The sequence below is a fragment of the Nycticebus coucang genome, chromosome 10 (genome assembly GCF_027406575.1).
Source record: "Nycticebus coucang isolate mNycCou1 chromosome 10, mNycCou1.pri, whole genome shotgun sequence".
Taxonomy (NCBI): Eukaryota; Metazoa; Chordata; class Mammalia; order Primates; family Lorisidae; genus Nycticebus; species Nycticebus coucang.
In genome coordinates, this window is record NC_069789.1 from 95,449,888 (window position 1) to 95,520,596 (window position 70,709).

The 70,709-nt window shown below is 43.9% G+C and overlaps 2 protein-coding genes, 1 non-coding gene and 2 pseudogenes across 6 annotated transcripts; 3 read left to right on the top strand and 2 right to left on the bottom strand.

Moving 5' to 3' along the window:
- The first annotated feature begins 327 nt into the window (after positions 1 to 327).
- On the top strand, positions 328 to 35,171 carry ALDH9A1 (aldehyde dehydrogenase 9 family member A1). Its single transcript, XM_053606642.1, has 11 exons — positions 328 to 551; positions 2,620 to 2,765; positions 13,522 to 13,651; positions 14,674 to 14,808; positions 20,010 to 20,206; positions 21,197 to 21,337; positions 25,202 to 25,390; positions 25,646 to 25,733; positions 28,232 to 28,373; positions 32,350 to 32,462; positions 34,398 to 35,171. The coding sequence occupies exons 1-11, from the start codon at positions 371 to 373 to the stop codon at positions 34,490 to 34,492; spliced, it is 1,557 nt and encodes a 518-aa protein (XP_053462617.1). The 5' UTR covers positions 328 to 370; the 3' UTR covers positions 34,493 to 35,171.
- LOC128596849 (forkhead box protein N3-like) lies at positions 15,335 to 19,996 on the top strand (annotated as a pseudogene). Its single transcript, XR_008383147.1, has one exon. The product of XR_008383147.1 is annotated as a forkhead box protein N3-like (transcript).
- On the bottom strand, positions 26,676 to 26,783 carry LOC128597911 (U6 spliceosomal RNA). The gene has a single exon (XR_008383459.1). It is a non-coding gene; the product is annotated as a U6 spliceosomal RNA (small nuclear RNA).
- A 4,002-nt stretch (positions 35,172 to 39,173) lies between the features above and the next one.
- MGST3 (microsomal glutathione S-transferase 3) lies at positions 39,174 to 67,938 on the bottom strand. 3 transcript variants are annotated; one of them, XM_053606650.1, is made up of 6 exons: positions 67,802 to 67,938; positions 45,392 to 45,515; positions 43,675 to 43,748; positions 42,782 to 42,839; positions 40,718 to 40,790; positions 39,174 to 39,431 (listed from the first exon to the last, which is right to left on the bottom strand). In XM_053606650.1, exons 2-6 carry the CDS (start codon positions 45,506 to 45,508, stop codon positions 39,295 to 39,297), a joined length of 459 nt encoding a protein of 152 aa, XP_053462625.1. In that variant the 5' UTR covers positions 45,509 to 45,515; positions 67,802 to 67,938; the 3' UTR covers positions 39,174 to 39,294. The 3 variants fall into 3 exon arrangements, with proteins under 3 accessions (XP_053462625.1, XP_053462626.1, XP_053462624.1); XM_053606651.1 differs by having other exon boundaries at positions 67,709 to 67,845; XM_053606649.1 differs by lacking the exon at positions 67,802 to 67,938 and adding an exon at positions 67,201 to 67,221.
- On the top strand, positions 51,973 to 57,986 carry LOC128596854 (RWD domain-containing protein 4-like; annotated as a pseudogene).
- Positions 67,939 to 70,709: the final 2,771 nt, after the last annotated feature.

Below are 70,709 nucleotides of genomic sequence, written 5' to 3' on the forward strand. Positions count from 1 at the left end.
ACGTGCAAAGATGAACCTGAAAACTCCTGTGAAGTATTACGCAAATATCCATCAGGAAGAAGGAAGTCCTTTCCCCCTCCCTCCGCCCCTCCGAGACCGTGCAGGGTGGGGGATGGGAGAGGGCGCCTCCCCAGCTAGGCCAGGGCCTTACTGGGCCGCGGACTACCCGAGTGACTGACTGCCCGGCCGAATCTCCCAGGCGGGGCCCCAGGAGGCCCCAGGAGGCCCCAACAACGCCTTGAGGTCCCTGAACCCAGCGGGATTTCGGTGCAGCCCCGCCCGTCCTAGGGCCCCGCCCCGATCCCGCCCCCGATGCCCTACGCCCCGCCCCGTGACCCTTGAATTTCTGTCCCGGAGCCGCGCACAGCCTATGGTTCCCAGAACTGGCCGTTCCGTGTTGTCCACCCTTCTCTGCACTCTTCGGGCTGCCCCTATCGCCGCCATGAGCACTGGCACCTTCCTGGTGTCACAGCCGCTCAATTATCGCGGCGGGGCCCGTGTGGAGCCCGTGGACGCCTCAGGCACCGAGAAGGCGTTCGAACCGGCAACCGGTAACCGCGCGGAGAGGGCTGCGGGGGCGCGGCGGGCCGGGGGCGCGCCCGCACGCCAGCCGCGGCGGCGCGCGGGTTTTACCGCCTGCCTTGGTTTCGTGCGTTCGGCGAAGGTTTACTGAGCACAGAGAGAGTGGAGACTGTAAAGATGTGCGTGCAGGCAGCTCGCGATTCTGTGGAAACGCGAGGGCAAGGACGGGAGGTGGGGGGGAAAGGAAGAACTGGTGGTGGGGTCGGGAGAATTTTGCAGCAGCCAGAAGAGAGTCCACAAAGTCCCAGAGCGTGAACTTGCGCCTCAGTTTATTAATTTTTAAGGCTAGTACTGTTGTGATGGGATGTCCTCAACTGTGTGCTCAGGAGGATATCCAGAAGAACGCTGGTGGTGATTATGGGCGGGAATAAGAATGAGGACTGCATCATCGTCTTCTATTTTAAACTATTTCTGTCCTAGAACTTAACATTGGTAAAAGAAAAAAAATCCTTTATCAAGTACTCCTCCTGCCCAGGTTTATCGAAGTGCAATTGGCATATAAAGATTCCAAATACTTAAGATGTAAACTGTGATGTTATAATATATGTGTATATTGCGAAATGATTAATTTACCACAAACAGGCTGATTAACATAACCACTACCTCTGCATAGTTACCACTTCTTTTGGTAGTGAGAACGTGTAAGATTTACTGTCTTAATGATCGCATTAATGTTCACAGCTATGATTTAACAATAAAAAAAGAAAGAAAAAAAAGATTTACTGTCTTAGCAGATTTCAAGTATATGATACAAATTGATTAACTGTATGCTCCACACTTTTCTCCACAGTTTTTTCATCCTGACTGCCCCAAACTTTTTAATCTAGTATTTAATCCGTGTCAAGCATTGTGCTGGGCAGTGCATTTATTCTAGGAACTTGGAAGATCACCAAGCTAAGAAGGAAGAAGCTTTTTGTTTCTTTGCTTTTTTGCTATGTGTTTGTTTCGCTGGGTTTCATGGACTATTTGTGGGGAGAAAAATGTAAATATTTTGTGCCAAATGTAACCAGAGCAATAAAACTGGATTGCAAGGGACCAGAGAATGTAAGATTGACCATCTACACTAAACCACAGAACGGTGACATGTCAGAACTGGAAGGGGCTACATGATCACAGTTCTCCATACATAGGAAGAAAAAGCTTCTCTGCCCCTCACCCAATATTGTTATAAAAGAAAGTAAAATTGCTCTTTATTTTAATTACCTACAATGTAAGTGATCTTTAGTAACTGCCATTATTAACTGGCCATTTATGTTTGTAACAGAAATTACAGATTTGTGAAATTTCCTTGGAGAAAGCAGAGTCCCAGGAGTTCTTGTGAAAAGGAACTGCTGATTTGGCATACTTAAAAGAATTCTCATTGGCAGCATCAGTTACAACCCTTGGGACATGGGTCTAGGAGAACTGACTGTTTTATATTTTGCTCGAAAATAGGGACAGGGAATATAAAGTTGGAATAGGAAAAGAAGAGCCTGGAAATTTTTCGTTTGAGGAAAACATTTTTTTTTGTTTTTAGGGATATCCTATCTTGATGTTATTGCTTATTACCCATATTTATCAAGTATCAGTAGTATGATATAAAAACATGGACAAGGGATTTGCCTATGTTAAAATCATGGTTCATTACCCAGTGGAGTGGTTACTTTCCAGTTTGATTTTTTGTAACACCCCAGAGCTCTGTGACAATGTTAAGGGGTGTTGTAAAATGGTTTATAGGAAGTTAATGTTAGTAAACCCAACTATAAAACAGTGGAAGGCAAGGATTCTTAACCCTTAATCCTGGTGAGTTAGGGGACAACTCTGTAATTCTGGGATGTGGTTAAGTACATTTTTCTAGAGAGAGTTCTGCTACTTTTATCAGACTCCTAAAAGGGGTCAGTAATTACGGATTATAGTTAAGAACTGCTAGAGAGGGGGGTCACTCAATCAAACCATACTTAAAAACAGATTGGGATACCTAAGAAATATTGATGCATTTATTTTATTTTAAAGTGTGGCAACAATTTGAGCTAACACTGACCTCTCCCTTCTTTACAGGCCGTGTGATAGCTACTTTCACATGTTCAGGAGAAAAAGAAGTAGATTTGGCTGTTCAAAATGCAAAGGCTGCTTTTAAAATATGGAGTAAAAAATCTGGCATGGAGCGTTGCCGAATCCTTTTGGAGGCTGCCAGGATAATAAGGGTAGGTTTTAATTTATTTAAAGGATAGGTATTTAATTTTCCTTCCAGAAAAACTTCTCATACATTGCCATTGCTCCAAGAGTTCTTTGTGATGATTTGCAGTTAGGCTTTGATGCTGTGTTAGGTCGTAACATTTTTATGAAATAGAAAAACATTTCCACGTGCTCACCTTGGGATATAAAACAAGTTTTCATTCAGTAATTCCTGTCTGGATCTTGGCTTTTGAATATCTCCCTGGGCAGGTTTTTTTTTTTTTTTTTTTTTTTTTGTAGTTTTTGGAAGGGGCTAGGTTTGAACCCACCACCTCCGGCATATGGGGCTGGTGCCCTACTCCTTTGAGCCACAGGTGCTGCCCTAGGTTTTCTTTTCTTTGTTTTGATTTATAATGTGCTTCTTTAAAAAACAAAAAAAGGTTTGTGTACTTGTTTCCTTTTTCCTCCTCCTCCTGATGACTCCCAAGTACACCTTTCTTTTTCAGATTTGTTTTCTGATAAAGTTTCAAGTATGTTATCTTAATTGCCTAGGAAGATTTCATAGATTCATAGATGTACCTTTAAAAGAAAAGTTAATCAGAAGTACTAGATGCTCATTACAGAAAGTTAAAAAATTCAGAAGAATATAGTACATCAAAATTTGAATCGTGGATATCTGAGTAGTAGGACTGTGGTGACTCTAAATCAAACTGTTAAGGGTCTGAGTTATCTGCTTGTAAGGATGTGTGTATATATACTGTATGTATTCTATAGATGTATTAAATATATATACATATCCGTGCGTATATAACATATGTGCATGTTCTATATATACTGAAAAGAAACTTGAGACTGTTTGGATCACAGAAATACGTGGTTTAATGTTCACAGCACAATGCAGCATCCAGGCAATGCCTTAGCACTAGTTTTCTGAGCCCCAATCTCCACTGGGATGCAGTAAGAGCAGGTGCTACTCTGTGCCTGCAGCGAGTTACACCATGGGAGAGGAGCCCTAAGGTTGTGAGACTCATACGGGGGCTGCTGGCACATCAGCCCATCCTTTTCTCTAGAGAGAGAGAAAGATGACTTATCAAGCAAATCTCCAGAGTCAAGATGGAGGACATTTATTCCTGGAATATAAGCAGATATTTCCAGCAACAGGAATCAGAGAGCTTTACAACTCCAAATTTCTCCAGAGATCTCTATTTGTAGGCAGACACTATTTCTGCTTTTCAAGGCTTTTGCTATTCAATCAATTTGCCAATATTCTATACTAAGAAAACCTAGACCATGGAGAATTTTCTACCAATAAAATACAGTAGAACTTCTGTAAGTTGACCACCCAAGGGTCTGTAACAAGGTGGTCAATATACAGAGGTGGTCAACATAAGGAACTAGACCTCCTGTACTGACATACATGTAGTGCATGTCTGGTCTGTGAAAATTAGGTCAACTTAAGGAGTTGGTCAGTGTAGGGAAGTGGTCAACTATGGAGGATCTATTGTATTTTTTTCCTATTGTTTAAAAAAAAATTTTTTTTTTTTTTTTTTAAATCTCGAGCTGTCACCCTGGGTAGAGTGCCGTGGTGTCACAACTCAAAGCAACCTCAAACTCTTAGGCTCAAGCGATTCTCCTGCCTCAGCCTCCCAAGTAGCTGGGACCATAGGCTCCTGCCAAAACGCCTGGCCACTTTTTTTGCTGCAGTTGTCATTGCTGTCCCAGCTGGCCTGGGCCGGCTTCCGTGTATGTGGCCTACCCACTGTGTTGCAGGTGTTGCCTTTTCTTTTGAAACAGAGTCTCACTCTGTCGCTCCGGGTAGAGTGCCATGTTGTCATCATAGCAACCCCAGACTCTTGGGCTCAGGAAGTCCTCTTCCCTCAGTTTTTCTATTTTTAGTAGAAACAGGGTCTCACTGGTCTCAAATTCCTGAACTCAAGCAGTCTGCCTGCCTTAGCCTCCCAGAGTGCTGGGCTTTAGCCACTGTGCCCAGCCTATTGTATGTGGAGTGTGGATTGTGAGGTGGCAAGACCCCCATAGCCTAGGAGGTGTGTTCAAGGAACGACCCCCAACTGCTTTTCTTCCCTTCCTAAAACAACAATAGTCCTTTCTCCTTGCTCCCTCTGCCAGAAGTCATGTAGCTTCTGTATTTTTCTATGTTTTGCCTAAAAGCACATAGCCTTCTCTCCCTAAAGTTAATCTTTACCTCATGTACTAAGATTCAACATCATTTACTTCCCCTCAACCTTGTAAGATGAAAATATTTCCACAGGCTTTCCTTGCTGATTTGTAACATTGTTAGTATAAGCAACCTTGTTTAGGCACTATATAAATAAAGCTGTCCACAGAGTTAGGGGCTGGCTGCAATCATCAGCTGGGCCAGACCTTCCAATCCCATCTCTTTATCTTTTATGCAATCTGTGTCTCTTCTGTGATTTATTTTCTCAATCCCCCCTCTGGTTCATTTATTCTTTGTGCTGCTTTGTGGAAATTGTTAAAAATTTGTTTTTAATTTGATAGACTGAAGGTGATAACACAAAGCTGATAATAGATTATTTAATTTGTCATGCTTTTTTTTTAGTGTATGAGCATGTGAGATTTTTAAGAATTGGCCCTTTTGGATCAGCACCCATAGCACAGTGCTTGGGGCGCCGGCCACATGCACTGGGGCTGGTGGGTTTGAACCCAGCCAGGGCCTGCTAAACAACAATGACAACAATAACACGACAATAGCTGGGCACTGTGGCGGGTGCCTCTAGGCCCAACTACTTGAGAGGCTGAAGAGAATTGCTTAAGCCCAAGAGTTTGAGGTTGCTGTGAGCTGTGACACCATGACACTCTATCAAGGGTGACATAGTGAGACTGTCTAAAAAAAAAAAAAAAGAAAGAATTGGCCCTTTTATTGTAATCCTGAATATTAGCTAATAATTTTTGCTATGAAATGTAATCTGATATTAATCTTCTTTCCTCTCTCCTTATTTCTTTTGATACCTATGTATTTTCATAATCAAAAACTTATTACTACCTTTCCTTAAATTTCTGGTCTAAGAACATGTTCCGGATCTACCTTCACTTAAAATTATTTAATAACTGAACATATTCCTGACTATAACCTATAACTATTAACCCTCAGATACTTTCTTTTTTTTTTGATTATTAAATCATAGCTGTGTACATTAATGTGATCATGGGGCACCATACACTGGTTTTATGGACCGTTTGACACATTTTCATCACACTGGTTAACATAGCCTTCCTGGCATTGTCTTAGTTATTGTGCTAAGACATTTACATTCCACATATCTTCTATCCTACTTCTTCAGCTTGAAGGAATTTCTTTAGCATTTCTTACAGTGCAGGTCTGCTGGTGTTCTTTCAGATTTTGGCCAAAAAGGTCTTCCTTTTGCTTTTATTTTTGAAAAAATGGTAGGTATATAATTCTAGATTAAGTACTTTAAAGATGTTGCTCCACCACCTTTGGAATTTGCATTGTTTCAGAAGAGAAGTTTGTGGTTAAGCTTACTTTAGTTTCTCTGTGTCTATGTAATGTGTTCCCTTCCCCCTACTGGCGGTTTTAAGATTTTTCTCCTTATTACTGGCTTTAAGCAATTTGATTATGATGTTCAATTCTTCTTCTTTCTTTTTTTTTTTTTTTGCTTGTGGTTTATTGATCTTCTTGAATGTGTAAATTTATAGTTTTATTAAATTTGGAAAAATTTTGGCCATCATTCCTTTAGATCTTTAGATATTTTTTCTGTACCCTCTTCTGTCTGTTCTCCTTTAGGTCCTAGAATTGTAAATATTTTGTGCTGCTTGAAGCTATCCCATAAGTTACTGATGCTCAGTTCATTTTTTCCCCTAGAGTTTGCATGTGTGTGGGTTTTTTCCTCCCCGGCCATTCCTCCCATTCCCTGTGTCTTATTTCAAATAATTTCTATTATTATGACTCAAGTTCACTACTCTTTTACAGTGTCTGATGTGCTATTAATTTCATCCAGTGTATTTTTCATCTCTGAGTTTAATTTGGGTCTTTTTTGGGTGTGCTCCATGTGTTCACTTAACATGCTTCTGTTTTCCTATGCCTTCTGGAGCATATAGAATGTAGCTTTAGTAACTTAATGTCCTTGTCTATCAGTTCTATCATCTGTTATTTCTAGATCTGTTTTCTATTGATTAGTTTTGTCTCCTGGTTAAATTTTTTTTTTATTACTCTTTTGGTGTGGACCTGTGGGTACGTAAGGGAAGAGTCATCTCTTGATGTGCTTGCATTGCTAGAAATAGTGATTTAATAAGTTTAAAATTAGTTCTTAACTGTTTACTGTAAGTAAGTTAGGAATTGAATTAAGAAAATGATTGCAGCGCAGTGCCTGTGGCTCAGTGAGTAGGGTTCTGGCCCCATATACCAAGGGTGGCAGGTTGGAACCCAGCCCCAGCCAAACTGCAACAAAAAATAGCTGGGTGTTATGGCGGGTGCCTGTAGTCCCAGTTACGTGGGAGGCTGAGGCAAGAGAATCACCTAAGCCCAAGGGCTGGAGGTTGCTGTGAGCTGTGAGGCCACGGTACTCTATCAAGGGTGAAAAAGTGAGACTTCTGTCTCTAAAAAAAAGAAAGAAAGAAAATGATTGCAGATGATGGGCAAAGGGAACAGAGACAGGAGAGAAGAGGGTCAGAGAAAAGCATGTACACATTCAGACTACAGCATCAATACTGAGAAATCCAAAGTCTGTCGCAAGAGCCACACCTTGAAGCCCGGCCCTTTAAAACAAGGAGACTGTGTTGTGGGAGCTTCACCCCTCCCACACCCCTCTTCACCCAGCGAGACTAGCCTCCAAGGTCTCTAACTTAGAAGCCAGGCTCTTGCAGGTGGGACTACTCTCTTGGAGGGAGGGAGTGAGTGCAGAGGTGGGAAGATTTACTGAGAGAAGGCTAATTGAATCTCCAATAGGAGAGAAAAAGTCTCTCAGGGAGGTGAGGGGAAAGTGCCCCTTACCTCTCATTTCTTTCTTTCTTTCTTTTTTTTAACTTTCTGTAGATGTTTATTCTACTTCAAGTAACAAAACCTATGAAGTTTCATGTTTTAATGTACAGTGATATAATACTCTGCAATATAAAATGCAGTTTACAGAAATTTCTATCAAGTAAACCTAAAGAACACACTGAGTTTTACATTTGTGTATTTAAATTAGAAAAATTTGCTTTCTATGTAAAAAAACCCTTCACATCATATTAGATGTTGGACCAACACCTATTTTAATGTAATTTAACCTACTGACACTTGGTTTAAAATACCAAACATCCCAAATTGATAGGTTCTCGATGTTTTCTTAACTTAAAAATTTGTGCTATATTGGGCGGTGCCTGTGGCTCAGTGAGTAGGGCGCCAGCCCCATATGCTGAGGGTGGCGGGTTCAAACCCAGCCCCGGCCAAACTGCAACAAAAAAATAGCCGGGTGTTGTGGCGGGCGCCTGTAGTCCCAGCTGCTTGGGAGGCTGAGGCAAGAGAATCATGTAAGCCCAAGAGTTAGAGGTTGCTGTGAGCCATGTGAAATCATGGCACTCTACCCGAGGATGGTACATGAGACTCTGTCTCAACAAAAAAAAAAAAAAGAGAGAAAAGAAATTTGTGCTATACAGTGAAAAATCTGTAGTGATGTACAATGGAATAATAGACTCCAAAGAACAAATGAAATTCTCTAATTTTACATCTGTAAAAGTTTATGAAAATATAAAAAAATTATCAAAATATATTTGTACAGTCAAATAAATTAGCCAGATGTTTTCTATGTCATGCTGTCTAAGTACTTGAAAAATACGTGATAGGAAGCAATATATTGTATTTCACAGTGAAAAGCTTTCTATTTTGTTTGTAGTTCTTGAACTAAAATCAACCTTTTACATCTCAGATGTTACACAAATACTGTTCCATTTACAATGACAAATTTTAAAACTTATCACTTGTCAAGTCCAGCATTTTGGGGCTAAGTGCAGCTCCCTGGGATTTAGGGATAACTGCTCAGTGGGAAAATTCCACAAACAAAACCTGATTGTTCAGATCAAAGAAATCCCGCCCCACCACCCTTTTAAAGTACACCTAATTGGTTCATTTTGTTCATTTTCTTTAGGCTGGTAAAATTGAAACATTTTCCAATATATTGTTATTTAAATGCAACAATTTCTATTATGACAGATGTTGCTTTTAATCGTGTTTCTGACAAAAATTTATAAGGTGATACATAAAAACGATGCAAAACTAAGAAATGTGTTTTTGTGTCCTGGTTGAAATTTGTAATTCAAACTTCCTCATGACAAAAAAAAGACCCAGGGTGACGCCTGTGGCTCAAGGAGTAGGGCGCCGGTCCCATATGCCAGAGGTGGCAGGTTCAAACCCAGCCCTGGCCAAAAACCACACAAAAAAAAAAAAAAAAAAAAAAAAAGAAAGACCCACCTGTAAGTCTTTTGTTTCTCAACATTCCAGATACAAATGGTCAGTCCTGCCCTCCCACAGCCGGGGCAGGGACCTGTTCAGTCCAGCCTGCAGCCCTGGCCAGAGGGCAAAGACCTGTGCACCTCTCATTTCTTATTATGGCACAGTGCCAGACCACTCACAAGGCTTCCTGGGGGCTTAATTCCTCATCTTGGGATTTGTTTGCATGGTCCAATTGGGATTGGCCTTGATGTCCTGCACCTGGACTGTGTTCCTGTCCCAGGCTCTGTTTGTATTAAGATCAAAAATAACTTAGATCGAGGAAAGTAAGAAATAAATCAGTACAGTTAAGGTAGTTAATTAAAGAAATAGTTTGGTTAGAAAATGCAAGCCCAGCAAGAACCATGATGTAAAAGGTTTAACCACCACCCCCACCCCATTTAATGTATATAATAAAAACAGAGCTAGCCCAGAGCAAGGAGCTTCCACCTCAACACTTAAAGGTGGACAGACTCCCGACTCAGCTCTTTAAAACAATTTTCTCTTTGTGTCTTGACTGTTCATTTTCCCTCATTCTCTCTCTGCCAGTCACTGGGAAAGAACTCAGTGTAGTTTGGAGCTGGTCCCCAACACTTTTTGGATGTTGATTATTTTTGATCATTAGACATTTGATTTCTAGTGAATCACTAGAGCATATTATGTTGTTGAGTGATGAATATTCTTATGCTTTAAAAATATTCTTGGCTTCATGCCCATAGCTCAGCGATTAGGGTGCCGGCCACAGGGCTGGCAGATTCAAACCCAGCCCGGGCCTGCTGAACAACAATGACAACTACAACAAAAAAATAGCTGGGCGTTGTGGCGGGCGCCGGTAGTCCCAGATATTTGGGAGGCTGAGGCAAAAAAATCGCTTAAGCCCAAGAGTTTGAGGTTGCTGTGAGCTGTGATGTCAGAGCACTCTACCAATGGCAACATAGTGGAACTCTTGTCTCAATAAATAAATAAATAAATAAAATAAATAAAAATATTCTTGAGCTTTGTTCTGGGGTGCAAAGAAGTTACTTGAAATCAGTTTTGATCCTTATAAGGCTTGCTTTTAGATCAGCTTATTTTGCCCCATTACTGAATACTCTGTGACTGCCTAACTCTGTTCTCTGTGTGTTAATGAAGGTTTTTTTCTTACCCTGGCTGGTGGAAACCTGAGCTACACCTAGCTCTGTGTGAGTTCTGGGCGTGATTTTCGCCTTTTGTTCTTTGGTAGTTCTTTCCCCAGCTTCCTCAAATCGGTGCTCACAGGGAACTCTGCAGATTTCTCAGGGTTGCTTTCTGTGCAGCTGTCTTCTCTTCCATATTCACCCTTGAAGACTGTAGTCGCTGTATGTTCCCTGAACTTTCAGCCTGTCTCCTTAACTCAGGTTATCTGCTGGGCCCACCTGGATTCATCCTCCCTGTGCTGTGGCCTGAAAACTCTCCCAGGCCAGTAAGCTGCGGTGATTGTGAGGCTTACCTCATTGGTTCCCCTCTCCTAGGCATCACTGCCCTGAGTGCCTGATGTCTGAAAACTATTGTTCATGTACTTTATCTGGTATTTTTAGTCACTAAAGGTGGCAGAGTGAATCTGGTTCTTGTTACTCCATCTTGGCCGGAAGCCCATTGATTCCTAGAGGAAATGGACATTTTTTTGTATGTTTATTAGTCATATGTTCTCATTTTTACTTTGAATCTTCTGGTACTTTTTTTTAAGCTACTAAGCATGGCAATGAATCAGCTGGGAACTTTTCTGTGGGACTCAGTCATTTTTCAGTTGGAGTCTCCTTATGAAAGTAGTTATTGGCCGGGCATGGTGGCTTAGGCCTGTAATCCTAGGACTCTGGGAGGCTGAGGCAGGTGAATTGCCTGAGCATAGCAGTTCAAGACCAGCCTCAGCAACAGTGAAACCCTGTCTCTAAAAAATAGCCGGGCATTGTAGCAGGCACCTATCATCCCAGCTACTTGAGAAGCTGAGGCAAGATCACTTAAGCCTAAGAGTTTGAGGTTGCCATGAGCTATGATACCCCAGCACTCAACCAAAGGCAACAAAGTGAGACTCTGTCTCAAAAAAAAGAAAAAGAAAGTAGTTATCATTTGCCTTAAAAGGAGAAGGAGAATGTTATTTAAAATGATGACAACATGGGTGGCGCCTGTGGCTCAGTCGGTAAGGCGCTGGCCCCATATACCGAGGGTGGTGGGTTCAAACCCAGCCTCGGCCAAACTGCAACCAAAAAATAGCTGGGCATTGTGGCGGGCGCCTGTAGTCCCAGCTACTCGGGAGGCTGAGGCAAGAGAATCGCTTAAGCCCAGGAGTTGGAGTTTGCTGTGAGCTGTGTGAGGCCACGGCACTCTACCCGAGGGCCATAAAGTGAGACTCTGTCTCTACAAAAAAAAAAAAAAATGATGACAACATGGGCAGCACCTGTGGCTCAGTGAGTAGGGCGCCGGCTCCATATACCGAGGGTGGCGGGTTTGAACCCGGCCCTGGCCAAACTGCAACAACAACAACAACAACAAAAATGATGACAACACTATTTAAATAAAGAAAAGATTGTGTATTTGGATTATCTGCTTGTCTCCAGCCCTGGCCCCGGTGCATTTATCTTGTCCATTGCCATCAGCATGGTCCTCCTGCTGCTATACGCTTGATCACACTCACCCCAGGGGAAAAACTGTTGATGGTCCCCCTCCTTCATGGGGCACTCAGGCCTTTCCTATTTAGGTCTAATTTCCTAAACCTTTAGCTCATTCCTGGACCATCTCTAGAACCTTTTTACCTTTAGTAAGTTGAATTTCAAAACAGTGTTGATGAGTGCTGAGTATTAGAAAATATTAGGGGGTGGCGCCTGTGGCTCAGTGAGTAAGGCACCGGCCCAATATACCGGAGGTGGTGGGTTCAAACCCGGCCCCAGCAAAAAAAAAAAAAGAAAATATTAGGGCTCATGCCTGTAATCCTAGCACTCTGGGAGGCTGAGGCAGGTGGATTGCTTGAGCTCACGAGTTCAAGACCAGCCTGAGCAAGAGCAAGACCCCGTCTCTACTAAAAATAGAAAAAACTGAGGCAAGAGGATCGCTTGAACCCAAGAGTTGGATGTCACTGTGAGCTATGACACCATGGCACTTTATTTAGGGTGACAGCTTGAGACTCTTGTCTCAAAAAGAAAAAAAGAAAATATTAGAAAAGAGGGCCAGATGGGATGGTGATGGCTCATACCTATTATCCTAGCACTTTGGGAGGCTGATGTAGGAGGATTGCTTAAGGCCAGGATTTTAAGACCAGGCCAAGCAACATAGTGAGACCCCCACCTTGTCTGCAAAAAAAAAAAAAAGGAAAAAAGAAAATATGCTGTATTTTTTTTGGGTGAATTAAAGTATTGTGTTACTTCTTGAATGCAATTTTGTGTTAAGCTATTTTTTTTTTTTTTTTTGAGACAGAGCCTCAAGCTGTCGCCCTGGGTAGAGTGCCATGGCATCACAGCTCACAGCAACCTCCAACTCCTGGGCTTAAGCAATTCTCTTGCCTCAGCCTCCCAAGTAGCTGGGACTACAGGCATCCGCCACAACACCCACCTATTTTTTGGTTGCAGCCGTCATTGTTTGGCGGGCCCAGGCTGGATGCGAACTCGCCAGCTCAGGTGTATGTGGCTGATGCCTTAGCCGCTTGAGCCAGAGGTGCCGAGCCTGTTAAGCTATTTTGTATAATTTCCATAAGGACTATTCTCTGATTAGATATGCACAAACATATATACATAATTTGTACACATAATACATACAACATTCATTTCTCAAAATGTTCTTTTACTAACTCATCTTAAAATGTGTTGTGATATTAAATCTTTGTCAATTAACTTGAGGGGAAGAACAGAACTGCTGTTCAGCAGTAGCTTTTATCTTTCTTTCAAACATAACATTGCCATTTCTTTTTTCTTTCTTTCTTTCTTTCTTTTTTTTGTAGAGACAGAGTCTCACTTTATTGCCCTCGGTAGAGTGCTGTGGCATCACACAGCTCACAGCAACCTCCAGCTCCTGGGCTTAGGCGATTCTCTTGCCTCAGCCTCCCAAGTAGCTGGGACTACAGGCATCCGCCACAACGCCCGGCTATTTTTTTATTGCAGTTCGGCAGAGGCCGGGTTTGAACCCACCACCCTCGGTATATGGGGCCGGCGCCCTACTGACTGAGCCACAGGTGCCGCCATGTGCCATTTCTTTCATTTTCATTTAAGGTTCAAGCTGTTTCTGTTTTTAAAAATCAAAGGATGTATTCTATTTAAGCTTTGACTAGGTCAAGATGTTTCATAATATGTCTTGTATCTGGTCTCCTGTTTCACCCAAAGGAACGGAAGGAGAAAATTGCCACTGTGGAGACGATCAACAACGGCAAGTCCATCTTTGAGGCCCGCTTCGACATCGACACTTCCTGGCAGTGCCTGGAGTACTATGCAGGCTTGGCTGGGTCCATGGCTGGTACGTCCTCACCTGGCCCCTGTGACCGGCTGACAAGAACAGAACCTACTGGAAAAGGGCAAAGATTTTGGAATTAAGACAAACTGGGGTTAAAGTCCTGGGTATATCACGTGCTACTTGAATGGCCTGGGAATTACTTTATCTTTCCTTATCTTAACTGGCGATAATAATCTCTGCTTTCTTGGGTTGTTTTAAAGATTAAATGAAAGTTAATGGGGCGGCGCCTGTGGCTCAGCGGGAAGGGCGCCGGACCCATATACCGAGGGTGGCGGGTTCAAACCTGGCCCTGGCCAAACTGCAACAAAAAAATAGCCGGGCGTTGTGGTGGGCGCCTGTAGTCCCAGCTACTCGGAGGCTGAGGCAGGAGAATCACCTAAGCCCAGGAGTTGGAGGTTGCTGTGAGCTGTGTGAGGCCACGGCACTCTACCGAGGGCAACAAAGTGAGACTCTGTCTCTACAAAAAAAAAAAAAAAAAAGAAAGTTAATGGAAAGCACTTAGCATGGTATCTGAGCTTTAGACCACGTTGGTCTGGTTAACGAACCAGTTCTCATAAGAATCAGTAGGTCCTAGGTACCAATTACCAGTTTTACCTCATTAGCAAAATATTTTTTGACAATTTATAAGGTTTTTTAGCAATTGATATTGATGGTTGTAAGGCCCAGGAGGGCTGTGGGGGAGCCAGAAGTCTGAGTTTTCAGCGTCCTCAGAATCTTCCCCTGCTGCTGAGTCTTCTCTTCTTTTCTGTTCATTTCATCTAAGTTATCTAGTAGTCAGTGAATTTTTGGAGAATTAAATCAAGTTGGACAACCAGGCATGCACTTGAAGGACAGGTGGGATTCTCTGTGTGGTGGGAGTATGCGGGAGTCAGTACAAGAGTACTGTCGTGAACAGAAGCACAGAGGGGGTGAGCCCACTGTCCTGGGAGCAGCAAGGATGCCGGTCCGGCTGGTACCCTCTGCGGGTGCTGCGGAAGTCCTGGGAGTACAGGCCTGCATTCTGCTTTCCTTCTGTTTTCTCGTAGGTGAACACATTCAGCTCCCAGGTGGATCCTTTGGTTATACCAGAAGAGAACCACTTGGGGTATGTGTGGGAATAGGAGCCTGGAACTACCCCTTCCAGATTGCCTCTTGGAAGTCAGCCCCAGCTTTAGCTTGCGGTGAGAATGATTCATTCCTCCACTTGAGGGCCGTCCATTCTCTCTACCCCTCTCCTCTCCATGAACACACACTTGAAATCAGAAGGGGCCTGCTCTGGAACATTCAGAGCCTCAGAGGGCCTGGTTGCATTCCTGCCCTTTCCGCTCAAAAGGCTTACAGTTTAGGTTATACACACAGATCATACTTAGATATTTCTATTTTTTATTAATTTCTTTTCTTTTTTTTTTTTTTTTAAATTAAATCATAGCTGTGTACATTAATGCGATCATGGGGCACCATACACTAGTTTCATAGACCGTTTGACACATTTTTATCACTCTGGTTAACATAGCCTTCCTGGCATTTTCTTAGTTATTGTGCTAAGACATTTACATTCTACATTTACAAAATTTTCACTATACCCTTGTAAGATGCACCACAGGTGTAATCCCACCAATCCCCCTCCCTCCGCCCACCTCCACCCTCTTAATTTATTTTCATATGTGAAAAGAAAGTTAAAAATTTTTCCTATTGGCCACGCCGCCGACCCCTGGCGGGCGCCGGGCTCAGGAGCCGGGGTTCCGGCCGCGATCGGCTGCAGCTCGGCGGGGAGACGGCGCGACCCGGCGGCGGGGCCACCCGCGAGTCCAGCGTCGCTGCAGCCCCCCGATGCGGCCGCGAGAAGCAGCGTGGGGGCAGGCCATCGAAGCCTTCAGAAGACCTGCGTGCTCATGATTATGGAGGCCCTGCTGTCATCTCTGTGACAGAGCGATGCTGACCTCGGTTTCCTGGACCCATTCCGACTCAGAGCATTTTTAACTTTCCCACTTGGTCATTCTTGTGAGGAGCCTTCACGTAAATGGGTCCAGTCATGCCTCCCAGTAAGAAGCCAGAAAGCTCAGGAATCAGTGTCTCCAGTGGACTGAGTCAGTGTTACCGGGGCAGCAGTTTCTCCAAGGCCCTTCAGGAAGACGATGACCTCGACTTTTCTTTGCCTGACATCAAATTAGAAGAGGGGGCCATGGAAGATGAAGAGCTGACCAACCTGAACTGGCTGCACGAGAGCAAGAACTTGCTGAAGAGCTTTGGAGAGTCTGTCCTCAGGAGTGTCAGCCCTGTCCAGGACCTGGACGATGACACCCCCCCATCCCCCGCCCACTCTGACGTGCCCTATGATGCCAGGCAGAACCCCAACTGCAAACCCCCTTACTCCTTTAGCTGCCTCATATTTATGGCCATTGAGGATTCTCCAAGCAAGCGTCTGCCAGTCAAGGATATCTACAACTGGATCTTGGGACATTTTCCGTATTTTGCAAATGCACCTACTGGGTGGAAAAACTCAGTGAGACATAATTTGTCATTGAATAAGTGTTTTAAGAAAGTGGACAAAGAGAGGAGTCAGAGTATTGGGAAAGGGTCATTGTGGTGCATAGACCCAGAGTATAGACAAAATCTAATTCAGGCTTTGAAAAAGACACCTTATCACCCACACCCACACGTGTCCAATACATCTCCCACCTCTCCTCAGGCATATCAAAGCACATCAGGTCCACCCATCTGGCCGGGCAGTACCTTCTTCAAGAGAAACGGAGCCCTTCTCCAAGATCCTGACATTGATGCTGCCAGTGCCATGATGCTTTTGAATACTCCCCCTGAGATACAAGCAGGTTTTCCTCCAGGAGTGATACAGAACGGGGCACGAGTTCTGAGCCGAGGCCTATTTCCTGGTGTCCGGCCGCTGCCCATCACGCCCATCGGGATGACGGCAGCTGTGAGAAATGGCATCAGCAGCTGCCGCATGCGGACTGAGAGTGAGCCATCATGTGGCTCCCCGGTGGTCAGCGGAGACCCCAAGGAGGATCACAACTATAGCAGTGCCAAGTCCTCCAACGCCCGGAGCACCTCCCCCGCCAGCGACTCTGTGTCCTCTTCCTCCTCCTCGGCCGATGACCACTACGAGTTTGCCACAAAGGGGAGCCAGGAGGGCAGCGAAGGCAGCGAGGGCAGCTTCCAGAGCCATGAGAGCCACAGCGAGACGGAATAGGACGACAGGAAACACAGCCAGAAGGAGCCCAAGGATGCTCTGGGGGACAGTGGCTATGAATCCCAGCACAAGAAGCGCCAGCACTTCGCCAAGGCCAGGAAGGTCCCCAGTGACACCCTGCCCCTCAAAAAGAGACGCACTGAAAAGCCCCCCGAGAGTGATGACGAGGAAATGAAAGAAGCAGCCGGTCCACTCCTGCACTTAGCAGGGATCCGGTCCTGTTTGAATAACATCACCAATTGGACGGCAAAGGGGCAGAAAGAGCAAAAGGAAACCACAAAAAATTAAAAACAAGTCACTGATTTGTTTTGAACTTACGGCCATTTGGTTTCAGCATGTCAGGAGATTTCTAATGATTTGTGGCAATATCAGCAATGTTTTTCTTTTTGTTCCTTTTTGTTTTGTTTTGGTTTGGTTTTCTTTTCCTTTTGATTTTATTCTTTTTTAAATTTGCCCCCCTCTCCTTTGTTTTGGACCCTTAAGAATTTTATTTTTAAAGGAGATTGAAGCCATAGAACTCATATTGACACTCAGCTGTTTTACAAAAGCTTTTGATTATCCGAAGACATAACCGAAAAAGCCAAAATTGCCATTGCTTCCTCCAGCTTAGAAACATGTGGCTGAATCCACAGGGATGTCAACGTGAATGCCACAGGAATACACATTCAGCACCTAGAGGGCACGCGGTGCAAAGTCATCATCGCTCAGGCCCAACCCTTAGGTTTAAAAAGTCAGGATGTCCTCCACCCAGGTGGGTTCACTGAGTGAAGGCACATAAAGATGGGCGGAAGGAAGAACCCCTCGGCCCCCTAGGAGCAGACCCGAGTTCGTGGCTCCAGGCATCCAGTTGTGCCAGGAAAACCCCTGGCATTGTCACAAGCGAGCACAGGGGCCGGCCACCAGTCCTCTGTGCTTCCTACCACTGAAGCCTGGTATCATCTTAGAAGGTGGGCGCTGGACTGTTTGTATGCATCAGGTGTCAGTGACTAATGAGAAGAAATGGGGTAAATTTTTAGTGATGTTGCTAATCATTGGATTTTGTTCTATAAAATCAAGAAAATGTTCTAAAAGCCAAAAAAAAAAAAATTTTTTTTTTCCTATTAAATTGAATTAGATTTGCGATACTCTAAAGTTTTCGTCCTTTTTGGAGAAGAATTTTTACATAGGAGGTAGCACTTAGGAGTTTGGCTTCATTTAGGAAGCAGTAGATAAAGCTCTGTTCTTTGTGTCTTTAAAAAAAAAGATAAAGAAGGCTTACATCAGAAGAGCTTTGGACAATTGACTTAAAAAGTCTTAAATTGTCCCCTTTGAGGCCAGAGCCTCCATCTTCCAGTAATTCACCAAAAGGAAGAACACAAAGGAAAGAGGAGAGGCACCCAATACATGTTCTCTAGGCCTTCTGGAAAACATGGAGTTGTGCCTTTGGTCACATATAGCGAATCTACAAGAAAGGTGATATTATAGACATCGAGGGAATGGGTACTGTTCAAAAGGGCATGCCACACAAATGCTACCCTGGAAAAACTGGTAGAGTCTGCAGTGTCACTGCTATACTGTTGGCATTGTTTAAACCAGGGGTCCTCAAACTTTTAAACAGGGGGCCAGTTCACTGTCCCTCAGGTTGTTGGAGGGCCAGATATAGTTTAAAAAAAAAAACTATGGGGCGGCACCTGTGGCTAAGTCGGGAAGGCGCTGGCCCCATATACCAAGGGTGGCAGGTTTAAACCCAGCCCCGCCAAACTGCAACCAAAAAATAGCCGGGCGTTGTGGCCGGCACCTGTAGTCCCAGCTACTCGGGAGGCTGAGGCAAGAGAATCGCTTAAGCCCAGGAGTTGGAGGTTGCTGTGAGCTGTGTGACGCCACGGCACTCCACCGAGGGCCATAAAGTGAGACTCTGTCTCTACAAAAAAAAAAAAACAACAACAACAAAAAACTATGAACAAATTCCTATGCACACTGCACATACCTTATTTTGAAGTAAAAAAACAAAACGGGAACAAATATAATCACACTGCTGCGTGTGGACCATGGGCCGTAGTTTGAGGACCCCTGGTTAAACAAACAAGTTAAACAAGTAAGGGCAAGATTCTTGCCAAGAAGATCAATGTTCCTATTGAGCATATTAAGTACTCTAAGAGCCGAGATGGCTTCCTAAAAGGAAAATGATCAGAAAAAGAAGGAAGCCAAAGAGAAAAATACCTGGGCTCAACCGAAGTGCCAGCCTGCTCCACCCAGAGGAGCACACTTTATGAAAATCAGTGGAAAGGAGTCTGAGCTGCTGGAACCCATTCCCTGTGAATTCATGGCGTAATAGGTGTACAGCCTAGCACACAGGAGAACCAGGAGAGCCAATGGAGCAGGAGCACAGCAGTGCCGGAACCTATTCCTCATGAATTCATGGCATCATAGGCAGAGCAAGCTTTGTCACTTTCAATAGAAAGGTGCCTCTCTAAGCTGCTGGAATCCTTTCCCTATGAGTTTGTGGCATAATAGGTATTAAAAATACAAGGCTACTGTCAAAAAAAAAAGTCTTAAACTATTTAAAGAGAAGGATCTGTGGGAAAAGAAGACTTATTATATCTTATTATATTAAGACTTATTATTATAAGACTTATATCTTATTAAGACTTATTATATCTTAAGAAAAATAACAATGTTAAAAAAGGAAAATACAATGTTGATAAAGCATTACTGTTAGAATTTTATGATTGAAATGGAGCTTTTGTCCTGTTACCATTATACATTCTTGTTTTAGCACATTTTTGTTGGAGAAACAGCTGTGATAGAGGAGAAATAACTTTAGAATTAAGTCATTAGCTTTGGGGACTCTCAGCAAATGAACCTTTCTAGCCTTTAATTTCAACTTGTATAAAGTGGGGCTAATCATACCTAGTTCATACTGTTTTTGCCAGTGTTAAATAAGATACACGAAAAGGTGTAGATAGGCAAGTGTAAGGTATTATTGTTTGAGACTGGGCAAATACATGGTGTGGGGTCTGCTTAATGAGAGAAATCAAGGTGGAAAGGATAAGATGCATTAATAATGTTTCTGGGCTAGCACTTGATGGGGGAACAGGAAGTAATTGAAATCATTTTTGAATTATCCTCTAGATCTGTTCTTAGAGTGTCGCCAATCTTGAAAAACTCTTTTTATGTTTGTGTCTTGGTTTTATGCAGGTAATGCCATGGTCTTTAAACCCTCCCCCTTTACACCAGTTTCTGCATTGCTACTGGCTGAAATCTACACCGAGGCCGGCGTGCCTCCTGGGCTCTTCAATGTGGTGCAAGGAGGGGCTGCCACAGGCCAGTTTCTGTGCCAGCATCGTGACGTGGCCAAAGTCTCCTTCACTGGAAGTGTGCCCACTGGCACAAAGGTGAAGACGAAGCCAGCATTGGTTAACACAAATGGCATCTACATATAGCAAAGCTAGTCCTATCCTGAGTGTATTTTGTATATTTTGGGTTTTTTTTTTTTTTAGACAGAGTCTCACTTTGTCACCCTCAGTACGGTGCCATGGCGTTGTAGCTCACAGCAGCCTCAAACTCTTAGGCTCAAGTGATCATCCTGCCTCGGCCTCCCGAGTAGCTGGGACTATAGGCGCCTGCCACAACACCTGGCTATTTTTAGAGATGGGGGGGAGGTCTCCCTCTTGCTCGGTATGGTTTCGAACCTGTTATCTCAGGCAGTCTACCTGCCTTGGCCTCCCAGAGTGCTGGGATTACAGGTGTAAGCCACTGTGCCCGGCTCCCTGAGTATATTTTGGAGTCTTCTCTTTTGCTTTTTTACCTAGCATGTATTGGGAGCCGGGTAGATTTTATTGGGCAATGGTCTGAATAGTCCTCTAAAAGCATGAAGGGGCAGGAAGCACACATGTGGTTTATATTAGTCCCAAGGCGCAGGAGTTAATCGTCTCCTGCCTGAGGAGATGACGGGTATGAGTGGGAGGAGGCCTGGGCTGCCACTTGGATTGTTTGGTGACTCAGTTTCTTGTATGAAAGAAAGGTATTTTCTCAGGTTATTTCTGATTTATTATTTTTTACCTTAATTTGTGTTCTGAACTCTGTCAGCCTTAAACATAGCAATGGGAACACAGGAGAAATAATGTCTATGATAATCCTGTGAATTGACAATATTTTAAAAATGAATCGCCTCTTCAGAATGACAGGTACAGTTCTATGGATTCTTTTCAGTTTTCTGGAAAAAGAATGTTTTAACCGATGGAGGACAAAGTATATTGACAAGTGTAAGGCTGGAGGTCACACACAGTTCAAAATGACTTTGTAACAGTAGGCTCAGGGTCTCCTTGACTTCCCATCTGATTTGCGTTAGACTTCTTCTGAATGCTTTGTTCTTGTTCTGTAAGATCATGGAGATGTCAGCCAAAGGAATCAAACCTGTTACCTTGGAACTTGGGGGCAAATCTCCGCTCATCATCTTCTCAGACTGTGATATGGACAATGCAGTGAAGGGTGCCCTGATGGCCAACTTCCTCACACAAGGCGAGGTATGCATCTGTCTCTGGGAAAGGTGTCCAAAGAATCTCCACCCCTTGGTCCAGCAGCATGTTTTAAAGCTTTTTTTCTTTTGAAATACTTCCAGGCTTAACAGAAAAGTTGCAGGAATAACACAAAGAGTTCCCATGTACCCTTGATCCACATTCCTCAAGTGTTAACGTTTTATCACATTACTTTATCATTCTCTTTGTGCATACACGTGCATAACATTTTTTCTGAACTTTTTGAGAGTAAGTCATGGACAGAAGGCCCCTAATCTTTATAAATGCTTCAACTTTCCTAAGAGCAAGCATGTTCTTTTAATGTAAGCATAGTACAGTATACAGTAAAATTAAAAAATTAACATTTGTGTAGTACGTTAATCTGTAGCCCTTCTTCAAATTTTGCCGTTTGTTTGGCTGATGTCCTCTTATCATAGGTAAACTTTTTTTTTTTTTTTTTGTAGAGATAGAGTCTCACTGTACCGCCCTCGGTAGAGTGCCGTGGCGTCACACGGCTCACAGCAACCTCTAACTCTTGGGCTTACGCGGTTCTTTTGCCTCAGCCTCCCGAGCAGCTGGGACTACAGGCACCTGCCACAACGCCCGGCTATTTTTCTGTTGCAGTTGGCCGGGGCTGGGTTTGAACCCGCCACCCTCGGTATATGGGGCCGGCGCCCTACTCACTGAGCCACAGGCGCCACCCCATAGGTAAACTTTTTTTTTTTTTTTTTTCTGGTCTAGGATCCTGTCAATGATAATGCGTTGCGTTTAGTTGTGTTTAGTCTCCCTTAATCAGGAACAGTTGTGAGTTATTCTTATCTTTTAGTACCGGGACACTTTTGAAGAATACAGGCTATTTATTCTGTAGAATGTCCCTTGATGTTTCCTGTCAGATTCATATTATGCATTTTTGGCAAAAATAGAATAACCACGAATGTGATGTTGTATCCTTCTCAATGGTGATTTAACTTTGAGGAGAGTCTTCTCTGTAAAGGTTAGTCTTCACTGTAAAGTTACTGTTGTTTTCCTTTGCGGTTAGTAAGTATCTTGTAGGAGGTATTTTGGCACAATTCAGTTCCTCATCAAACTTGTACCCAAAATAGTTTTGTCACCCACTCATGATTCTTGCTGAAAACTTTTTATTATAGTGGTTGCAAATGGTGATTTTGCAGTTCCAATATTCCTTCTGCATTTATTATTATATGCAATATATTATTATATGGATTCTTATTTCATTCTATGAATTTATAACTCATTATCATTTATTTTGGTGCTCACATAACTGTACATTTGATTAGTGGAAGCCCTTTTCTGTGACCTTTTAATATGTCCTTATTATTCTTGGAATACTTCATTACTTTCTGGTATAGGAAGAAAGTTCTAAATCATCTCGTAGCTTCCTTGGCTGAGCTCTGGAATCAGCCATTTCCCTTAAGGAATCCTGGTTCCATTTAGTGGTAAGTGGTATTTAGAACCCAAGATTTGAGTGCAAAATATGCTCATTGCTACTGGGATATTATTGCTTCTAGGCCTTCTCAGAAGCAGTGCTAGCAAATACATTTGTGTATACGTGTATATATGCACACATCTATTTTTATATTTGGCTATCTAGATTAACAACCACAAGTTCACAGGGATGCTTCCAATTATGGTCTAATAACACAGGGTTCATTTTGGCCTTCTCCCTTTACATATTTGTAATTTCCTTCTCTGATTGTAAGAAAATTGGCCGCCCTTATCCATAATATATTTATTTAATTGCTTAGTCCTAGAATATATTGGCTTTCCTTATCCATAATATATTTATTTAATTGCTCAGTCCCAGAATCTATTTCCAGTAGTTTCAAATTTGTGAATCCATAGCACTGTGGAAAATAAATCTTCTAATTATAGTTCAGTATTTTTTATAGTTCTTTTTTGTTTGTTTGTTTGTTTTTGAGATAGAGTCTCACTGTGTCACCCTTGGTAGAGTGCCGTAGCATCACAACTCACAGCAACCTCAAACTCTTGAGCTTAAGCAATTCTCTTGCCTCAGCCTCCCGAGTGGCTGGGACTGCAGGCACCCACCACAATGTCCTGCTATTTTCTTGTTGCCGTTGTCATTGTTGTTTAGCTGGCCCAGGCTGGGTTTGAACCCCACTGTGCATGTGTCTGGTTACGGTGCTGTGGTAACCCCACTGTGCTATGGACACCAAGCCTATAGTTCTTTTTGTATTTATCTTGAGGGAACTATCAAACACTTCACGTAAGATAGTTAAGAATGAATACGGAAGTGAACCAATAGGGCGGCGCCTGTGGCTCAGTGAGTAGGGCGCCGGTCCCATATGCCGGAGGTGGCGGGTTCAAACCCAGCCCCGGCCAAAAAAAAAAAAAAAAAAAAAAAAAAGAAAGGAAGTGAACCAATAAAATTGACATTTGAGTACCTTTAAAAAAGAGAAAAATTAGGTTTAAGGCTACAGTTCTGGGCGGTGCCTGTGGCTCAAAGGAGTAGGGCACTGGCCCCATATGCCAGAGGTGGGGGGTTCAAACCCAGCCCTGGCCAAAAAAATGCAAAAAAACAAATAAATAAAAATAAAGGCTACAGTTCTTAATCTGTTTTCACTCTTCAGTTCCCTCCACTCTTACATTTCATTCTTGAAATATACAGTCAGATTGTGCAGCTGAAGGAATAGCAAAGGTCCCCAGGAGGGTCATATAGATCCACTAATGGCCTTAAGAAAACTTAAGCAAAATAAGAACTTTTATCCCAAAGATCAGATTGGTGCTTGGGGCATGGCATGTCCACAATTACATGTGTGATCCTCTGTATTCAGTATGGGGATAATTTGCGGAGGTGGAACTATCCTTTTTTTTTTTTTTTTTTATTAAATCATAGCTGTGTACATTAGTATGATCATGGGGCACCATACACTTGGTTCATAGACCGTTTGACACATTTTCATCACACTAGTTAACATAGCTTTTGTGGCATTTTCTTAGTTATTTTGCTAAGACCTTTACATTCCACATTTACTGGGATTCACATATACCCTTGTAAGATGCACCGCAGGTGTAATCCCATTAATCCCCCTCCCTCCACCTGCCGCCCCCCTCCCTCCCCTCCCTTTCCCCCTTCTCCCTATTCTTAGGTTGTAACTGGGTTATAGCTTTCATGTGGAGGTCCTACATTAGTTTCATAATAAGGGTGAGTACATTGGGTACTTTTTCTTCCATTCTTGAGACACTTTACTAAGAAGAATATGTTCCAGCTCCATCCATGTAAACATGAAAGAGGTAAAGTCTCCATCTTTTTTTTTTTTTTTTTTTGTAGAGATAGAGTTTCACTTTATTGCCCTCGGTAGAGTGCCGTGGCATCACACAGCTCACAGCAACCTCCATCTCCTGGGCTTAGGCGATTCTCCTGCCTCAGCCTCCCGAGTAGCTGGGACTACAGGCGCCTGCCACAATGCCCGGCTTCCATCTTTTTTTAAGGCTGCATAATATTCCATGGTGTACATATACCACAATTTATTAATCCATTCGTGGATCGATGGGCACTTGGGCTTTTCCATGACTTAGCAAATATGAATAGGGCTGCCATAAATATTCTGATACAAATATCTTTGTTATGATGTGATTTTTGGTCTTCTGGGTATATGCCCAGTAGAGGGATTACAGGATTGAATGGCAGATCTATTTTTAGATCTCTAAGTGTTCTGCGTATCTCTTTCCAAAAGGATTGTATTAATTTGCATTCCCACCAGCAGGAACTATCCTTTAAAAGCATGTATAGTGCCTCTTTTTAAGTTTAAAGCTATTAGATTATTTTTCTTTTCCCCTTTCCCTTTTTCCCCTTGCACACATATAAATTTATGTCTTGTGCCTATCTTTTAGGTTTGCTGTAATGGCACAAGAGTATTTGTGCAAAAAGAAATTCTTGATAAATTTACAACAGAAGTGGTAAAACAGACCCAAAAAATAAAAATTGGAGATCCTCTTCTGGACACTACAAGGATGGGTCCCCTCATTAACCGGCCACACCTAGAGCGAGTTCTGGGGTTTGTTAAACTGGCAAAGGAGCAGGTAAGTAAGTAGAGGTGGGATGGGGCTCAGGGAGGTTCTGTTAGTCCTCAGTCGCCTGCTGTGAGCCCTCTTTGTGCGTTAGTGTTCACGTCTCAGTGAGTGTCCCTAGCAATGTTCTGCTTTGTACTTTTGTACTTGCAATGGGGGAGTCTAAGGATGCATTTGCTCAGGATTCACTTCACATTGTAGGAATGTGTATTGACGTGGTATGTTTAATACAAAATATGTGGGTTTTTCTTCTTTCTTCTTTGGCAGGGTGCTAAAGTGTTGTGTGGTGGAGATATCTATGTACCCGATGATCCCAAGTTAAAGGATGGATATTACATGCAACCTTGTATATTAAGTATGTCCTCTTCTTGTTTGCTTTTTAGGGATATAAGCTAAATAGCAACTAGATAGAAATGAATATTTATAAAATATGCATATAATGTAAAGCAAGGGTTGGCAAACTATGTGATCCTAACTTGCCAGGTTTACCTTTGAAGCCTTTGATTTGCCTCTCCTCTAGGGCAATCATCTGTATTAGTTTACCTGGGACAATATCTATTGTTCTGGAAGCAATGATCTGAAAGTAATGAAAATGCATGTTCAGTAAAGAATTAAGTCATGCATTTTTTATTTTTTTGAGACAGAGTCTCACTTTGTTGTACTGGGTAGAGTGCTGTGGTGTCATAGCTCACAGCAATCTCAAACTCTTGGGCTTAACGATCCTCTTGCCTTAGCCTTAGCTTCTCAAGTAGCTTGGACTACAGGTGCCCACCACTATACCTGGCTATTTTTTTTTTTTTTTTTTTGTAAGAGACTGGGTCTCTCTCTTGCTCAGGCTGGTCTCAAGCTCCTGAGGTCAGGCAATCCACCCACCTCAGCCTCCCAGAGTTCTGGGATTACAGGTGTTGAACCACTGTGCCTGGCTTGAGAGATAACCACCTTTTTATTGATAACATTTTGTTTTTATCATTCTTAATGTTTAATGTTTAATGTTTTTATCATTCTTAATGTCTAAAATTTTACAATGCATGTTAATATGCCCTATAAAAATATTGTTAGTTTATGGGCGGTGCCTATGTCTCAAAGGATTAGGGTGCTGGCCTCATATACCGGAGATCGTGGGTTCAAACCCGGCCCCGGCAAAAAAAAAAAAAAAAAAAAAAAATATATATATATATATATATATATGTATACTTAGTTTTTTTTTTTTTTTTATTCTGTCTCCCAAAACTGTTTCATTGTGTCAAACAAAAGGTAAAATCCATAGGTGAAAAGTTTATCTACGGTCAAAGTGTGCAAAACTATGGAACGCTTCACGAATTGCGAGTCCCCCCCTTGGATAGGGGCTGTGCGAATCTTCTCTGTATCATTCTAGTTTTAGTATATGTGCTGCTGAAGCAAGCACTAAAATATTGTTAGTAGATTTAAAAAATTCACTTGTTTGGGGCAGTGCCTGTGGCTCAAGGAGTAGGGCGCCGGTCCCATATGCCGGAGGTGGCAGGTTCAAACCCAGCTCCGGCCAAAAGAAAAAAAAAAAAAATTCACTTGTTTGGATGGTTCCTGTGGCTCAGTGGGTAGGGCACCCATCCTAGAGCCAAGGGTGGTGGTTTCGAACCCGGCCCTGGCCAAACTGTGAGCTGTGACACCGTGGCACTCTACGGAGGGCAACATAGTGAGACTGTCTCAAAAAAAAAAAAAAAAAAAAGTTTTGTAGTTTGGTTTCTTTCCTTTTGTCTTTCTTTTTTTTTTTTCTGAGCCAGAGTCTTGCTTATTGCCCAGGCTAGAGTGCAGTGGATCATCTTAACTCACTGCAGTTTCAAATTTCTGGCCTCCAGTGATCCTTCTGCCTCCGTCTCCTGAGTAGCTGGGACTGTAGGGTTCTGCCACCACACACAGCTGGTTTTTTTCTGTTTTTTTTTTTTTTTTTTGTAGAGACACGGTCTTTCTATTTTGTCCATGTTGATTTCAAACTCTTGGCTTCAAACAGTCCTTCCACCCCTGCCTCCCAAAGTGCTGGGATTACAGGCATGAGCCACTACGCCTAGGTGAGAACCTTGTGACAGCCTGGTCCACTGCATCAATACGGCTTGGAAATAGAAAGTCAGGTTTCTGGTTTCTGTCCTGTACCCCTGAATATAACTTCCAGGGGATGGGGCCTAGAGAGCTGCATTTTAATAAGCTCACAGCTCATTTTTGTGCACATTAAAATTTGAGAATGATTCTAAAATGTAGGTCTTTAAATTTATATACTTATGTTTTGGGCCTATAGTTATAGCTACTTGGGAGGCTGAAGTGGGAGAATCCTGTGAGCCCAGGAACTTGAGGCTAGCCTGGGCAACATAGCAAGATCCCATCTCTAAAAAAATGAAAAATAATTCATCGTTAGCACATGTGTATTTCATGTGACCATTTCCTCTATTTTGGACATTCAACTTTTTGCTTCCAGTTTTCACTATTAATAAATAATGTTGGATGAATATCCTTGTAAATTTTTGTTTACCTTTGTTAGCTATTTCTTCATGATGACTTTTGAAAAGTAGATTTAGAACTGTATGAAGGCTATTGTTAAATTGCTGCACAGAGATGATGTTTCAATTTTATTTACATTGGTAATGTCACACTGAATTTTTTTTTTTTATTAAATCATAGCTGTGTCCATTAATGCAATCATGGGGTACAGTGTGCTGGTTTTATATACCATTTGAAATATTTTCATCAAACTGGTTAACATAGTCCACACTGAATTTTTTTCAAGCTGCTTATTTCTCTGTTTACTGTAAATAAGAAGATATTATGGAGTGTTAGGAATTATAATCCCTTCACTGATGTTTGGCTTCAATTTAATGTTTGCAGCTAATTGCAGAGATGACATGACCTGTGTGAAAGAAGAGATCTTTGGGCCTGTTATGTCCATTTTATCATTTGACACTGAAGCTGAGGTGGTAGAACGAGCCAATGATACCACTTTTGGACTAGCGGCTGGCGTCTTTACCAGGTACGTGGAGGACACCCACAGCAGTTTTGAAGGAATATGGCTGTAGTGTCTGCTTAGATGTGTAAGTGATCTTACTTCTTCACTGGAGTTTGCCCTCATGGGAGCCCTCAACATTTTCTGTTGCTTCAGATTAAGTTTGAAAATGCCAAAGCAGCATTTTGTAGTTGGTTCTGAATGGCTGGAGAACTCTGCTATTGAGTTTAAAGTGAGCTGTAAACTGTTGATGAAAATTCTGCCTCTTTTCATTCATTCGTTGAATAAACATTTAAAGTTTGATCTATGCAAAACACTGACTTAGGTGTCTGTTGAAAACACACGTGTCAAGAAATTTAGAACGTGTAACCATACATATAGATGGTGGGTGGTAAGGCTGGGTGCAGTTGGCACAGCCTGTAATCCTTGCACTCTGGGAGGTCGAGGCAGGTGTATTGCCGGAGCTCACAGGTTTGAGGCCAGCCAGAACAAGAGTGAAACCCTGTTTCTAAAGATAGCTGGGGGGTGGCGCCTGTGGCTCAGTGAGCAGGGCGCTGGCCCCATATGCCGAGGGTGGCGGGTTCAAACCCAGCCGCGGCCAAACTGCAACAAAAAAATAGCCGGGCGTTGTTGCGGGCGCCTGTAGTCCCAGCTACTTTGGAGGCTCAGGCAGGAGAATCGCCTAAGCCCAGGAGTTGGAGGTTGCTGTGAGCTGTGTGACGGCACTCTACTGAGGGCAATAAAGTGAAACTCTGTCTCTACAAAAAAAATAAATAAATAAATAAATAAAAATGAATCAAAAGCCAATATCTTTAAAAAATAAAAAAATAAAGATAGCTGGGTGTTGTGGCTGATGCCTGTATTCCCAGCTACTTGGGAGGCTGAGGGAAGAGAATGGTTTGAGCCCGAGAGTTTGAGGTTGCTGTGAGCTATGACATCCTGACACTCTACTGCGGGAGACAAAGTGAAACTCTGTCTCAAAAAAAAAAAAAAGTGGGCGGTATTCTTAAAAAACACATTTTTTTTTTAGTAGCATTGCAGTAGTTCCTAATTGGAACTCCCTGCGACTTGTGTAGGCATTTTTCTATTGTCAGATATTTACAGTGTTTCCAATTTTAACTTTTGTAAGTAATGCTTTGATCAATATCTCTGTACATAAATTTTAACAACTGCTAATAGAAGTAAAAATGTTTTGAGAATACACTGTCTTTGAAAACAGTTGGCACATTGCTTGGTTTTATACAAATTTTGATTAGTCTTTAGCAGTAGTGGGCAGTTTGTTTCTTTTCTTTTTTTTTATTTTTGTAGAGACAGTCTCACTTTATGGCCCTCGGTAGAGTGCCGTGGCCTCACACAGCTCACAGCAACCTCCAACTCCTGGGCCTAAGCGATTCTCTTGCCTCAGCCTCCCCAGTAGCTGGGACTACAGGTGCCCACCACAACGCCCGGCTATTTTTTTGTTGCAGTTTGGCCAGGGCCGGGTTTGAACCCGCCACCCTCGGTATATGGGGCCAGCGCCTTACCGACTGAGCCACAGGCGTCGCCCCAATTTGTTTCTTTTCTTTTCTTTTTTTGAGACAGAGTCTCACTGTGTCGCCCTCCCAGCAACCTCAAACTCTTGGGCTTAAGCAGTTCTCTTGTCTCAGCCTCTCAAGTAGCTGGGACTATAGGCGCCCACCACACACCTGGCTGTTTTTTTTTTTTTTTTTGTTTGTTTTTTGTAGTTGTCACTGTTGTTTGGCAGGCCCAGGCTGGATTGGAACCCGCTAGCTCCGGTGTATGTGACTGGCACCCTAGCCCCTGAACTATAGGCGCTGAGCCTGCTTTTTTTTTTCTTTATAATAGCTTTACTGGGATAATTCACATACTGTATGAGTTATTTGTTCAGATTGTACAATTCAGTGGTTATTAGTATATTTACAGAATTATGCAACCATCACAACAGTGTATTTTGGGGACATTTTTATCATCCCAAGAAGAAACTCTGTGCCCATTATCAGTCATTGTCCATTCCGACCCCTCACCCCCCTCCCTCAGAACTGGACACCAATAATCTATTTTCTATCTCCATGGATATGCCTATCCTGAACATTTTATATAAATGAAATTTATGAAATGTGTCTTCTTTCATTTAACATCATGTTTTCAAGGTTCGTGTAAGTCGTAGTGGTATCAGTACTTTTTTCCCAAATAATATTTTGTTGTATGGATACATACCACTTTTTGTTTATCCATTCACCTGTTGCTGCATCTTTGGGTTGTTTCCACTTTTGTGTATGAGTCTGTGTGGACATGTATTTTCATTTCTGTGGGGTATATGTCTAGTGGTGAAATTGTTGGGTCATGTGGTAGCTTTATGTGTAACTTTTAGAAGAACTAACTAAACTGTTTTACAAAGTGGTAGCACCATTTTACATTCCCACCAACTATGTATAAAATTTCCAATTTCTCAGGGCGGCGCCTGTGGCTCAGTGAGCAGGGCTCCAGCCCCATATACCGAGGGTGGCGGGTTCAAACCCAGCCCCGGCCAAACTGCAACAAAAAAATAGCCAGGCATTGTGGCGGGCGCCTGTAGTCCCAGCTACTCGGGAGGCTGAGGCAGGAGAATCGCCTAAGCCCAGGAGCTGGAGGTTGCTGTGAGCCGTGTGACGCCACGGCACTCTACCAAGGGCAATAAAGTGAAACTCTGTCTCTACAAAAAAAAATAAAAAATGAAAAAAAAAAAATTCCAATTTCTCTACTTCCTTGCCAGCCCTGGGTATTATCAATCTTTTTGATTTTAGCCATCCCCATGGGTGTGACATAGTATCTCATTGTAGGTTGTTCTTGGGTATTGTTTTTTTTCTCCATTTTTTTTTTTTTTTGAGATAGGGTCTTGCTTTGTTGCCAGACTAACGTGCAATGGCATCATTATCGTTCACTGCAACCTCAAACTCCTGGGTTTAAGAGATCCTTCTCCCTCAGCCTCCAGAATAGCTTGGAATATAGGCACATGCCACCATGCCTGACTAAATTTTTCTATTTTTTGTAGAAGTAGTGTCATGCTAGGTTGCCCAGGCCGGTCTTGAACTCCTGACTTGCAGCATTCTCTCACTTCTGCCTCTCAAAGTACTAGGATTACAGGCAGGATACCCTAAGCCTGGCTTTCTTTCATTGTAGTTTCGATTTGCCTTTCTGTGGTTTTCTTTTCACTTACCTGATAGTATTATTTGGAGCACAAAATTTAAAATTTTGACCAAGTCAAATTATTTAGGTTTTTGTCTGTTACTTTTAGTGTCATATCTAAGAAGTCTTTGCTTAACTCAAGGTCATGAAGATTTACTCCTGTGTTTCTTCAGAGTTTTATGGTTTTCCCTGTGACATTTTGGGCCTGTGGTCCATTTGAGTTAATTTTTATGTGCAGTGTAAGATTTATCTTTTTGCATGGAGATTTCCATTTGTTCCAGCACTGCTTAGTGGAAAAACTGTTTTTTTCCCATTGTATTGTTTGGTACCCTTGTTTCTGCAACTTACTTTGTGAGTGCCTTTTGGATGAGACTATGAAACCCAATCCATGTCTGTTTTTCCTAGATAATAAAAGATTTTAAAACAGGGGCTGCGTGTGGAGGCTCAGCCTATAATCCTAGCACTTGGGTGGCCCAGGCGGATGGATTGCCTGAGAGGATTGCTTGAGCTTCTCAATCACAGGTTCGAGACCAGCCTCAGCCAGAGCAAGACCTGGTCTCTAAAAATAGCTGTGTGTTGTGGCGGGCGCCTGTAGTCCCAGCTACTCAGGAGTCTGAGGCAAGAGAATCACTTAAGCCCAAGAGTTTGAGGTTGCTGTGAGCTATGATGCCACAGCACACTACTGAGGGTGACAAAATGAAACTGTGTCTCAAAAAAAAAAAAAAGACTTTAAAATATTTTGAAGAAGTAAGAATTTAGTAAATTGAGATTCCTAGAACTGGCAGTCTAACTATGGCATAAGAAACTGTGACTAACTGATACATGTTTTTCTTCACAGGGACCTCCAGCGGGCTCACAGAGTGGTGGCAGAGCTTCAGGCTGGAATGTGCTTCATTAACAACTACAATGTCAGCCCAGTAGAGTTGCCCTTTGGTGGATACAAGAAGTCAGGTGAGGAGCTGGGCAGTGTGGAAGCAAAGCAGGTCTCGAAGGTGCTGTTGGAATTCATCCTCCACTGTTGAGTTTTTAGATTGAGTTTAGCTAATGTGTCTCTAAAGTAATATCTCAGTCAGGCACAGTGGCTCACGCCTGTAATCCTAGCACTCTGGGAGGCTGAGGCGGGTGGATTGCTTGAGCTCACGAGTTCGAGACCAGCCTGAGCAAAATTGAGACTCCTGTCTCTACTAAAAATAGAAAAACTGAGGCAAGAGGATCGCTTGAGCTCAAGTTGGAGGTTTCTGTGAGCTATGACGCCACCAGGGCTACAGCTTGAGTCTCTGCCTCAAAAATAAATAAATAAATAAATATCTCAGAAAGCTTGTATTAATTTGTTTTCTTTGTTATGCCAAGTTTATAAGATATTTTAATATGTATAATTTAACAATCAGTTATGTGTATAGTTATTCTCATTACACTTGATGGAGTATGGGAATGTTTTCCAAAAGCCACTGCTCATTCAATCAGGCTTAAAGTGTCAGGAATATAGCTTTAAATTTGAGGGTCTTTCTTTGGAGTTTTTAAACATTCATTAATTTCCCTTAATGTTCTTGTGAACTGAAAATTGGTTTGGACTTCACAGAGGCACTGTTCTAAGAGTCGGACTTCCAGGCTATGTGGCAATTTGTAGCCATCACGGTGTTGGCAAATCTATAAATTTGGTATTTTTTTTTTTTAAGAGACAGAGTCTCACTTTGTCACCCTCTGTAGCGTGCTATAGCAGCACAGCTCACAGCAACCTCCAACTCCTGGGCTTAGGCGATTCTCTTTCTTCAGCCTCCCAAGTAGCTGGGACTATAGGCGCCCGCCACAATGCCCGGCTATTTTTTGTTGCAGTATGGCAGGGGCTGGATTTTAACCTGCCACCCTCGGTATATGGGGCCCGCACCCTACCTGCTGAGCCACAGGCGCCGCCCCCAGCCTCATTTGGTATTATCCTGCATTCCCTATTCATACTTCACTAATCATCTTTGTCCATGTGGGGTACTCAGAGCTGTATACACAGACACAAATGTAGATGTTAACTAAGGCACCGTTTTATTAATCATCTCAGTGTAGGGAATCTGCATCTTAGGCCTTTTGGGGGCCTTCCTCAGTCAGTCTTCTCTTCTCTTGGGACTAGGCCTACCTATATGGGATGAGAGAGGAAGACAGCCAGGTCTGCAGGGCAGCACCAGGCCTGACATGCGTGACCTTGGCTGCACCCAGAGGATTCGAAAGGAACAAAGGTGGAGCCAGGTCCTGCCAGTACCTTTGTGTATAGTACCTTTTGAAGAGTGACCCTGGAAAAGTGCATTTTTGAGGACCTGGGCCTTTCCCTTAGAAGGCAGAGCCTACTGGGTCTAATGCAGGGTGCACAAGAAAGGCCAACTATGGGATGCTGTTCTTTCGGCACAATAACCTCATTCACTAGTAATTGGGCAGTGTCTTGGACTCTTGAGTAATCAGAGGCGACCTAAGGTGTCCCCTCCTTCACATAAGTGGGCAGTTACTTTCGCAACTTTACAGTTACTAAACCTATCATGTAGAGTTGAGTTTTACACTAGCACCAACTCCAGCACTGTCAGGTTGGTGGTAGAAGCTGCTTTAACACACGACTGGAATTAAGAATGCTTTCAGACCTGCACCCGGAATGGTAAGTGCCTCAAGTTAAGAGCCCTGTTGGTAAGAAATGAGACCTCTGTATTTCCCCATACCTATCACCAGAGGCCAGTGGGTCTTTTGCCCAGGCCAGCTCCACAGCTAATACTCCATGGATTGCGGACTTTATTCCAAATGTGCAAGTCTGTGTTCTTCCATAGCCGGATAAGCCAGGCCTGTCTGTGAAAGTCGTGGAGACCTTCTGACTGTTTGGTTGTGGCTCATCCTGATCCTTTCTTTCCCTTTCAGGATTTGGCAGAGAGAATGGCCGCGTGACAATCGAATATTATTCACAACTAAAGACTGTGTGTGTGGAGATGGGTGATGTGGAATCTGCTTTTTGAAGGCCTGCAGGTGAAACCTGCTACATGGCCAGCTGTGGAAAAATGAGGATCATCACTCTTGGCAGAGGCTTGACAACTGGCAGCATTTTAAACCCAGAATTTTGATCATTCAGGATAAGAGAACGGTTCAGTGTTATTTTTCACCTCCCAATCACTTTGAAAATGTGTCTGCGTGCCTTTTAGATACTAATCAAGAAAGTTGTGATTTCCTTTAAAGCAAATTTTTGTGAAATCTTTAAGAGCCAGGAACAGACTTCCAGAGAACAGGGAGCAGGACTAGGATTATACGTTTTCCATACATTTTGCTCACAGTTAATGTTAATTCTCTGGCTTATTTAAAGATCTTATTCCTTTGTAGGTTGTTGGTAAAATCAGAACAGATGATTTCTGCTCATTGACGTTTTTTAAGCTATGTCCTTTTGTCATTCCATTAAGGAAGCTGACAACTGGGATTGGAAAGGGATTAGGTAATAGGTTAAATTCTGTGTGATGTTGACTCACTGTAGTAAGCACTTTTGTTACCATTTGGCACTGCAATAGAGAAAACCTATCTTGGGTTCTTTTTTTTTTAAACTCAAGTTCTTGAACTACAGTCTGCTTTCTTACACCAGAAGAGTTACCTTTTAAATGTGCCAATGTAGTTTAATAAAATTAAATCACATCACTTTTAAAACTTTTACTTTCTTTGACTTTCACTTTTTGAAACTAAGTATGTCTGAAGGTTATAATAGGGCAGAGGACAGGGCTAAAGTTAAAAGCACAGGCAGAGGGACTGGATCTTCGCAGTAGTACAAAGGGCAGGGCTCGTTGCTGTGTAATCAACTCTTTATGGCCCACTGAGCATTTAAACTCCATGTTTGTCCCCACCCTGATCAGCAGCTTTGTTCTTGAAGAGCTGTCAGACCATTGTGACTTTTCAGGCTGTCGTAGTGATGCCTCACTCTGCCCCTTCTCTTCTTTTCAGGGGAACGCTTTATAAATAACAGCTAATTTAGTAGACAGAGAGGAGGGATGATGGTTGTTACTGAGCCTGGATCTAATTTTGTATTATGGTGGGCAAATTATAGTTCAGAGCATGAGAACAATTGAATCAACCTTTCTTGATGTTTATTTGCACAAAGGACACATGTGGTCCTGAATAAGGCAGCAGAGTTGTCTCACCCATGTCTCAGGGGAGCCTTGTGCAACTTAAAACTGTAGGCACCGCTGGAGAGAAGACAAGTTTCTGATAGTTTCTCTAAGAAAACAGCAGGGGAAGGGAACTAACGTTTGGTGTGCCTGCGTTCCTTCTCATTTAATATTTACATAAAGCCTAAGGAAGGCAGCATCTCTGATTTTCAAATGAAGAAACAGATTAGGAGTCTTAGTCCTAGGCGTGATTCTATGATACACATGCACTGGGTTCACCCATAGTTTCTGGCTCAAAACTCCCACAGCCCTTGTTACAGTGTTTTGCTATAATGTTGATTGAGATGCTTTAGGCCACAGAATCAGAGTCTGTCTCTCTGACCTTCTCCCTCTGTCACCTCCCCAAGGCAAGACCCTCCACCTTGCTGACTATGGGCCCTAATATACTCATTGCAGGGGGTGTCAGGCCCCATCCCTCGGGGAAGGAATGCTGTACAGGGAGGCCAGAAAGAATCTGGCTGCTGACTTTTTTTTTGCAGTTTTTGGCCGGGGCTGGGTTTGAACCCTCCACCTCTGGCATATGGGGCTGGCACCCTACTCCTTTGAGCCATAGGCACCGCCCTTGACTCTTTTTTTTTTTTTTTTTTTTGTAGAGACAGAGTCTCACTTTATGGCCCTCGGTAGAGTGCCATGGCCTCACACAGCTCACAGCAACCTCCAACTCCTGGGCTTAAGCGATTCTCTTGCCTCAGCCTCCCGAGTAGCTGGGACTACAGGTGCCCACCACAACGCCCGGCTATTTTTTGGTTGCAGTTTGGCCGGGTCCGGGCTTGAACCCACCACCCTCGGTATATGGGGCTGGCGCCCTACCGACTGAGCCACAGGCGCTGCCCCTCTTTTTTTTTTTTTTTTTTTTTTGGAGACACAGTTTACTTGGTTGCCCTGTGTATAGTGTCATGGTGTCATAGCTCACAGCAACCTTAAACTCTTGGGCTCTAGCGATTCTCTTGCCTCAGCCTCCCAAGTAGGTGGGACTACAGCCGCCTGCCACAATGCTCGGCTATTTTTAGAGACGAGGTCTCACTCTGGTTCAGGTTGGTCTCGAACCTGTGAGCTCAGACCATCCACCCGCTTCAGCCTCCCAAGTGCTGGGATTACAGGTGTGAGCCACAGCCCCCAGCCTGGCTGCTGACTCGTGGCAGATGAGTTACACCAGCAGGTGGCTCCTGTGCTTCCTACTGCAACTTGTGCTGGAGCCTGAGGCCAGCCTTTTTGGCCACCAGAGCCCGGGGAGGCACTGTGCATGTGTTACTGTTTGATCCTCACAAATGGCACGCAAGTATTTTCATTATCCCCAGCTTACAGATGGGCAGCCTGAGGCTTAGGGAGGCTAATAAACTTTCCCCAGGACACATGGCTATCTGTAGGTGGGGATACTTAGGGTTCAGTATGGGTGAAGTAGGCATTTATTGGCTGGTATGGTTCTCTAATTTCCACCTAGTAGTCAATGGTAGCTGTACTGATGCCAAATTTTTTCCCACAAGACAAGGGAATTTAACAGAAACTAGCCTGCCAGACAATATTGTTCTCTATAGCAGCCATCTACCAGTGGGATTCTACCAAGCCCTGGGGTTCCCTGGAAGTGCTGTTAGTGGGAACTAGGGGGTTGAAAAGGCAGAGCTCTGGTTTCTGCACTTTATCCTATGTACTGGGAGGTTCCTTATAAAACTCCATCAGAGCCCACTGTGCAATAGCAAAATTACAAACATTGATCACATTACAGATGCTCCTTGACTTACCATGGGGCTATGTTCTGATAAACCCGTAGTAAATTGAAAATATTGTAAATTGGTGGCACCCGTAGCTCAGTGGGCAGGGTGCTAGCCACATACACAGAGGCTGGCGGTTCGAACCTGGCCCAGGCCAGCTAAAACAATGACAACTGCAACAACAACAACAACAAAAAGTCTGGTGTGGAGGGTGCCTGTAGTCCAAGCTAGTTGGGAGGCTGAGGCAAGAGAATTGCTTAAGCCTAAGAGTTTGAGGTGGCTGTGAGCTTTGATGCCATGGCACTTTACCCTGGGCGACAGCTTGAGACTCTGTCTCAAAAAAAAAAAAGAAAGAAAATATTGTAAATCGAAAATGCAATTAATATACCTAACCTAAAGAACTTTATAGGTCAGCCTGGCCTACCTTAAATGTGCTCAGAGCACTTACGCTAGCTACAGTTGGACAAAATCATCTAACACAAGGCCTATTTTATAATAAAGTATTGAATGTCTCATGTAATATACTGAATTACATACCTAACAGCTACCAGTGAAAAGCAGAGTGGGTACTCAAAATAACAGTTTCTACCCAATGGGAATTTCTCTCACATTGTAAAGTTGAGAAAGTATGAGTTGAACCGTCATCAGTGGGGAGCATCTGTACTTTGCAAATTAGGACATCACACACAGGTGAGGACCGGCTTCCCCTCCAGGCTCGCAAATTAGGACATCACACACAGGTGAGGACCGGCTTCCCCTCCAGGCTCGCAAATTAGGACATCACACACAGGTGAGGACCGGCTTCCCCTCCAGGCTCGCAAATTAGGACATCACACACAGGTGAGGACTGGCTTCCCCCCCAGGCTCTCGCTGGCCTACTCTACTGCTGTGACCTGTGCAGTGAGAAGGGAAACCTCAGCAAGTTCTCCAGCTTGTTGGGTGCATTTCTTATAAAACAAACAAAAACCTGGCTTATTAATTGTATCACTTTTTCAAGTCAGAACCAAAAGACCCCTACCATTTATCCCCACCATAATTTCACAAAGGAACATTTTGATGTAAAAATGAAAACCAGCCAAAGCTTTATGGAAACCGTCCTTATTAACCTTGCTTTTCTCTCCGCTGGTGAAGATTGCCCATAAACTCACACTGGAGTGTATGCTGATCTAGTCTGGCCTCCTCACTCTCCAATGATGGTTTTTTGATTTATTTCATTTTATTTATTATTATTATTTTATTTATTTTTTTTGAGACAGAGCATCAAGCTGTTGCCCTGGGTAGAGTGGTGTGGCATCACAGCTCACAGCAACCTCCAACTCCTGGGCTCAAGCGATGCTCCTGCCTCTGCCTCCCAAGTAGCTGGGACTACAGGCACCTGCCACAACGCCCGGCTATTTTTTGGTTGCAGCCGTCGTCGTTTGGCGGGCCCCGGGCTGAATTTGAACCCACCAGCTCAGGTATATGTGGCTGGTGCCTAAGCCGCTTGAGCCACAGGTGCCGAGCCAATGAAGATTTTTTTAAAAAATCCTTACTGTTATCCTAAGTATTAGTAGCAAGTGATAAGATTATATCCTAAGTACAGCTAAAAGGCTTCCCTTAATTTTTTATCACTGTGGCGTTATGAACATCTTCCCACAATCAGACTCGTTCTCATCTTCACATGCTACACGAGCACCCACTGGCAGGGGGAGGGGAGGACACTTGTGGCTCCTCCACCTAGAAGGATGAGGCTACTGATTTTAGATGGAGACCCCGAAAGAAATGAGTGGTTAAGAGTCAGGAGGTTTAGGTATGAGGCTGACGCCAGATAAGTTTTTATTATATTTAGAAAAAAAAAAAGAGATGTAACTGGAAACAAAGGTAAGTCATTCTAAATGAATTAGAGTTTTAAACCCCTACAGTTCTTTAATGGCAGCACTTGGACCCGCCACCCAGGCCGGTTTTAACCCAACCAAGATGCTGGAAGGCAGAGCACACGGTCATGCCCATCAAGCCAACGAGGGCAATGGAGCCCAGGGCGCCTCGGCTCCGCTTGCTGGGTTCTGAAAAAGAGGAAAGACCAGAAATTACCAGGGATGATCCTGAACTACGGTGCTTTCAACATCCACGAGCACTTCTTTTTAGTAGAGACAGTCTCACATTATCTCCCTGGGTAGAGTGCTGTGGTGTCACACAGCTCACAGCAACCTCCAACTCCTGGGCTCAGGCGATTCTCCTGCCTCAGCCTCCCGAGCAGCTGGGACTACAGGCACCCACCACAACGTCTGGCTATTTTTTGTTGCAGTTTGGCAGGGGCCGGGTTTGAACCCACCACCCTTGGTATATGGGGCCAGCGCCCTACCCACTGCCCTACCCACTGAGCTACAGACACCACCCATTCACGAGCCCTTCTAACATGGCATCTGGAGTTGTACATTAGACGTCCTGGCCTTAGGAGGTTAACCAACTCTTGGCCTGAAGTCAGACACTTACTGACAGCTTCAGATCCTAAAGCTATGGGTAATGCACGCCAAGTAATGTGTCCCAACAGTATAACTAACCACAGCAACTTTGCTCTAGGACCTTAAGCAGTATTTCCCTCTTTTGCAAAGTAAGTACAGCCCAAATTGTCTTTCCCCCTATTCTCTCTCAGGTACACCCCTTGCAGTAGTGGCTGGGCTCTGGGATCAGACTGTGTTCACTAGCTTACATGCATATTTAGTAGCTTCGTGACCTGGATACTTAACTGTTTTTATGCCTTAGTTCTTCACCTATGAAATGGGATAATATCTATATCACAGAATTGTTGTGAGGTTAAATAGCACGTGCAAAGTTCTTAGAATAGCAGTTGGCACACACAAAATGCTGTGTCTGGGCGTGGTGGCTTGCACCTGTAATCCTAGCACTCTGGGTGGCCGAGGCAGGTGGATTGCTTGAGACCAGGAGTTTGAGACCAGCCTGAGCAAGAGTGAGACCCCGTCTCTACTGAAAAAGAAAAAACAAGCTGGGCGTTGTGGCGGGTGCCTGTAGTCCCAGCTACTTGGGAGGTTGAGATAAGAGGCTTAAGCCCAAGAGTTTGAGATTCCTATGAACTATGATGTCATAGCCCTGTACCCAGGGGGACAGAGTGAGACTCTGTCTCAAAATCAAAAAAAAAATAAAAAAAGAATGCTCAGTGAAAATAATTTTGTTACTATCCAAAGGTTAGTAAAAAAGAAGATAATAGACTTTTCACCTAAATTTCTCCTAAATGTCAAGTTATTTCCCTTTTTCTTAAAGCCCCAAGAAGAAATTTAGTAGCATCAGATTTTAAATTTTGTTCCTTTGGCAGATGTCGGTATGTACTTACCTCCCGTGTAATAGCCATGAGCATAAAGAACTCGTCCAACAATCCAGGCCAAGCCCAAGCCAGAAGCTATACGCTAAGATAAAAGGGCTATATTAGTCATCGCATAAAGAAACACCCAAGCCTTTATTAACCTGGGGTGGATTATTCAATGTGTCTGCAAAAGTCAGCAGCTTCACGGATTTGCTAAACTACTCCCCACCAAAATTAGGCAGAATTAAGTTACTTGTTTCAGTTAGGAAAATCAAAGATCTGTGATTCCTCTATGAACAGCTCACGGACCTGGGTGATGAACACTGGCTTCCTAGGTACATGGGACAGAGAGATCTCCCGGCTAACCCTGGCATGGGGGGGACAGGCAGGTTTGGAGTCTCAGGGTTAGCCAGAAGAGGAAACTGTCCCCAAGGCACGGCTTGAGGAAAAGCCCTGTTGTCTCAAATGGGCCTTGGAGCATGAGACTAAAAACTCCAGCTGCTGTGGTCACATCACCTCTAGCTGTAGCCGGCACTGAGGCAGGGCTCTACTGGACAGAGTGCAAGAGGGTATCATGTTGTGAGCCCCCGAAAATGTGGTCATGGAGGGAAAAGTCTCCCTGTTCCCAGCACCCTTGAGAAAGTAAAATCTTCCGATGAGAGACCCTTCCCCCTGGGCACCCTGCTAGGGTGACTCCAGCTGTTAATCAAGAGGAGAAGAGAAGAAGAAAGGAGAGAGAGTGAGGGAAACTGCCCTCCCTAGAGCTACCCTGTTTGGCAGTGCTGCCGCTGGGTAGGTTACCTGCATCCAGGCTTTTGTTTGAATTGACTTTAAGTTATGTTAAATATCAATAAGAACACGGGCTTTCTCAATGCTCACCAAACATCAGGTGAGCACTTGCCTCAGGCCTCGCTCTGGGCTGCTTCTGCCTGGATGTCTGGACACATGGGCAGCACCTACTTCCTCAGGTCCTTTGCTCAGTTGTACCTTCCCAGCAGCCTATTCCTCCCTGGCCACCCTATTCAGAAGCCCTTGTGATCTGCCCAAAGCAAGAGAGCATGGACACAATGATTTTTTTTTTTGGAAACAGAGCCTCAAGCTGTCACCCTGTGTAGAGTGCCATGGCATCATAGCTCACACAACCTCCAACTCCTGGGCTTAAGCGATTCTCTTACCTCAGCCTCCCAAGTAGCTGGGACTACAGGCGCCCGCCACAACGCCCAGCTATTTTTTGGTTGCAGCCGTCATTGTTTGGCGGGCCCCGGGTCTGGATTCGAACCTGGTCTTTAATGGCAGCACTTGGACCCGCCACCCACGCCGGTTTTAACCCAACCAAGATGCTGGAAGGCAGAGCACACGGTCATGCCCATCAAGCCAACGAGGGCAATGGAGCCCAGGGCGCCCTCAGGTGTATGTGGCTGGTGCCTTAGCCGCTTGAGCCACAGGTGTCGAGCCGTGATGTTTTTTTTTATTAACATGGCTCAGGGGCACAAATAGCAGGAGGCCAGTGAGCAGAGAAGGCATCAGTGATCTCAATGGTGAACTCCTATGCATCCTTCAAAACCCACTTGACATGACTGCTCTACACTCCCTTTCCATCTTCCTGCTTTATTTTCTTCCATGCACTCACCAGCTTCTAACATACTATGTTGCTTTTTATCTCAAGCAACCCAACCAAAAGATAAGCTCTAGGAGAACAGGTGTCTTTGCTTGTTCTGTTCACTGCCAGAACTTCAGGTGGTGAATATGTGTTTGTGGCATGAATGATTGAATATGACAAATGAAATCTCTTATGGATATGAAACCTTTAGAATGAGATAGATGTGGTTTCAAATTCTGATTCTTTTCCTCTGTAGCTATTTTACCTTGTGAAGGTTAAGTAGTGTCCAAGACATTTTTCCTTAGCTATAAAAAATCAAGAACCTCCCCCCACCTCCGATTTTAAGAACTTTGTAAGAAATAATTGAATAAAATCCTTTTAAATACATGGTGCCTAGACACTCATGTTCATTAAATGTTTATTTCCTTCTTCCTTCCCTGATTGATAGTTCAGTGAGCTAAATCAAAATAGATGAACACTCTGGAAAAACTTACCGGGTGGTAAACACCTCCAACAGCTAGAAAAAATAAGAAGGGTGGATACACTTCCAACCTGGAACAGAGAAAAAGAAACTTCTTAGAAAGTGCCCCATTTACACTCCAGGAGACTGAGGAAGGAGGATCACTTGGGGTCAGGAGTTTGAGACCAGACTGAGGCAAAGTGAAACCTGGTCGCTACTAAAAATAGAAAAATTAACTGGGCGTTGCGGCAGACACCTACAGTCCCAGCTACTTGGGAGGCTGAGGCAGGGGGATCACTTGAGCCCAGGAGTTTGAGGTTGCTGTGAGCGAGGCTGACATTAATAGTACTTTAGCCACCAGGGCAACAGAATGCGATACTGTCTCAAAAAATAAAAAATAAAGTGCCCTATTTAAGTGTGCCTATGTAGAATTAAGAGTCCTTTACATTCTTTCTTGCCAAGTTAGAAACTTGAGAGTAAAAATAAACACTGACTGGAGGACGAAGACCCAGTCACTAATACCCACCTCCTTTGGTTTTGCGTGGGATTAAAGGTAACTCCGAACATGCTGAGTAAAATGACCTCAGTCTAACAACCTGGAGAGTCTAACAACTTGGTGCCGTAGAGTGCATTTCCTCACAGACTTCAAGGACTGGGAGAGTCAGTGTTAGTTTAGATGGGACATGCTTCGGATACGGTAGGGGTAATGCAATATTTAAAGGCATTTTAAAAAAAAGATCACCATTCTAACAACTCTTTTAAGTGTGTTTAATGTTCAATCTGTTCACATATATAATTTTTTACGAGGTGCCCATGATGGTCAACATTAGTATTACTCAGCAAATACAGAGCTCTAAGGCAGGATGTACTGGACAGAAATCACCCACTCTGCACATGTCTCTGGGGCACGGCAGAGCTGACACTCACGTGTTCTGGTGGGCTCTCTGAATGCAGTTGAAGAGGTGTCCATTTTCAGGGTCTGTGCTGTACATAGTCGGATACTGTTAAACAAAGCAGTCAATTCAGTATTGAGAGTTAAAAAGTAACCTTAAAAACAGTATATCCCAAAGTATCTCTTGTTCCCTTGACAGAGGATCATTCTATTTCTGCTTAAATATTTACAGCGACAGGGCTCTCAATTCTCCAAAGCAGATTCAATATTTCTAGAAAGTATCCAGGAACAAGAGTGTATGGCTCGGTGCCTGAAGCTCAGTGGTTGGGGCGCCAGTCACATACACCGGGGCTGGTGGGTTCCAACTCAGCCCAGGCCTGCTAAACAACCATGTCAACTGCAACAACAACAAAAATAGCCGGGCATTGTGGCAGATGCCTGTAGTCCCAGCTACTTGGGAGGCTGAGGCAAGAGAATCGCTTAAGCCCAAGAGTTAGAGGTTGCTGTGAGCTGTGACACTACAGAACTCTACTGAGGGTGACGTAATGAGACTCTCTTTAAAGAAAAAAAAAATGTATGTCTGTGCTGTAGGGCCCAGGGATAGAGGCAGCTGTGACAAACTCCATGCTTTTCACCGACATTATATATCAATGGCAGATTTCAGTTGCATGACAAAGACACCATAGGGGAATAGCTCTTTCCCAAGAATCACCAAATACCACATTCTTTGAAGACTTCCCCAACGGAATAACAGAAATTGAATGTGTGAGAATTTTAATGGAAGCACCTCCATTAGAAGGGGAGGAAAGGGGAAGAAACTAGATATGAAAACTTAAATGAAGCTCTCTCTAGTGAGGGAGTTTAATTAGAAGTCGCTAAACAGAAATAGACATATAAAATTGTTCACCAGGAACAATGTTAGTAATTATTCCTTGTACAGCAGCTAGAACTAAAAGGAAGTATTTAATAGTCCACCTTCCTATGTCTAATCTCTAACTCCAGGCTAAGCTCAGCACCATACATACTTCATTTCTACTTGGAAAAAAAGGAAAATCATTTTAAGATTTATTTATTTAGATGCAGAGTTTCACTCTGTGTCCTGGGTAGAGTGCCATGCATTATAGCTTACAGCAACCTTGAACTCTTGGGCTCAAGCCATCCTCTGCCTGTTTTTTCATTTTTAGTAGAGACAGGTCTCACTCTTGCTCAGGCTGGTGTGGAACTCATGAGCTTGAACAATCCCCCCACCTCGGCCTCCCAGAGCATTAGGATTGCAGATGTGAGCCACTGAGCCTGGCCCCAAACATTATTTTTAAAGTGGCACGCAAGGAAACAATGTTGTCATTTAATCCTCTGTAGACAAATGCAGTAACATCCTTTCCTAGCAAATAGCTCCAGCTGGAAACATACTGTTCTAATTCCAGCATACCTGGTCTTTCTGAAGGAAAGATAAAGTCAAACAAGGCGCCTGTGGCTCAAAGGAGTAGGGCGCCAGCCCCATATGCCAGAGGTGGCAGGTTCAAACCCAGCCCTGGCCAAAAACTGCAAAAAAAAAAAAGACGAAAACTACCCCCCAGCAGGGCCCCATATTTCTAATAGAAAGGAGAAGAATTTCTAATAGATACAGTCCTGAAACTGGCAGTTCCCACCAGGTCCTTACCCCTCCCTCCCGACTGAAGACAAGTTCTTGGATAAAATGCCCCACCCCCACCCCGAGAAGACTACAAAAACTCTGGCTGTGTTCCCACTTACCTCCACCTTGTACTTCTTGCGGGCCTTCGCAACATTGACGCCCAGGTAACCTACCATGACAAAGCTGGCCACACCAGTTAGAAGCACAAAGCCGTATTCCTTAGAGAGGACGGCCATCTTGGCTCTGTGGAAGAAAGAACGTCACTGTCCCCAGTGCAGTGGGCATCGCATGGAGTGAGGCCTTAGGGAGCATGACACTGTACTACATACAGGTCAAATGCATACATGGAGGTCAAAGAGAGGTGGAGTCAATCTGATGTTTCCTTTTTTTTGAGACAGAGTTTTACTTTTTCGGCCTCAGTAGAGTGCTGTGACATCATAGCTCACAGCAACCTCAAACCCTTGGATTCAAGTGATCCTCTTGTCTCAACCACCCAAATTGAGGCCACAACGCCCAGCGGCTATTTTTTAGAGACGGGGTCTTGCTCTTGCTCAGGCTGGTTTGTAACTCCTAAAGTCAAGCAATCCACCCACCTTGGCCTCCTAGAGTGTTGGGATTACAGGTGTGAGCCACCTTGCCCAGCCTCAATCTGATGTTTCTAAGGGGTCATTGTCACAATCATAAAACAATTAAAAAAATTACTTAAGTATGCAGATACACACAGAAAAGTATACATATACAGAGGGTGCACAAATATATATAAGATAGGAAAAAACTGTCCTGAAATTGTAATACTCAACATATACCCATAACAGAAGATGAATACAAGTCATGTTGAGCACTGCTTGTAATGGTACAAATCAAACATGACTTGAATATTAGAAATTTAATACAGGCTCGGCGCCTGTAGCTCAGTGGTTATGGCACCAGCCACAAACACCAGGGTTGGCAGGTTCGAACCCGACCCAGGCCTGCTAAACAACAATGACAACTACAACAAAAAGATAGCCGGGCGTTGTGGTGGGCACCTGTGGTCCCAGCTAGTTGGGAGGCTGAGACAAGAGAATCACTTAAACCCAAGAGTTTGAGGTTGCTGGGAGCTGTAATGCCATGGCACTCTACGGAGGGCGACATAGTGAGACTCTGTCTCAAAAAAAAAAAAAAAAAATTAAAAAGAAAGAAATTTAATACAGTTTTTTCCTTTCTTAAAATATGTATACGTTATTTTGGCACCTTCTGTATTAATATCATATTTCCTCTTTTCTGCCCGGGTTATTTTGATCAACATTATATTTATGAGATTTATCTACAGCATTGCAGTAGTCATTGCTATAGAATGATACAGCCATTAAAACTCACATTTTGGAAAAAATATTTAACATGGCAAAATGCTAAACTATACATTGTTTCACTGAGAAAGAGAGAATGGGAGAACGGGAAAGAGGAACAAGTGGGGAGGTGAGAGGGAAAGAGGCAGAATCCACACCAGCATATACACTGCCTGAGACCTGGGGACACTTAAGAGCAGGAGCCTGAGGGCCTCCCCTTGGTCCTGGGCACCAGCAACAGAAATCTCAGCAGATAGGGAAAGTCCTAGTTTGAGTGCTTTGAAAGCAGAGCTTGGTTCTCGAGCTTAGGGCAGCTCCGGGGAACTTTAGGTTGCTCCTCAAATCATCACTTCAAAATTTGCCCCGTGAAGTGTTCTGATGTCCAGAACTTATTTTGATCCACATATATGGGTCTTATGTTTCAAAAAGAAATGATTATACATGCTAATATAGCAAAATGTTAATCGTAGACGCTAGGTGGTAGCTATGCGGATCTTCCATGTGCAATTCTTTTAGTATTTCTGTATGTTTGAAAATTTTCATGATAAAATGTGGGGGGGAAAAAGCTAATCCCAGCTCATTCTCCAGTATTCGCTAATTTCTGCTATTTAAGCAACGGTCCTGCCCCAGAGGAAGGAAGAGAAAAGGAAGCAAAGAGATGGGGCATCAAAGACAGCAACACTCGGCAGGTGGGAGGCAGCCCCCGAACTCACAGCAGCACCTCAGTGCCACCCCTCTGACTTCTGGGCTTTGGCCACCACATGGGAGAAGGGTCAGAGCCCTGCGATGCTCCAGGAGGCCTTTCGCAGCCCGCCTGTCACGCCCGATGCTGCCACAGTCAGCCGCTCTGGGGTGTGTTCTGCTTCAAAATTTCCATCCCTGGTAAGTATCTGGCTTCAATCTCTCCTGTAAAGCTAGGAAGGTCGCCCTGCTCCAAAATGTGTCCAGTCATCCCAACACACAAATCAAACAAGATGGTGACAACCCTACTTCCCAAAGAATGCCCGGAGATTAAGGAACATCCCCAAGGTCTAAAGCACAAACTTATCAGAGCCGAGATTCAGATTCTTCAGATTCGTTTGGTTCCCATGTCCCCTTTCAGTCCCACTGGAATATTTAGAGCCAAACTGATGTGGGCATCAGAGCACTTTTTCTCAAAATGTGATGTGGAGTGGGCAAGCAGCTCAATTCCTTAAAAGTAAGTTTCTCTTAACTCAGAAAAATAACATTTGGGGCCTACATCCTAAAAACCTCCCCACCAGGGTTCACAATAATTCTCATCAGTTTTCCCCTTCGAAGTCCTGCACCCCGAGCTGCTGAGTGTGCCTGGAGTCGCTCCTTAGACGGGAGGGGACACACACAGGAGAGGGCTGGCCAGGGGCTCAGCACAGGCCCAGTCAGGTCAGCAGGCCCTGCCCATCTGCATCGTTGCAGTGAGCAGTCTGGCTCCTCTCCACGCTTTCCTGCCCTCATTCTTTCTCTTTCTATGTCTAAAAAATTAGCATAGAGGAAGCTATGGCACTTATTAAAATAAAAAGTTAGTGTGAATTCTGAACACTTCTTGAAAATAAAAATGAACTTTCTAGCCTCTCCTTGAAGTTCGACATATTTGAGCCAAATAGGCCACTTAAAATGCAGCTGCCTCTACCTCTGTCAGAAGCTGCCTATTCAAGGACAATGTAATGAAGCATGTTTGCATTCAAAGTTTGCAAGCAAGCGAGTCTGCTTCCAGAGCCTTAACCTTTGGGAAGAATCCTGGCTCCCTAGCTGGGTGGGGATGACCCGTGTTGGGGTAGCACTTTCAGCTCACTTTTAAACTTCACAAAAATCCCGTTAGCTCCATTTTACAGAAAAGGAAAAGGAGGCTAATGGAGATAGGGCAGAGCTAAGAAAAGAGTAGACTTTAGAATTCTTTCTCAAAACAGGCTGGGCAAGTGGCTCACGCCTATAATCTTAGCACTTTGGGAGGCTGAGGTGGGAGGATTGCTTGAGGCCAGCCTGAGCAAGGTAGCAAGTCCTCATCTTTATAAAAACTAGAAAAATCAGTTGTGTGTGATTGATGGTGTGTGCTTGTAGTCCCAGCCATTCAGGAAGCTGAGGCTGAGGCAGGAGAATCATTTTGGCCCAGGAGTTTAAGGCTATAGCAAGCTGTGATGAAGCTACTGTACTCCAGCCTGGACAACCAGAGCAAGCCACCTCCCAAAAAAAGAAAAAAAAAGAAAAAAAAGAAAGAATTCTTCTTCCAAACACTCCAGGTAGGTCAGGTGACACATTAGAACCTGGTAGTTTCATCATTGACCTGTTTTTCTAATTTGTTAGGGGTCAGGGCAGGTAGCTGCCAAGACAGAGAAATGCCTATTGAGTAGACACCTCTGTTGCAGGCATTTGGAAGTTAATATTTACCCCTGAGCTCCTCTGTTAAAGTGTAAATGTAATCCGCAAGGTTAAACCTGTTGGGCACTCACACCTTAGTTAAAGTTACTCTTCTCACGCTTTGTCAGGGTGACATGTCTTGAGTATGAATCTGGATGGGGCGACCAGAGCCAGAACCCTCTAAAGACCTTCAAAGGGCAAATTAACAGTAAAGGAGAGCCAGAGTCTGACTCCAGAGTGTATGGTTTGCAGAGGACACACAATCAATCATAGGGACAAAGGGAGTGCCCAGGGCAGCAGCATGCCTGCTCTCCCTGCAGGAACTGTGGATACACCTGCCTGGGTGCAGGAGCAATGGCTGGAAGGCCGCCTGAGAGAAGATCCCTCCCCGACAAGCTGCACTCCTACCAAGGGAGACATCCTGCTTCGTACGCCACAGCAACCTGTCCTGAAAACAGAAAGAGGCCAGGCATGGTGGCTCATTCCTGTAATCCTGGCACCCTGGGAGGCTGAGGTGGGAGCCTGGGTGAGAGTGAAACCTGGTCTCTACTAAAAATAGAAAAACTAGCTGGGCATGGTGGTGGACATCTGTAGTCCCAGCTACTCAGGAGGCTGAGGCAAGAGATTGCTTGAGCCCAGGTGTCTGAGGTTGCAGTGAGCTGTGGTGATGCCACTGCACTCTAGCCTGGGTGACAGAGTGAGACTCTGTCTCAAAAACAAAAAACAAAACCAAGAAAAACCTGGAAAGAGCAGCCCATTGTAACGGCGGCTAAGCTTCCGTGAGGGAGGAACCACGTCTATCTTCCATCTTCCAGGCCAAGCACAGAGCACATGGCCATAGGTGCTGGTGGAATCAATGATTCAAGCTGCAACTCTACATGGCTTTAAGAAATGCCCTCCCTGGGCGGTGCCTGTGGCTCTGTGAGTAGGGCGCCGGCCCCATATACCAAGGGTGGCGGGTTCAAACCTGGACCCGGCCAAACTGCAAAAAAACAGCTGGCATTCTAGCGGGCGCCTGTAGTCCCAGCTACTCGGGAGGCTGAGGCAAGAGAATCGACTAAGCCCAAGAGCTGGAGGTTGCTGTGAGCTGCGACGCCATAGCACTCTACGAAGGTGATAAAGTGAGACTCTAAGAAAAAAAGAACTGCCCTCCCTGCTCCCACACACAGCTCTGAGATAATGCCTGCCATCTGGCACAGCATCTGGCGTAACTGGTTAGTATGCACCTAGCCAAGTTGTTTCCTCTTCTTCCCTCTAAAGTATCTGCTGAAACCATCAAAGAAACTGGCTGTATCAATTACCTAGGACAGTGGAATTCAGAACAGAGAAAAGTTGTCATCAGAGCTGCTAAAAACAGAAATCCAATAGGGAGTGAAAAATAGCTAAGGCTTGTCCTGTAAGGAGAAAATTGGCTTAATATAATCAAGGTTATAAAACCTTTGTCAGAAACATAACCTGCAAATATCTTCTCCCATTCTGAGGGCTGTCTGCTGGCTTTACTTACTGTGTTCTTGGCTGTGCAGAAGCTTTTAGTTTGATCAGAACCCAGTAATATAACTTATTTATTTATTTATTTTTTTGAGACAGAGCCTCAAGCTGTCCCCCTGAGTAGAGTGCTGTGGCATCACAGCTCACAGCAACCTCCAACTCCTGGGCTCAAGCAATTCTCTTGCCTCAGCCTCCCAAGTAGCTGGGACTACAGGCGCCTGGCTATTTTTTGTTGCAGCCGTCATTGTTGTTTGGTGGCCCGGGCTGGATGCAAACTCACCAGCTCAAGTGTATGTGAATATAACTTATTAATAAGAAAAGTACAAGTGATCCCATTTTATTGTGGGCAAGAGACATGAACAGAATCTTCTCTGAAGAAGACAGGCGCACGGCCTACAGACACATGAAAAAATGCTCATCATCTTTAATCATCAGAGAAATACAAATCAAACCCACTTTGAGATATCAGCTAACTCCAATAAGAGTAGCCCACATAACAAAATTCCAAAAATACAGATGTTGGCATGGATATGGAGAAAAGGACTGCCGGTGGGAATGTAAGCTAATACGTTCCTTTTGGAAAGAAGTTTGGAGAACACTTAGGGACCTAAAAGTAGACCTGCCATTTGATCCTGCAATTCCTCTACTAGGTAAATATCCAGAAGATCAAAAATCACTTTACAACAAAGATATTTGCATCAGAATGTTTATTGCAGCCCAATTCATAATTGCCAAGTCATGGTAGCAGCCCAGTGCCTATCCACCTGTGAATAGATTAACAAATTGTGGTATATGTGTACCATGGAATATTATGCAGCCTTAAAAGAAGATGGACACTTTACCTTTTTTTTCTTTTTGCAGTTTTTTGGCCGGGGCTGGGTTTGAACCCGCCATCTCAGGTATATGGTGCTGGTGCCCTACTCCTTTGAGCCACAGGCGCCACCCAGAGAGACTTTACCTCTTTTATGTTTACATGGATGGAGCTGGAACCTATTCTCAGTAAAGTATCTCAAGAATGAAAGAAAAAGTATCCAGTGTACTCAATACTATTATGAAACCAATATATATCTTTCATAAGAAAGATAAAACACACCTATAGTCCAGATGAAGGAGGGAAGAAGAGGGAGAGGGGAGGGGCGAAGAAGGGTTAGGTGGAGGGAGGGTATTCAGTGGGACCTCACCTACGGTGCATATTGCAAGGGTGTCAAATCTATTAAGAGTAGAGTATAAATGTCTTAACACAATAATTAAGTGAGGCTATGTTAACCAGTTTGGTGTAAGCATTCCAAATGGTATATAAAATCAGCACATTGTACCTCATAAATGCATTAATGTACACAGTTATAATTTAATAAAAAAGAGAAAAAAATGAATCAAGGGTTTAAAAAACTTTATCATTTGCTAGATCTTTATTTTCTGAGGATTCCAACACAAGAGAGGGTGTTGCCACTCCTCAGAGAGTGGCCTTTGTGTGTGTGTGTGTGTGTGGGGGGGGTGGTATACACTGGAAAAGAATGGCAGTTCAGCTCACAGGGGAGGCAACCACAGGCACACCCTGGGTTGTGCCAGCCCCAGGGGTAGCAGATAGCTTTCAGGGCCAGGCTGCAGGAACTGATATCTGGCCCATGGCCTCTCCTGGCACCAGCACTCATTTGAATTGCACGCCACATTTTGTTGATTATCTACCTGCTCTATGTCACCAGCAACCCTTTCATGGACTCAACAAGATAAGGTTCTTGAGAATGAGAACTTTGCCCTAAACTTTGCTACCTGCATGTTACAACACACAGTCCAAGTCCTTCCCAAGCTGAACTTCCATTACAGGAGAAGATTACTTTGCTGTTCATTTGGTTATATCACAACATTTGTTAATGATCATTTGTTGTAGGTTAGGCATAAACCAGCTGTACAAATTAAAATATGTGCGTTGGGGCGGCGCCTGTGGCTCAAGGAGTAGGGCGCCGGTCCCGTATGCTGGAGGTGGCGGGTTCAAACCCAGCCCTGGCCAAAAACCAAAAAAAAAAAAAAAAAAAAGTAAAATCTGTGCGTTGAAACCCTCTAGCATATATCTAGCATATATAGTCACGTCCACTTACTGAGATTTTCATCAATGTGGACTGCATATAGGATGTTAGTTCCCTAGAGTTATAATGGAGCTGAAAAATTCCTATTGCCTACTGGTGGTGCTGGTGTTGATAAGTCTTCTGCCCTGCCAGTCCTGTAAAAGTAGAGCACCCAGGCTCAGTGCCTGTAGCTCAGCAACAAGGGCGCCAGCCACATACACTGGAGTTGGAGGGTTTGAATCCAGCCTGGGCCTGCCAAACAACAATGACAACTACAACCAAAAAATAGCCGGGTGTTGTGGCGGGAGCCTGTAGTCCCAGTTACTTGGGAGGCTGAGGCAAGAGAATCACTTATGCCCAAGAGTTGGAGGTTGCTGTGAGCTATGATGCCACGGCACTCCCCAAGGGTGACATAGTGAAACTCTGTCTCAAAAAAAAGAGTAGAGCACCTACAATTATGTGCAGTTCATAATACTCGCTAATGACAATAAGCTATCTTAGCGGTATATGTATCTACTACAGTATGGTTTTTATCATTATTTGTGAGTGTACTCCTACTTATAAAAGCACATTAATACGTACTGTTTCTCTTTCCATCTAAAACAAGGGGCTTAGAGGAGGAAAAAGTGTGAGATCCTAGAATTACTAGAGGAAGTACTACTGCCCAAAGGGAAAGGTGTATGACCAGACATGCACCATCCTCAACTCTCAGCCCACTCTCAACATGAAAGCGGCTTTCCCTGATTTTCAAGGTAAGAAGAGACCCAGAACAGCACAGACCTTAAGGCAAGGGAAGAACGGATCCCCTCTGCCAAAATACACAAACAGACTCCGAACATGATCATGGCTCTCCGAACATTTGGATACAGGACCCTCTAACAGGGTTTAGAGGAGTGGTAGAAGGTGGAAGGAAGCTCATGTGTTGAGGGCTAAGAAACAAAAGGGCTGTGAGGCCACACACCTGGGAGGCAAGCAGTCCCATCTCCGGAATCTGCTCACACTGCCCACCTGTACAGACCGGGGCAGGTGTTGAGAGGGCTTTGGTGAAGCTTTAACTCCCGACCAGCCCTCATGGACCACAGGCTCTGCGTACACTTTTGTTCCCACTCATCAGTTAGCTGCTAGCACACACCCTGAACACTGGTCAGTGAATATAGGGGACATCTCCAAGTGGGCTGTACACTCTTTGAGGACAGAAAACATGTCTCCTACTTCTATTTTTTATAGTAACTTGTATGAGGACAAACTCAATAGAGTGCTGCTGTTGTATTTTCTAGGTCTGTGGGTCTCAGACTTCAGTGGCATCAAAATCACCTGTTGGTTAAGACACAGCCTAATCCCAAAGTTTCTGAGAGTTTTTTTTTGGGGGGGGGGCGAGAACTTCTCTTTTCTCTTTCTTCCTTTTTCCTTCCCTCATTCCCTTCTTTCCTTTCTTCCTCCCTCCTTCCTTCCTTCCTTTCTCTTTCTTCTTTTCTTGCTCACATGAGGAGGGAAAAAATGTTCATTTATTTTTTAGTTTAATTTTTTTAAACAGAGTCTCACTTTGTCACCCTCGGTAGAGTGTGGCAGATGCCCGCCACAACGCCCAGCTACTTTTTTTAGAGATGAAGTTTCTCTCTGGCTCAGGCTGGTCTTGAACTTCTGAGCTCATGGCAGTGCCCATAGCTCAGTGGGTACGGTGCCAGTGCATACAGCAAGGCTGGCAGGTTCGAATCCGGCCTTGGCCAGTTAAACAACAGTGACAATTGCAACAACAACAACAAAATAGCCAGGTGTTGTGGCGGGCGCCTGTAGTCCCAGCTACTTGGGAGGCTAAGGCAAGAGAACTGCTTAAGCCCAAGAGTTTGAGGTTGCTGTGAGCTGTGCTGCTACAGCACTCTACCAAGGGCGACATAATGAGACTCTGTCTCAAAAACAAACAAAAACTCCTGAGCTCAGGCAATCCACTCACCTCAGCTTCCCAGAGTGCTAAGATTACAGGTGGGAGCCACTGCACTAGGCAAAAATTTTTATTTCTAACAAGTTCTTAGATGGTACTGATGATTTTGGTCAGGGACCAAATTTAAGAAACACTGTTCGTGCAAAGAGGAAATTTGTGGAAGACAGTGATTTTATCTAGTTAAAAACCAGAGGCATAGTCTTATCTTGGTGATCCATATTCCACCAATATCCTTAGAGGCTCCTGAGATGCTCCGTTTACTGTACCATCCCAAAGACAAAAGGGGCTGATGAGCTCAGAGACTGTTTGGCAGAGCCAGCTGCAGGTAAGCTTTTCACTATTATACTCTAAGAACATGCCCACCAGAAAATCAATTTCTTCTTTCAGCTTTGACAGAAGCCCCCCTCAACCCAACCAAACAGGTAAGACAGTTTAGTAGTATCTCCTGGGACTTCATCTTGTGAGCCTAACCTGTGACAGCCACTGGATTCCCACACTTCTCTTCACGCTCACTCTTCAGTCAAGTATCAGGCTCTTCGTCCTTTTAAACAGAGGTTCTCAACCTGTGGGTCGTGACCCCTTTGGGGGTCGAACGACCCTTTCACAGGGATTGCCTAAAGCCATCACATACACTCCGTACAAATACAGGAGTATAAAAATAATTCTATGGTTGGGGGTCACCACAACATGAGGAAGGCTGAGAACCACTGTTCTAAAGTGATGCTTCCTGTGCTGCAGGGTGGCCTCTCTGGGACCATCACTTTCTTTTTTTTTTGCATTTTTTGGTCGAGGCTGGGTTTGAACCTCCCACCTCCAGTATATGGGGCCAGCACCCTACTCCTTGAGCCACAGGTGCCGCCAGGGACCATCACTTCTATCATCATAGCCCAGGCGTACCTCAAATTCTGAATAATCAGCAACCCAAGTGAGAGGCTGATTTAAGGATTCAGTGGGGCTTGCAACTAACTTCTCATGGAATTTTTCATCCTATCTGGCAGAAACAGCCCAATGGGCAATACCACCGCAATATATTTAACCGGGCACTGTAATGGTATTTAGGTAAATTAACACTCTTCATTCTCACAACAAGTAACTAATGCTTACCTTAGTTACTATTCCTTATTCTACAGATGAGGAAACTGAGGCACATAGGAGTTCAGTAACTTGTCTGAGGTCTCACAGTTGGGGAGTGCAGAGCTGGGACCTGAATATAGGCAGATGGACACCACTGTCCATGCTCTTGGCAACTAAACCGCACTCCTGGGTTTGGCCCCCACCCCAGGCGTTAAATGATCTCTTTCCTCAGCATGGAGAACAGTGAGAGGAAGGGCCCCTGTAACGTACAGTTCAAGGGCAGTGGTCCTGCACCGTGGGCTTCTGCTCTGGGAACAAACAGAGACAGAGTCAGGACACAAGAGCCTGACAAGGGAGAGCTAGATCCAGGAGCTTTGCAATGTCTAAATATAGGTTCATACCATTTGCAAAGACAGGTAGTTTTTACTTTTTCACCTCCAATGCGGATGCCTTTTATTCTGACTGATCATCTTGGCTAGAACCAATACAGTGTTCAACACAAGTGGCAAGAGTGGACATCCTTGCCTTATTCCCCACATTAAGGGGGGGCACATTCAGTCTTTCATCATTATTTTTTTGTATTATTTTATTGACTGATTGATTGATACAGTCTTACTCTGTTGCCCTGGGTAGAGTACCGTGACGTCATAGCTCACAGCAACCTCAAACTCTTGTGCTTAAGAGATCTTGTTGCCTCAGCCTCCTGAGTAGCTAGGACTACAGGCAGGAACCCGCCACAACGCCTGCTTAGTTTTTCTGTTTTTAGTAGAGATGGTGTCTCGCTCTTGATCAAGCTGGTCTCCAACGCCTAAGCCCAAAGAATCCACCCGCCTAGGCCTCCCAGAATGCTAAGATTGATTATACATGTGAGCCACAGCGCCCGGCCAGGCTGTCATTAAATACATGTTAGGTGGGCACCCCACTTGCCTTGGCCTTTGGCTCGGGAGCCCGGACTGGCGTCTGTGAGTGCCGCCCCTCCACCAGCTGAGGCGAGGAAGGGGGTGGCCCTGGCTTCAGGGGCCACTGCCCTCTCTTTCTCTCTATTGTCCCGAATGTGGTCCGCAGCGACCGGCCAGACCAGGGAAGCCCAGGGACTCTACCGAAGGTGACAAAGTGAGACTCTGTCTCAAAAATAAATAAATAAGCCTTACATTCTATTTAGGAAGGAGATGAAAGTTTCTGAGAATTAAGTTCAGTTTTTTTTTTAATATACGATAGATGAAAATCCTAGGTAGGATAGGTAAAGCCTTCTTTGTTTTTTTTTGCAATTTTTGGCCCGAGCTGGGTTTGAACCCACCACCTCCAGCACATGGGACCAGCTCCTGCTCCTTTGAGCCACAGGCGCCGCCCTGGTAAAGCCTTAATAGATATTTCCTGGACAGCAAAATATCCCCAAACACCTCCCATTATATCTATGAATGCTTTTTTAAACAACACAGTATCATCAGCTATAAAGCAAAGTGAGTGTATTAGCCAAGTTACAGGAAGCAGTGGAAGTCAACCTTGGAATGGCCATGACCTACACATTGTTTAAATTTGCCAAGGACAATGAAGAGCGGCTCATGGAGAATCCCCATCCCGTTAATTCTGCAACATCGACATGCAATACGATCTCAATTGAAACTCCTAATACAGCCCCAACTAGGAAAAAAGGCCAAAAAGAACAACTTTCAAAAGCCCAGAAATGTTAAGCTGGCAGATGAAACAGATCATAAAGGGAAACTTCCTCAGGGTTGGAAATGGGTTGATGTTGTCAATCATTGAAGCAGAGCTGGCTCTAAAGATGAGGAATAGTGCTTGGAATCTAAGGCAAGGAAGGAAGATTCTTTACAAAGTAAAATGGGTTCACAATCTTTCATCAACATTTTATGGTATCAAGGTGGCTTTTATAAAAAAAACTTTTTGGTATGCTTGCTATGTTTAAAATGTTGTAAGCTGCAAGTTCATGAAGAGATCTGGCTGTATTAAATTGTTTTCACAAGGGTTCGGTGTGGTGGCTAGTGCTCGTAATCCTTCCACTCTGGGAGGCAGAAGCTGGTGGGCCGCCTTAGCTCAGGAGTTTGAGACCAGCCTAAGCAAGAGTGAGACCCTGTCTCTAAAAAACTAGCTGGGCATGGTGGTGAGTGCATGTAGTCCCAGCTACGAGGGAGACTGAGGAAAGAGAATCACTTTGAGCCCAAGAATTTGAGGTAGCTGTGAGCTATGAAGCCCAGGGACTCTACTGAGGGTGACAAAGTGAGACTCAAAAATAAATAATTATCACAAACTTGCCTTAATAAAAGGTGAAAATGTTACTGTTTAGTATACTTTAAGAAGTCTGTTGAGCTTTATAAACTGACAAATATGGGGGAAAATAACCAGTGATAATTTATATGATCTTCTTCTAGTGGATGTGATTTTTTTTTTTTTTGAGACAGAGCCTCAAGCTGTTGCCCTGTGTAGAGTGCTGTAGCATCACAGCTCACAGCAACCTCCAGCTCTTGGGCTTACGCGATTCTCTTGCCTCAGCCTCCCGAGTAGCTGGTTCTACAGGCGCCTGCCACAATGCCTGGTTATTTTTTCGTTGTTGTTGCAATTGTCCTTGTTGTTTTAGCTGGCCTGGGGCCAGGTTCAAACCCTCTAGCCTCCGGGTGTGTGGCCAGCACCCTATCCACTGAGCTGGAGAATGGAGCCCTTTTCAAACTGTCATCCAATGGTGTAGAATATTGATTGAACAGTTATTCCTGAGCATCATCCATTTTAATAGGCCTCTCAAATATTTAGTCTTGCTTAATTACTGAACCATAAATTGCTTCATAGAAATTGAAGTATTAGTATTTGAACTTTATACATGATACTCTTTGTAATTCTTTTTTATTTTTCAAGAGTGAATTGCTTCCATTTAATAAATTGATATCTATTTATACTTTTCTCTTGATTTGGGTCAAGATATTTGATCATGACAGCTTTCAGTGGTATGTGGAATAGGAGAAAATAAATTCAAATCTGCCAAACATTTTGGAAAACATTTGATTAAGAAGTGCTGGCTCTTACTTAAACATTTCTTTTTGCTGCATACACCAGGATGGAAGTAAAAGATGCCTTAATATTTCTTGTTTTGTTGAAAACAATGCTTTTAATAAATTCCTACTTATTTGCCATTGTGTGTTTTTTGGTTGTTGGATAACTGAGGTCTTCTAAATGATTCCACAGAAAAGCCCATTTCAAATCATTTATTTTTGGAGTGTCTTTTCAAGTGTCAAAACGCATTTCTCAATCTGAGCATCTTTTTAATAATGTACATGGAAGTCTTCCAAATGCTGAACTATTATAATGCCTGATTTTTAAAAAATCGTCAGTAAAGGAAACTTTTGGTGTAGTTTTACCAAGAAATGTTACTGGTGTTTATATGTAATTTACGGTCATTTTTGTATATGCTTCCAAGCTTTAAGAACATTTAGAACTACTGCTGTATCTGGAAGGGTAAATTGTTAGTTCCTCAAGCTACCAGTGCAGGTCGGGTTTGAGTTTTTAAAGAATAATTAACTTTTAAAGAAGTTACTTTAGCCTAAGAACAGTTTGAGTTGTATCCATGGTTTTTACTGGCTAACTTTGGCTGTGGTTAAATCATTTGAATTATAAAGTAAATATAATTACAGTGTAATTTAATTTTATTTTTTGAATTAATTTAGAGCAAAACATGTTAAAATTCAGGACCACTGGAATAGGCCAGCTTTTGTTATGGGATTGCATATGTGTAGTTTTTATTGTGTTGCTTTGTTGGTTTATTTATTTATTTATTTATTTAGAGACAGAGTCTCAAGTTGTAGCCCTGGGTAGAGTGCCATGGCATCATAGCTCACAGCAACAACCAACTCTTGGGCTCAAAAAGTCTCTTGCCTCAGGTTTTCTGTTTTTAGTAGAGACGGGGTCTTGCTTTTGCTCAGGCTGGTCCTGAACTCATGAGCTCAAGCCATTCATCCACCTTGGCCTTCCAGAGTGCTAGGGTTATTAGGTGTGAACTGTTTATTTATTTATTTATTTTTATTTATTTTTTTTTTTTGTAGAGACAGAGTCTCACTATACTGCCCTCGGGTAGAGTGCCGTGGCGTCACACGGCTCACAGCAACCTCTAACTCTTGGGCTTACGCGATTCTCTTGCCTCAGCCTCCCAAGCAGCTGGGACTACAGGCGCCCGCCACAACGCCCAGCTATTTTTGTTGCAGTTTGGCCGGGGCTGGGTTTGAACCCGCCACCCTCGGCATATGGGGCCGGCGCCCTACTCACTGAGCCACAGGCGCCGCCCGAACTGTTTATTTTTTTTAAAAAAAAATTTGCTAGTGGAAGAAAAAAAAAATTATTTTTTTTTGAGACAGTCTCACTATGTCACCCAGGGCAGAGTGACATGGCATCACAGCTCATAGCAACCTCAAACTCTTGGGCTTAAGCGATTCTCTTGCCTCAGCCTCCCAAGTAGCTGGGACTACAGGCACCTGCCACAACGCCCAGCTATTTTTTGTTGCCGTTGTCATTGTTTCTTAGCTGGCCCCGGCTGGGTTTGAACCTGCCAGCCTTGGTGTTTGTGGCTGGCTCCATAAGCACTGTGCTACGGGTGGCAAGCCAAAAAAAACTAAAAACATTTTTTTATTATTCAGGATTCCTTGAGGGTACAAAGAATTAGGATACACTGGTTAGATATGTTAGATAAAGTCCCTCTTTAATTGTGTCCCACACCCAGCAGGTGGAATAAATGTTTTCCTCTGAAGATTCTGAAGTTGTTCAGGCTTATCTTGGCCTGAGATTGGCCCTTAGACTGCAAAGAATAATGCTAGTTATATGCCAATAAACTATTTTTACTCTTTTTACATGAAATGTACAAATTTCTAGAGGTGACGGTAACAGCGGTGCCTCTAGTTACCGTATGTAAAACACTTAAACAGTCTCATCAATATTGCCATCACTATTTAACACTCCCAGTGTAATTTCTTAAAGTCTGTTTACTTAAAATTGTGTGAAATGACATAATTAATGTGCAACAAAGTCTGAATTACATAAATAAATGAATAAATAAATAAATATCGTGTTAGTGGTAGGTTTTCATAGATGCCCTCTTTGAGAATACTTTAGAAACCTAGTTATTTCTAGACTATTTCCAACACATAGCACTTCCAGTCGCAACTTTCAATTTATCAGTGTATTACTTGCCAAATATAATTTTTTTTGAGGACATGCCAGGTTGGAGGAAGACTCTTGGGAACTGTATTTTGAAGCAGGAGAGGTATGGCCTATGGGAACACCAGAAAAGCCCCCGGCCATGGCAGGTTTCTAGAGAGACAAGTCCTGGTAACCAGCAGGACCTCAAAGTCTGTGGGTGGATGGAACAGTACTCAGGGCAACAACGCTTCAGTGTAGCCAGGGTTGGTGGACGCCTAGTGGGATTTAAGTAAGCTATAGGCGTGATCAAACTTGGGGTTAAAATGAGGCAATGTTGGTCTAACCCCTAGAAGATATGCTACATTCCAGGACTTGAGTTTAGCAACATAGAATTTCGTTATGGTATTTGGCCAAGGAAGCCACCTCTAGAAATTTTAGTGACAGGGAATGGAACTATTTGAGCGTCAAACCTTGGCTCAACCTCTCCTCTTATTCCAGTTTCTGCTGCCATTTACTTTATCTCACTGGAGCAGGGTTCCTTTGGCAGCAGGAAGGCTTACCCAGAAAACTTCCAGCACTTCATTCAATCCAGGAACACTCCTGGGGTAAAGCTCTCCTTCATTATTTACCCAAGTCCCTGTTGGCTGCTTAGCAGAAATTCCCTAGGGCACAATCAGCATTGCATAAATGGAGCAAAAGGCAGGCTTTATGGATCTGGGCACTTGACTCAAATAATTTAACACTTCTGAGTCATCGAATTACACCACCTTATCTTTTACTAAATGACAGTTGATCAGACTTTTAAGAGAGATTTTGCCTTTAGGCTCTCTTTTTTGCTTCTAAACAAACAAGCCCAGCTTGGATAATAATGCACCCTTCTTCCAGTTGTGAACTTATTCTCCTCAAATTATGCTGATATTTCTCATCTTTTGTTATTTTATTGCATTCAGGAATGGGACAATGACAAAGCATTTACAGATCAACTTGGTGTTATCCCCCAATATTTCATTAAAACTCTTATTTGGCTGCCTAAGCTAGTAATCCAGTCTTCTTTATACAGTGTACCTTATTTTATGTGGCAAATCCTAACATTTTAATGAGAGTCACATGCTAGGATGGTAATGCAAAGGGCTAGTGTGATCCTTTTAGATGAACTCTCCCCATTCCCAAACACTAGACAGTAGCTCAGACAACTGGAAGGTGGTACTGGGGGTCCATCTGTCTCATTTAAAGGTTCCCTGAATAACGGCTCAGCCTCATTTCTACCTCCAGATGCTTCCACAAAGAAATGGGTCTCAAAATTATCTTCAGACAGGGCAGCTGACCCTCCTGAACCTATACAAAGCTTAAAGGAGAAATGAAAGAGTTTGGGGGGAAGTACACGAAAGTAATTCTCTTGATCATTACACAGTGTATATGTGTGTCAAAACATCACATCGTGCCCCATAAATATGTCCAATCACTATGTGCCAGTTAAAAAAATAAAACTTTAAAAAAAGTAATTCTCTGTTTCTGTGAGAGGAGAGAAAAAGGAGAGCCAAGGGATTTCTTTGGTTCAGACTCCATTTCCCAAATGCTAGTTATAATCCACTTCTATTTTAAACACATGATACAACCTGAGTGTCAAACCTTCAAATGACTAGATTTAAAAGACATTAAAGAGAAGGAATAAAAAACCCAGGTGATAGGATGGCACCTGTGGCTCAAAGAGTAGGGCGCCGGCCCCATATATTGGAGGTGGCGGGTTCAAACCTGGACTGGCCAAAAAGTGCAAACAACAACAACAACAAAAAACCCCCCAAAACCCAGGCTTGGCACCTGTAGCTCAGTGAGTAGGTAGGGTGCCAGCCACATACTGGCAGGTTCGAGCCCGGCCTGGGCCGGCTAAGCAAGGACAGCTGTGACCAAAAAATAGCTGGGCACTGAGGCAGGCGCCTGTAATCCCAGCTACTGGAGAGGCTGAGGCAAGAGAATCGCTTGAGCCCAAGAGCCTGAGGTTGCTGTGAGCTATGATGCTACAGCACTCTACAGAGGGTGACAAAGTGAGACTGTCTCAAAAAAAAAGCCCAGGTGATTATGAGTGACTGTACCCCCACATTTAGTGCATATTTAGTACATAGTTCTCCAAGGCCTAAAAATGAAGTTAGTTGAATAGAAATAACTTTATTTATTCAGCACTTGATTATTAATTAAAGCGAGGCAGACAGCAGCAGGTGGGTCATAAAGCAGGTCTTTCCCACTACCTCATATTCTTCTTCACTTCCTCGTCAATGTTGCTGGCAGAATATTTGGAAAGTAAAAGCTAAATTAGGAAGATGGAAGATCTATCTATTTCTTTTTTTCTTCTTTTTCTTTTAGAGATGGGGTCTCGGTATGTTGCCCAGGCTAGAGTACAAGCGCAATCCCATTACTGATCAGCCCGGGAGTTTTGACCTGCCCTTCTTCCAAAATGGGCTGGTTTGCCCCTCCTTAGGCAACCTGGTGGCCCCTGCTCCCAGGAGGTTACCCTATTGATGCTGTGAAAACATCTGAATAGGATAGTGCATGAGAGCCCAGAACTCGTGGACTCACGTAATCTTCCTATCTCAGCCTCCCCACTAGCTGGGACCACAGACCCATGCCACTATGTCTGGCTGTTTTGTTTTTGTTTTTGTTTTTTTGAGAGACAGTCTTGCTATGTTGTCCAAGCTGGTCTTGAACTCCTGGCCTCAAGTGATCCTCCAGCCTAGGCTTGTCAAACTGCTGGCAATATAGGCCTGAGCCACCAGGTCCTGCCTCAGATGTTGTTTGTATTCCAAAGTTTTGGTGAATTGTTACTTCTGAAAACAACTGATTAATACATTACTGCACTGTCTGGGAGTGGGGGAGGGAAGATGAGCAGGACGCCCAAGTCCAAGTGGATGGTTCTTGGTTATAGGGAAAAAGCTTGTACTGAAACAAAATCTTTTAATGGGAAATAAACAAATTATCTGCTCTTTTGTTCTGTGGAATTTGACTTCACGTGATAAGGCACTAAAACACATTGCCTGAATGGAAGTGAATCTCCTTTGGGCAAAACTGCTAATTCTGCTCTTCAGGAATCTAAGAAACAAATCACAGGTTTCCCTATAGTCATGATGACAAACAGATTCTCCATGCATAAGGCTCCATGGGTGAGAGTCTTTTGATATTGACCCTAGAAGCCCTGGGCCTTGTTAAGCCCTCTGGACTTGAGCCTCCCACAGTCTGAGGGCAACAACTTCAGAGACCAAGGGAGAGAATGGGAAGAAACCCCCAGACACTAAAGGAAAACACACACGCATATAACAACAACACTCAAATGCATTAAATAAAACCGATTTGATAAAATAAATGTAGGACAAAGCATTTTATCTAAACAGAATGCTTGCCTTAAGTCTATGTCTACCACCTTCTTCAGTATTTTCTCGAAATGATGCCTTCACTTATTTATTTCTTTCTAAATGCCATGCAGCTCTTGAGGTACAGGGCTACAGGGGTAATCAAGACTGTATCCAGAATACATAGGCAAGTATGTATGGTTAGGGGTGACAATGACATGGGAGGACACGAGGGCAACGAATTGGGAGGAAGGCTATGAAGGGCATAAACAGTGATGTGCGAGAGAGAACACAGCAGGTGTAGAGACTGGAGACAGGACAGGGCTTCTCTGGCATGAGGAAGCGAAAAAAGACTCGTGTCTGAAGGGTGATGATGAAGAATAATAGGAGAAATTAATTATTATTAATACTGATTAGCATGCATATTATTTAGTATGGGTCAAACCCTGTTTCAAGCAGTTTATCAATATTAATTAATTTAAATCCTCACAGCATCCTTGTGTTATTAACTCCATTTCGCAGATGAGGAAGCCAAACAGTAGAGAGGCTAAGTAATCTGCCCAAGGTCACACAGCTATCACAGAGCAAAGCCTCATTTCTACACTCTAGGTAATCTGGCTTCAGAGTCCACACTCTCAACCCTTGGCTATACTGCTATCAGTGAGGTTGAAGAGCAAGTCTGAGCACACCTGACATGTCTGAAACATTTCCACCTCCCCAGACCATCTCCTGAGCATAAAATATATTAACAAGAACTAATAATCCACTCCAACTCAGTGACTGATTAATGTCTGAGATGTTTCTAATTGCAAGGGGAAGAATTGGGAAACATCCAAAAAGAGAGAGAGAGAGAACATTTTCTTTGTAATGAATGTCAGCACTGCAGGATGATATAAGTAGAGATTACAGAATGAAAAAAAAATCCTCCAGTCTTCCAGGTATATAGTTTTGTGAGGAGAAAAGCAACACAGACACCAGTACTTCATTTTTACATCATAATTCCCACATACCTGTACCTTAACTGGGATTACACAGGAATTTAAAATCATAGGGAAATTAAGCTAGGCGTTCTGGGGGGGGGGGCGCGGGGGCGGGAACACCAAACCTCCAATGAGTCACAGTGACACCCCTTGGATTTTCCCTCACAAGAAATGCAGGCAGACTATAGTTAATTTTTAGCAGCTGCTGAATCCCTGCTAGAGTACCAGCCATTCCAAAAGAAGGAAACATTTAGGCTGCTGGGTTTTGCCTGAAACAGGAGGTTTGACCTTTTCATGCCTGTCTGTACTGAAAATGAAGCTCTGCCACAATTATTTGCATTTCTTTTCTTTTCTTTTCTTTTTTTTTTTTTGAGACAGAGCCTCAAACTGTCACCCTGGGTGGCATCACAGCTCACAGCAACCTCCAATTCCTGGACTCAAGTGATTCTCCTACCTCCACCTCCTAAGTAGCTAGGACTACAGGCACCGGCCACAATGCCCAGCTATTTTTTGGTTGCAGCCGTCATTGTTTGGCAGCTGGGGCTGGATTCGAACCTGTCAGCTCAGGTGTATGTGGCTGGCGCCTTAGCCACTTGAGTCACAGGCGCCAAGCCAATCATTTGCATTTCTTAAGCTGGAGAAATAAAATATCCTTTTTTTTTTGAGTGGACTAAGGCATCAAAATTTTAGCACTCATGTTTAAGTCACTAAACAGGTCAACTTCAGTAAGAACTCACAGGGTAGCAGGGGACCTATGATTCCAAATGCTGAAATCCTTAAAGGCATTTGCAAAAGTTTAAAAGATAGTGCCATTTCCCTGTTGCCTCACTACCGCTTTTCTCTCCACACAGACAAGGCAAGAGGGAGTGAGGGAAACTCAGGAATTTTATTTTACATAGCAATAATCTACCTGATGCTAACTACTACACTCTTCCTGTCCAGGAAGATGGCATGCTAATAAGTAGCATTAATACATTCAATTGCAAAACCAGTAGCATATTCTTCTAAGCAAATAGAGCTTTAAAATGCTAAATGTTTTGTCATCTATGGTGGTCAGCAGTGGGATCCTGAATATAGATTTGGAATATTTAAATGTAGGGAACTATAAGTTTAAATACTGATACGTTTAAATACTATGACTAAATGTGCAGTAGGCACTAAATCACTTTTGACAGATTGACTTGACATCCACCTTATTCCAGACTCCTCCAGAGGCTCTTAGCATTTCTCTGGAAAATATGTCTGTTTCTCCCCCGTGTTAACCACCAGGTGAGAAGCTTTCCTTTCAGGATGGTATCTCTGCAGAACCCCAGGCCAGTGGGAAGAAGCCTAAATGAAATGGCAGACGGCCCTTCTCCAGTACTCTTCCTTAATCTAATGAGGCTTCTATGACTAGCCACTGTATCCGGGTCGTCTTATATATAGTAACATTGGTAAAAAAAAAAAAAAAAAAGTCACTTGACAAAGTTTTCTATTTTTGTAACATTGTGTCAGGAGGAAAGCCTAACAGAACATCCTCCAGGAGTGAAAGTATTTGTTTGGATTTTAGATGTTAGTTTTAACTCAGTTAAGTTTAATTCCTGTGAGAATAAACATTCTTGATCTCCCAAATCAGATAATATATTCTTTGAATCCACTGAAATAAAACTCAGCGGTAACGCTGACCAATAATTTTGGGTGCTTCCCAGAAGCTGCAGGTTCTGGATGATTTACAGATTTCCCAAGAGAAGCCCTGGCTCCAGCTCCCACCCATGAGGAATCTCAAGTCTGCAGCAACTCTGCAAGGCCACACCTAAGCCCACAGCGCACATCTGCAGAGCAGGAAGTGGCCTTCCCCTCTCAGGACACCTCTCCCAGTTAAGAGATTAACGTTCCAATCCCGGCCGCTCCTTTCTTTCTCACCCTCCTCTCTGCTTTTCCTTTACCTCCTTTCCCACACTCACTTGTCCCCCAACGCTACAATGTAGCTTGTGAATTTGTGACTCCCAAGGAAAGTATTAGCAGAAGCCACAACTTGGAGGAATGACTCAGTAAGGAGTCTCCAATCCCTCCCACTGCCTTGCAGCTGTCCCACCGCCATGGCCCTGGCCTCCCTGCTGTCACACCAGATAAGCAGGGACATTTACTGAAATCCAAGGAAAAACCTGAAATGATTCCCCCACCCCTACAGAGTGACTCCTGCTCTAAGGCAGCGGTAGGAATTATCACTTACAGGTTCCAATACAAGCCGATAAACGTTTCCATTAGGCAAGAGGAAAACAAACACAATTCCCCCCAAGGCTCTCCGACTGTCCCTAGCAACACATCCATATCCGCAGCAAGCGCAGAGCTCGCAGGCCACTTTTGAAACCAGTGTCACCGATCAGGCCTGCACAGCCAACACCCCCAAGCAGTGCCCGGCTCGCCCATCCTCTGCACCAAAGCTGCAGCTGGCGAGATCAGATGATCCTCCAGGAGGCATAAAGAGGCACCCAGGACCTAGGACCCAGGACCGCACAGTCTTGGGAAGGGGAGGAGAAGAAGGGATAGAGAGAAAAGGAAGCAATTGAGGAAGGGATGACCTTGAGAATTTCCCTGAGAGAGCGGGTCTCGCTTAAATGCCCCAACTCCATTCTACCAGGAAGAGGATACAGGGCAGATGGAGGGCGAATAAAATGAAAATGCACAACTTTAATCTGATAAGGGTAGGGATGTTAGAGAGAGAGGAAGTCCCTATTCACCTAGGGGCGGCTGAGACATGGGCAGTTCCTAGCGCAGGAGTGGTGTCCGCGGAGGGCGGATGTTCTTTGCTGCCCGCAGGTGCTAGCACTCACCTGGATCACCTTCGCGCGGCTGGTGCTGGCGGTGCAGTGGGAAGCTGCGCAGCGCGGGTAAATGCCGCGCCCTCTGCCAGGGGCCGGGCGGGGTCCAGAATAGGCCCCGCCCCGCCTGGGGCAGCGCACGGCCACGCCCTCCAGGCGGGCCTCCGGCGCAGAGGCGCGCTTTCTAAGTTTGCCAACTCTGGGCTACTGGTTGGGAGGCGGAAACTGAATTTTCTTCCTGATCTTGGACACCCACACATTTACTCCTCCCACCCCCAAATCCATATATCTACTCTCCCAAGTACCGTCGTGCTTCCCCTTCCTAAACTGTGCCGGCAGATTAGGTTTGCAGAACAGTGGCACGTTAAATAATTTATCCCCAGCCCAGCCACCGTAGTTTGGTTTTAGGCGCTCTGGGGTAAGAGCGAGACACAGGCTTGCGCTGCGCGTGCGTGGAAGTAGGAGCGCCGCGACCACTGCATTGGCTAGGACGTGGGCTGCCGGATTGCTACACTTACTGGGTGAAAGAATTTAGGGATGTTAGGGCCCAAGAGCTTCCCTACCTAACAAGTATTATTGTTGTTGGTTTTGTCGAGAGCGGAAACCGAGCCCTGTGTGCTTGATCCCGGCACCGGCTCCGTGATCCTCAGAGCTTTAGCAGTAAACACGGGATCCAGTTACAACCTCACGTCCAACCTCGGGGTCAGGCTCTGGGAGGGAGGTCTTAAGACGTGCGGACAGTGTGGAAACGGAAGAATAGAACTTGCTTCGAATTGCTGTAAAAGCCAAAGGAGCTGGCCACGGAAGGCACCACAATTTCCAGTTTTCGCTTGTTTTAAGTGCCCTCCCTCATACTCCAGTCCTCTGGACATACCTTGTCCTACCTAGAGTTGCCATTCCTAGCCTTCTCTTAGCGTTTCCGTTTGGGGGGCTATCTCACCTTTGAGATAATGCTTGGGAACCGAACGAGTCAAGGTGTGGAAAGGCTGGAACTTAGGTTGTGGAAGGTTCTGGGTTGAGTGGTTTGCCCCTTTTTATTGGTTGCAATATCCACACATCTAGAAGTACTTTGAAGGCTCATAAAATCTTTACTATTGCTATTCCAGCAGTTTCCAACCTTTCTCACGCTTTCATCTCCTTAATAAAGACTTCCGTATTTTAGGGTTTCTGGCATGCTGAGTATAAGGTGCTGTTTTCCCTGAACACTGAAAGGAAGCAAGTAGGAAAAACATTTCTCCATTATTGAGGGCGTTTTCTTGCTGACTGTTCAACCATAATAAAAGGCAGTCTGAGGTGGAAGAAGGAATGATTCAAAAATCATGAAAATTCTGGCCTCTTCTTTCCCATTTACCTCTGACCACAGACAAGTACTTAATTCCTTAGGATCTTCTTTTTAAAAAATCTAGTTACAGGCGGCGCCTGTGGCTCAGTGGGTAGGGTGCCAGCCCCATATACCGAGGGTGGCGGGTTCGAACCTGGCCCCGGCCAGCTAAAACAGCAGTGACAACTGCAACAAAAATAACCTGTCGTTGTAGTGGGCATCACAGGCAAGAGAATTGCGTAAGCCAAAGGGTTTGAGATTGCTGTGAGTTGTGATGCCACAGCACTTTACCGAGGTCGACAAAGTGAGACTTTTTTTTTTTTTTTGTAGAGACAGAGTCTCACTTTATAGCCCTCTGTAGAGTGCTGTGGCATCACACAGCTCACAGCAACCTCCAACTCCTGGGCTTCAGCGATTCTCCTGCCTCAGCCTCCCGAGTAGCTGGGACCACAGGCGCCCGCCACAACGCCTGGCTAGACAAAGTGAGACTTTGTCTCAAAACAAAAAAAAAAATCTAGTTACAAAAGCAATATTTGTGTATTGTAGAATTTTGGGAAATAGAGATAAAGCCCAACGAAAATTACATTATGGGATCATACTGCATATACTGTTTTATGCTCTGCTGTGTCCACTTCATAAATTGTAAACCATTTTCATTTCTTGAACTGTTCATTCTACAACATCATTTGGTAATGATTACATGTCCTTTCATAGTGTGGACATATCAGTCCTCTCTGGTTAGAGTTAGCCTTTTTTTTTTTTTAAACAGTCTCACTTTGTCTCCCTAGGTAGAGTGCCCTCAAACTCTTAGGCTCAAGGGATTCTCTTGCCTCAGCTCACTGAGTGGCTGGGACTACAGGCACCTGCCATAAAGCCGGCTATTTTTAGAGATGAGGTCTCGCTCTGACTCAGGCTAGTCTCGAACCTGTGAGCTCAGGCAATCCACCTGCCTTGGCCTCCCAAGTGCTGGGATTACAGGTGTGAGCCACCACGTCTGGCCAGAGTTAGGTTATTTTCTATTACAGTGTACAACCTTGTAGATAAATCTGTGTACTTTTTTTTTTTTTTTTTTTGGTATTAAATTCCTTTAAAGAGGAATTACTGGGTCAGAGAATACATACCTTTTAAAGTCTTTTGTTATCTATTAACAAGACACATTTCAGGAAATGAGTTACAGTCCTCTCCAGCACTGGATATTGGATATTATTTTCCTTCGTTTCTCCAAATGGGAATAAGACCTTTCTCACAAGATTATTGTGAGGTTCAAGTGAAGGAGGACAAAGTGCTACATAAAAGTCCTGCACTATCTAAGGATAATGTATTTTGCAAGTCCCATGACAACAGATGGATTATGATTATGGAACACTTTGGCCGAGAAGTTTCTCCGTACCTATGTCACTCACCATTAATTCCTTCTCCATTTGCAGTCTGGCTGTGCTTCCAAACCTCTTCTCAAATGGCTGTCTCAACAGTAACCATTTGCCTTGCAAACTCTCTGCTTCAGGATTCTCAGACACGGCTCTCTCCTGATTCTTTTTTTCACTGGTTTTCTTCATCTCTGGCCTCTTAAAATGTGCATTGCCAAAGTTTCATCTTATT

Bases quoted from the DNA above. Each gene is read 5' to 3' on its own strand.
- ALDH9A1 (XM_053606642.1), top strand. From the start codon at position 371: ATGGTTCCCAGAACTGGCCGTTCCGTGTTGTCCACCCTTCTCTGCACT. The intron at 25,391-25,645 runs GTAAGTAAGTAG...CTTCTTTGGCAG, and splicing joins TTAAACTGGCAAAGGAGCAG to GGTGCTAAAGTGTTGTGTGG. The intron at 25,734-28,231 runs GTATGTCCTCTT...TAATGTTTGCAG, and splicing joins CATGCAACCTTGTATATTAA to CTAATTGCAGAGATGACATG.
- MGST3 (XM_053606650.1), bottom strand. From the start codon at position 45,508: ATGGCCGTCCTCTCTAAGGAATACGGCTTTGTGCTTCTAACTGGTGTG. The intron at 43,749-45,391 runs GTAAGTGGGAAC...TTTGTTTAACAG, and splicing joins GCAAGAAGTACAAGGTGGAG to TATCCGACTATGTACAGCAC. The intron at 39,432-40,717 runs GTAAGTACATAC...CCTCTTTTTCAG, and splicing joins TCATGGCTATTACACGGGAG to AACCCAGCAAGCGGAGCCGA.